Below are 72,089 nucleotides of genomic sequence, written 5' to 3'. Positions count from 1 at the left end.
CTCAAAAAAGCCTGGAAAGACTTACATGAACTTAAGCAAAGTGAAATGAGCAGGACTATAACATTGTACACAGTGAAGGGAACAACTGTGAATGGCTTAGCTATTCTCAGCATTACAATGATTTAAAACAGTCCCAAAGTACTTAGGAGAAAGAAATGCTATCTGCTTCCAGTGAAGAAACCGAAGTAATCTGAATACAGACCAAAGCATTTTTTAAATTTTCTTTTTTTTCTTTTTCTTGTTTTCACTTTTTCTTATTCATTCATTCATTCATTCATTCATTTGTTTATTTATTTATTTGGTTCAAGTTTCCTTCCATAAAAGGATTAGAATAGAAAAATTGTTGTTGTTGTCATTGTTGTTGTTCCTTACCTTCTCTCTTAGAATCAATACTATGTATTGGTTCCAAGGCAGAAGAATTGTAAGAGCTAGGCAATGGGGGTCAAGTGACTTGCCCAGGGTCACACAGCTAGGAAGTGTCTGATTCCACATTTGAACTCAGGACCTCCCATCTCTAGGCCTGGCTCTCAATCCACTGAGCCACCCAGCTGCTCCCTAGAAAAATGTTTTACATGTTTGCATATGTAAATGGTTTACCATCTTGGAGAGTAGAGAATTTGAGACTCAAAATTATTTTTAATGTTGGAAACTTTTTATGTAATTAGGGGAAAATTAAATTAAATTTTAAAAAATCTTCACATCCAAACTGGTAGAAAACACTTCCTAGCTCATTTTATCTAATGGCTGTTGGCCTGAATATCTCCTGAAGCCAAAGCAAACAATCTTCCTGTGGGAGAGTGGTCATCTACATGGGTGGATATAGACTTGGTTCAGCAAAGTTTTATTGAGCTTATTACATGCCTAGCACTCATCTAAGCCTGTGGCATGTGAAAGAGAAGTATCAGATCAGAGAAACATCCACTCTCAAAGGAGTTTCCAAACTTATTGGAGACACTTTTCCTAGAGGGAAGCTATAGAATTCATCCAATGTTTTTCTGTTAGAAATCTCTTCATTATGACACAAATATGGTACTGATTCCAAAGCCAGGCAAGTCAAAAACAGAGAAAGAAAACTATAGACCAATTTCCTTAATGAACATAGATGCAAAAATCTTAAATACGATACTTTCAAAAAGACTTCAGCAAGTTATCACAAGGGTTATTCACTATGACCAGGTAGGATTCATACCAGGAATGCAAGAATGGTTCAATATTAGGAAAACCATCCACATAATTGAGACCATATTAACAAGCAAACTGACAAAAATCACATGATTATTTCAATAGATGCAGAAAAAGTCTTTGATAAAATACAACACTCATTACTATTGAAAACACTAGAAAGCATAGGAATAGAAGGGCTTTTCCTCAAAATAATAAACAGTATATATATATATCTAAAACCATCAGCAAACATCATCTGCAATGGGGATAAACTAGAGGCCTTCCCAATAAGATCAGGAGTAAAACAAGGATGCCCATTATCACCTCTATTATTTAACATTGTACTAGAAACACTAGCAGTAGCAATTAGAGAAGAAAAAGAAATTGAAGGTATTAAAACAGGCAATGAGGAGACCAAGTTATTACTCTTTGCAGATGACTTGATGGTCTACTTAAAGAACCCCAGAGAATCAACCAAAAAGCTAGTCAAAATAATCAACTTTAGCAAAGTTGCAGAATACAAAATAAACCCACATAAGTCATCAGCATTTCTATATATCTCCAACACATCTCAGCAGCAAGAATTAGAAAGAGAAATTCCATTTAAAGTCACCCTAGACAATATAAAATATTTAGGAATCTATCTGCCAAGACAAACACAGGAACCATATGAACACAACTACAAAACACTCTCCACAAAATTAAAACTAGATCTAAACAACTGGAAAAACATTGATTGCTTATGGGTGGGACGAGCTAACATAATAAAAATAACAATCCCACCCAAATTAATTTACTTATTTAGTGCCATACCCATTGAACTACCAAAAAACTTTTCTACTGAATTAGAAAAAACCATAACAAAGTTCATTTGGAAGAACAAAGGATCAAGGATATCCAGGGAAATCATGAGAAAAAAAATGCGAAGGAAGGAGGACTTGCAGTCCCAGATCTCAAACTATACTATAAAGCAGTGGTTATCAAAACAATTTGGTACTGGCTAAGAGACAGAAAGAAGGATTAGTGGAATAGACTTGGGGTAAGTGACCTCAGCAAGACAGTCTATGATAAGCCCAAAGATTCCAGCTTTTGGGACCAAAACCCACTATTTAATAAAAACTACTGGGAAAATTGCAAGACAACGTGGGAGACATTAGGTTTGGATTGTAAACCTTAAAATTTCTTAGACTTATAAATGTTGGAAATTTCACCATTGGGAAATTTCATACTTGAAAAAATGTCCTACTGATAGTAAGAACTCTATTGGAATGTGAAACCCTTTGGCATGGGAGGATCCTTCTCCTCCCTACTTAAGACTACTTTAGGACAGAAACCTTTTGCTAAACAATGGAAAGGTCTTTGATCTATGCTTAAGCATAGAACAGGAAGTTCTTTGAGTCATGATTGATTTTAGAATTGATACAATAGAGATACTTGGAATGACAGAACCAGGTCTTGGAAAATACAATCTCCACCCTACTTAGAGTAACAGGATTTAGGAAGGGCTGCAGCAAAGATCAAGATTTAATTATTTGAGAATATGACCTTCAACAGACATGTGCAAAGCCACAGACCTCTGGGTGGTCCTGGGTTAAACTAGAGCCACCATTGGCACAGGGGAGACATCAACAGTGATTGGTAGATGTGAGAACTGAGGGGAGGGAACTTATATGGTTTCCTTAAAGATAGCGGGATCTGAGGAGAGAGGGAGGAGAGTTCTTTGCTCTGAGAGGTTTTGCTCTGAGTGAGGTGGCTCTGAAGGAGGACTGAGGAGGTTGCTCTGTTGGAGGACCAGGAGAGAAGGATGGCTCTGAAGGAGGAGAATTCTCTGGAAACATTTCTTGAAAGGAGGCTCTCTTGAAGGAGGAGCCTGAGGTTGGCATGAGAAGCCTTACCTAGAGAGATCTTGGGTGAGTGATAAAACCAACTGACTGATTTATTCATTCTTATTCCTTTCTTACTTTCTCTCTTTTTCTATTGATTAATCAGTGTATTATAAATTAAATTTCTCTATAAAACCCAGTTGGCTTGGGCATATTCATAAATTGGGAATATATTCCCTGGCGACCATCTTATATTTATATAAAACCAAGACACAGTAGAAAACATATTTCAGTGGTCATAATTGATATATATATATTTCCCTTGCTCCCAAACATTTTAATTATCACAGTTTATGGCTCCCACTCTCTTATCTACAACTAATTAACACTCAAAACTATTTTAGATCTACCAGGATGAACATCTCACACCCTACACCAAGATAAACAGAATGGGTGAATGACTTGAATATAAAGAAGGAAACTATAAGCAAATTAGGTGAACACAGAATAGTATATATGTCAGATCTTTGGGAAAGGAAAAACTTTAAAACTTAAAAATCAAGAACTAAAAAAAAATCACAAAATGCAATATAAATAATTTTGATTGCATCAAATTAAAAAGTTTTTGTACAAACAAAACCAATGTAACCAAAATTAGAAGGGAAGTAACAAATTGGGAAACAATCTTCATAACAAAAACCTCTGGCAAAGGTCTAATTACTCAAATTTACAAAGAGCTAAATCAATTGTACAAAAAAATCAAGCTATTCTCCAATTGATAAATGGGCAAGGGACATGAATAGGCAATTTTTAGCCAAAGAAATCAAAACTATTAATAAGCACATAAAAAAGTGTTCTAAATCTCTTATAACCAGAGAGATGCAAATCAAAACAACCCTGAGGTATCACCTCACACCTAGCAGATTGGCTAACATGACAGCAAAGGAAAGTAATGAATGTTGGAGGGGATGTGGCAAAGTTGGGACATTAATGCATTGCTGGTGGAGTTGTGAATTGATCCAACCATTCTGGAGGGCAATTTGGAATTATGCCCAAAGGACAATAAAAGAATGTCTGCCCTTTGATCCAGCCATAGCACTGCTGGGTTTGTACCCCAAAGAGATAATAAGGAAAAAGACTTGTACAAGAATATTCATAGCTGTGCTCTTTGTGGTGGCAAAAAATTGGAAAACGAGGGGATGCCCTTCGATTGGGGAATGGCTGAACAAATTGTGGTATATGTTGGTGATGGAATACTATTGTGCTCAAAGGAATAATAAACTGGAGGAATTCCATGGGAACTGGAACAACCTCCAGGAATTGATGCAGAGTGAAAGGAGCAGAACCAGGAGAACATTGTACTCAGAGACTGATACACTGTGGTACAATCAAATGTAATGGACTTCTCCATTAGTGGCAATGCAGCAATAATGAACAACTCGGAGGAATCTATGAGAAAAAACATTACCCACATTCAGAGGAAAAACTGTGAGAGTAGAAACACAGAAGTAAAACAATTGCTTGAATACATGGGTTGAGGGGATATGGCTGGGGATGTAGACTCTAAATGCACATCCTAATGCAAACACCAACAATATGGAAATAGGCTCTGATCAAGGACACATGTAATACCCAGTGGAATTGCACGTCAGCTATGGGAGGGGTGGGGGAAGGGAAGAGAGGGAAATAATATGATTCTTGTAACCAAGGAATAATGTTCTAAATTGACTAAATAAATTAATTTAAATAACAACTCAGTTTTTACTACCATCTACATCAGGAATTCTTAACTTAGTTTCTGAACTTTTAAAATAAATATATCAATAATTGTTTCAATATTTAAAAAAAAGAAATCTCTCCATTAAAAACAAAACAAAACAAAACCAATCAACACCTTACCACAGTATTGTCCTCTTGATACTCTCTTGGATACAATATTAACATCCAAACCATTTACAGAGCTCCGCTATGTTGCTCTGGTAACAACCCATGTACCTTGCTCCTGATCTCCCCTTATGTCTATAGAGACACAAATATGGGACATTGTAAAGTCAACTGGTACCATCTCCACATTCTTGTCCATTACTAACTAAAGCTATAGCCCATCTGCCATGCTACCCCAAATTGGAAGCTCTGGGACTTGCAGGAGAATTAATTGAATTTGCTTCTTGGCAGAGTGCCAATAGCAATTTGCCACTTCTTGGCAAAGGATAGAAGGGAAAAGCCACCAATTAAAAGTTCCTTTTCACTACAATTTTGAACCTGCAACTTTTCCCCAGGAAGTCAGTAAAATAGCAAACCCACTGTTATTTGAAAAAGCGAATACTGTCATCCAGTGAGGTTTTATTGTCACAATTTCCTGAAGTCCCTGATGACTGTCTCAATATATTCACAAGGTTGTTCCAAATGGATTTGCAAAATTCAAAGCACCATGTCAGTGAGAGTATCATAGTATTATATGTATCCAATCCCTCCAGGCTGTCCTTTATATGATCAGTTCCACTCTCATCAGGACCTTAAAACTGACAGTCATCTCCCTTCCAGCCTATTTTAACATCACAGGAAAGAAAGCTACCCACTCACCACCCACCACTTAAACCCCTTCCTTCTCCCCTTTACATGTGATACAAATCATTTATCTAGTTGCCTTCAGAGAATGAGATAAATGAATAAATGAAACATTTATAAAGTACTTATTCTGCGCAAAGCCCCATGCTGAGCTCTGAGAACACAAACAGAAAAGAAAGACAGTCCTGGTTCTCATGGTTTAATGGGAGAAACCACACACAGGGAAGTTTTCAGCTGCAAGTCACATGGGAAAGTTCTGTGGACCTTAGACAGCAGCAAAATATATATTAATGGGAGAAATTAGGTGTAACAGTGGATAGAGAACCAGACCTGGAGAAGAGAGGACCTGGGTTCAAATCTGATCTCAGACACTTCCTAGCTATGTATCCTGGGTAAATCCCTTAACCTCATTTGCCTAGCCCTTGCCCTTCTGTCTTAGAGTTGTTACTAAGACAGAAAGTAAGAGTTTACGTTTATACACACACACACATGCGCGCGCGCGTGTGTGTGTGTGTGTGTGTGTGTGTGTGTGTGTGTGTGTGTGTGTATTGTGTGAATTAAATATCTAAGGGACCCAAACCTGGAAAGACTTATCTCTCAGGCACCACTGAGTCATGTGTTTTAATTTACCAACATGGCAACACAGTTACCGACCAGCAGAAGTCAGTGTATATGATATGTTGTCTGCTAAAGTGTGGACTGAAGTAAAACCTTGGTCAATTAGAAAATCTGGGGAGGTGGGATTAAAAGGAGGTTTCAAAGGCCAGTGGGACAAGTGGCTAACACTCTCTGCCATTTTTTCTTATGGGACCAATGGTTCTCTCTCTTGGGGGGAAGAGGGAGAGATCCTGTTCCAATCTAAATTATCTCATTCTGTAAGGGAACTTGGAGTCAAAGGATGTGGCTGAACTTAAGAGATATTGTAGGTAGACTACTCAATCTTTCTCTTTCTCACTTCTACAAATAATGATTATAAATTTTAATATGTCTCCAAAATTAATTTTAATTATAACAATATATGTGAATTTTCCCCCGAACCCCTACCTTCTGTTTCAGAATTGAGGTGAGTATTAGGTCCAAGGCAGAAGAGCCCTAAGAGCTGGACAATGGGAGATAAGTGACTTTCCCAGCGTCACATAGCTAGGAAATGTCTGAGATCATATTTGCATCCAGGTCCTCCAGACTTCAGGCATGGCTCTCTATCCACTGAACCACCTTACTGCTGCTGTTGATGCTGCTGCTGCTGCGTGTGTGTGTTAACACTTCTTTAGTGCCATTTCTATTGAAAATCAGATTTGTTTCTGATGTTGAACCATTTGATGGTACCAAGGATTTTGGTAGCAAGAATGTTTTTTTCTGGATCTTCGGAAGCTGTCAGCAGTTCCCAGGCTGCATCTTCACAGAATGATACCACTTCCCAGGATGATACCTATGAGAATTGTTGGGCTGGAAGTACTGCTATTCCCAGAGCTCTCAGCTTCAGAGTCCTGAGCTCTCTCTACCAATGCCTGAAGGGAGATGGTGGTCAAGGTGGCAGTGGGGGGGGGGGGGGAAGAGTCTCATTTGGCTGGTACATGCTGCCTCTTGTCTTTTCCTCAGGGAACCTCACTACATCAACTAGGCTGACTTGCCATGTATGTGACAACTGATTGATAATTGGTAGGTATGAACACATAGTGGTCCACATAAGGAAATTGTATAGAAAATGTAGCTTTGGACACCAAAGGTTTTTTTTTCTTTTTAGAGAAAATTATCCAGAAAAATTATACTCTCACACCTTATTTAACAACACATGACCCCTATAATTTAACCTTACTTTGGAGGCAGCACTGGATTTTAAGTTTGAATCTCAAGTTTGCCCCTTACTGCCTATGTAACCCTTGGGAAGTCACTTGAACTCTCTGGGCCTCAGTTTCTTCATCTCTAAAATGAAGAGGTAGGACTAGGTAACCTCTAAGGTAATTTCTAACTCTAAACCTCTCATCTAAATATAACTCAAAGTCATCACTGTTGTTATATTTAAAAGAGTGGATGCCATAAACTGTAAGAGTTAAAATGGTGGAAGATATAAATTGTAGTAGATATAAGAGTGGGTGAGTAAATTGTGACCACTGAAAATATGTTTTCACCACAGTGTTTTGTTTTAAATCAAATATAAGGTGGTCGCCAGGGAAATATTCCCAATTATGAATATACCCAAGTCAACTGGGTTTTATAGAGACTTTAATTAATAATACAATGAGGAATCAAAGAGAGAGAGAAAGAGAGAAAAAGGAAATAATGAGAAAAGGATAGACGGGCCCAGGGTAGCCCTGGCCAACCCAGGCCTAAGTCCTAAAAGAAAAGATCAGTCAGTCAGTTATCACTCACCATAAGATCTGTTCAAGCGAGGATTCTGGGGGACAGAGTCTCCCCAGAGGGAGTTCCAGCCAGAGTCAGCCTCCCTTGAGAGACCTCCTTAGAGATTGTCCTTCAAGAGATTCTTCTCAAGAGACCTTCCTTAGAGCCTGTCTCTCCAGAGAGCTCCTTCTCAACAGAGATCCTTTTTCTTATATAGGGGGTTTTCTCCTATGTTCTCCCCTAAGTTCTTCCATCTACCAATCACAGTAGACGTTTTCCAAAAGACAGCCCATTCTAAATTCACAGCTGAGTCAACTAATCTCTTTAGTAAGTTTGAACCAGAAAAAACTTCTGAATAAGTTTTCACCTCTTTGCTCCTTGTAAATTCACAAGTTGCCTGACCTTTTATAGGTACTTAGCACCCCTTTGTATTACTTTTAAAAATAGGCATGGCTTAAAGAACTTTTTGCCTCATTATAAGTATGGGTTTAAGTACTTTCATTGTTTAGCAAGGAGTTTTCTCCCCTAAAGCAGTCTTAAGTATGGGTAGAGTAGAGGTCCTCCCATTTCTGATCCAAGTAGAGTTCTCACTGTCCAAATGGGGAATGTTCCCAGTAGGGAATTGTTCCAATGGAGAATTCCCCAATGGGGAAATTTTTAACATTCACAAGTCTGAGAAATTTCAAGATTCACCCTATGAACACCAATAAAGCAATGTCCTCATTGTTGTTTAGTCATTTTGGGTGTATTTGACTCTTCCTGACGCCATTTGGGGTTTTCTTGGCAAATATACTAGAGTGGTTTACTGTTTTCTTCTCCAGCTCCTTTTACGGATGAGGAAACTCAGGCAAACAGGATTAAGTCACTTATTCAGGATCACATAGCTAGTAAGTATCTGAAGTTAGTTTTTCTTGGCAAAGATATTGGAGTGGTTTGCCATTTCCTTCTCCATCTGTAAAGATTAACTTTAACTCTCCCCTGATTGTGAAAATGAAATTAATTAACTCTTCTCTGATTGTGAATGTTAATTAACCCCCCTGCCCATTTTTAGATTTAATCACCAAAAATGTAAATATCCCACTTAATCATTGAGGAGGAGAGGTCTGTGACCCACCTGTGCAATAGTGGGTGACGAATCAGAATCAAACTGACTGCCCCCTGGACAGTCCTAAGCAAAGCTTCAACTGTAATTGATAGACATAAAAATGAAAGAAGGAAGTGATGCAAAAGAAACTGTCTTTAAAAGGGTGTTACAACTTCCTATGGAGAGATGTTCAGAGATCTTCTTCAGAAAGATCTTTGGGAAGAACTTCTGACTTCTTCGGGGTTGAGTTCAAGTTGGAGGCTGGTGAAGAATCTGTTGACTGGACCTAAGACTTCCTGGTGAGACAGTTCTTAAATCTCTCCCTTTGGACTGACACATGGTGAGTGAAAAGAGCTGACATCTTTCCTGGATTTTCTGAAGAGACTAGTCTCAGGAGAGACCTATCCTCTTGAGAGAGTCTCCCTGTATCCCTCTGTCCTAGGCTCAAAAGCCAAGGCCTCTCCACCTAAGGACTAAACTCCCCTACCTGGGTGGAGCCAGAAGTCAGAGCAAAATACTTAGAACTTAGGCTCGATATCTTACCCTATCCTCTCTCTGATTTCCTGCTTCACTTTTTCTATATTTTGTAAATAAATTGTAAATAAAATCTCTTTGAAATTTCATAAAATTCCTGGCGACCCTATTCTTGAATAATCCTCTACAACCTTTTTATAAAAACCCCTTATCTCCCCCCATTTTATAGATGAGAAAACTGGGGCAAACAGAGTTAAACGATTTGCCCAGGGTCACATAGATAATAAGCATCTAAGGTCTGAATGTCCTTAAGACTGTAATGTCAGAAATTTGTCAAATCTGCAACAAAATAAGTGAGGTAGAGCTCTGGCCCAATAATTACTTATTAGAGGCACCTGGCCCTCTCCAACAATTAGAATCCCATGGTATGTTGGGATTCCTCATGGTATGCTATCCCTCCCACCTTGTCCAGAATTCAGTTTGTATTCTTTTCAGGGCTCAGCCCTTCCTTAAATGTCTGGTCAGTCCAGGCTTCAGTGTGTTATCTCATTGGTGGACTTCAAACTCTTGGAATACCTCTTGCTCAAGTTGTAACCAAACAATAAGTTGGGCATAGAGTAACCGGCCCATTTACAACTCATCCTCATAGTAACCAGCCCATCCATACCCATCCTCAAGACCTCCACACTCTTAGCTATACACCCTAGGCATCCTAGTGGTAGGTTCTACACTGATATAATTTGGTGTTAATGTCCAAGCCTGACTGATATGAGTCGTGAGGAGAAAGTGATACAGGGTAGAGGAATCCTAAAATATCACTGAAGCTTGTGACATATGGATGAAGGTCCTCTTCAAGCCATGCTAACATGAGAGGGAAGACTCTTATTGAAAAGAACTGGGGGGGGGGGGGGGAGCGCAGCTGGGTGGCTCAGTGGATTGAGAGCCAGACTCAGAAACAGGAGGTCCTGGGTATTGTATAATTAGAGATTTACTCCCCAGGAACTCTCTTTCTCAGCTTCTCATGTTCCTTCTTACCTTACATGCTAAAACATAGAGAGGATATAAATTTTGTGTAGCTCCACCCTCACTCTCTCCCAGAAATGTGACTGTGGAGGTGGGGTAAGGTGAGAGAGGAGAATTTTACTCAGGTTTTACTTTTGTTCTTTTTATTTCTTCTACTTCAAGTGATTATTAATAAACTTTATAAAAGATAATACTTTGTTATTAGATATTAATTTTAATCTTACATTTCAAATGTGGCCTCAGACACTTCCTAGCTGTGTGACCCTGAGCAAGTCACTTAATCCCCATTGCCTAGCTCTTACCGCTCTTCTGCCTTGGAACCAATACACAGTAGTGATTCGAAGATGGAAAGTAAGGGTTTACTAAAAAAAAAAAAAAAGAACCTACTCAACTACAACCTGTATCTAATTACTTCTGATTATTGCCTATTAATATCAAGTAACTAATCACCATCCCTTTGTAATCTCATTAAACTAAATAATAAAACTAGAACTAATCATGGAGGTAAAATTATTGATTTAAGAAGGGCATGGGTCTAGTAAAATAGGGTAGAGGTCAAATTATTTCTTGCAAGACTTATAAATGAGATGATTTAATATATTTGGAAAAAAATGTGTTGTGTGAATTATGTGCCAAGCAGAATATTAAGCCCTGGGAATATAAATGCAAAAGCAAAGACAGTCTCTGTCCTCAAAAGGTTTATTATCTAATAGAGAGAGATGTCACATAAAGGAGAACGGCAGCTAGAGAGGGATACTTTGGTTTGGAAAGTTACAAGGATGACTCATAGAATCACAGGTGAATATTTGACTCACTCTTTCCTAGAGCAATAAGAAAGTTGAATGAATGAGCATGTGTTAAGTACTTATTACAGTTCAGAAACTTTCCTCAGTGGGTTATGGAAAGAAAATGTGTTTCTGAGAATGGGCAAGATAAGTAAAAACATTCATCAATCAGAGCTCAGGGTCATAAGGATGAAAACTTCATTTCCTGAAAGACAGAGGCTAGAGAGTGGAGGACATAGCAGAGAGATGACTAGGAAGTGATGGCAAGTTCCAGAAGTGGAAAAGGAGGGAATAGGAGATGGCAGGTCAGTGAAGTGAACTGTGGTTGGAGCCAATCCTAGATGTTGCCCTATTCTTTCAATGTCTTATCCCATGACTTAACATTTTGGAAATTTCCCTTATCTGACCCAAGGAAAGGTAAATAAAGACCTGAGGAATCTCTGTGGCTTGACTAGGGTCTAGACAATGTCTATAACACTAATGATACTTGGGAGAGGTCAAGGGAATGGTTGGAGCAATAGGGGCTAGAGAAATCTCTGTAAATAGACTAGATTCCTTTAAATATCAAACCAATTACCGCACATAGTAGATGTCCAAAAATATTTGCTGTAAACATAATATGGGGTGGGACAAAGTTAAGTTCAGTCTTAATAAGGGCTGAAATGTCCCACCAACCCTATCAAGTTGCTATAAACAATCAAAAGAACATGGAAATAATAACTGGCTAATTAGAATGGGGCCATCTTTCAGATAAGACATGTGGGTTGCTTATGGGAAAATTCCTCACATCAATCTTTAGACATAACTTGGTCCTTAGCTGAGGATCTCTGTTAGTTCGGTTATTGATAAGGTCAAGTATACAGATAATTTTTCAAATGTTAAACCAGTCCTGCATTCCTGGTGTAAATCCCACCTGGTCATAGTAAACGATCCTTGTGACCTACCGCTATAGTCTCCTTGCTAGTGTTTTATTTAAAATGTTTGCATCTATATTCAATAATGAAATTGGCCTATCATTTTCTTTCTCTGTTTTTGCTCTTCCTGGCTTAGGTAATGGTACCATATTTGTGTTATAAAAAGAATTTGGTAGGATTCTTTCTCTGCTTATTTCTTCAAATGGTTTATAGAGTACTGGGATTGATCATTCTTTAAATGTTTGATAGAATTCACCGGTGAATCCATCTGGCCCTGGGGATTTTTCCTTCCAGAGTTCAATGATAATTTGTTCAATTTCTTTTCTGAGACAGGATTGTTTAAGTATTCTATTTTCTCTTTTAGTGGTCTCTGAGGAGCAAGTACATATGCTTCAGTTCCCCACTCACACAGGACTTCAAACAATGCTCAGTTTCCACAATCCTTACCTCTCGTAGAATCTTAACAGAAAAGAACAAAACTTGACTGAAAATTGCCCTATTTAACATATCATTAGCATCTCATTTTCAGTTTGCTCCCCACCCCATCAGTGGGCAAACAAAGTGAATCATGGGTAAAACCATCCAAACCAAAATAGACAATGGGTAACATGATATCAGTTCTTTGGAAACAGGCCAACAGCCACCCAAACAAGTAATTCCTTCCTTATTAACTAATCAAGATAAAAGCATCCCTGAAAACCACTACCCACCTTTATCTTTCTTTACCTTTGCTTGCCACCCCCATCCTTTGCTTACCTAACTTACTTACTTGTTTCTTGATCAATAGTCAGGCTATTGCTTTATTCTCTTATATTAAAGCAATGGAGTCAGTCTGAGTTGTCAATCAATTCTTTGGACAAGACCCCAGTCAGCCTTGCCCACATCAATCTGAAACATATTGGTGTTTGGGCTGTCAAAAGGAAATCCAGGGATGGTTAGATGGCTAAGTGGACAGAAAGCCAGGCCTAGAGATAGGAGGTCCTAGGTTCAAATTTGGCCTCAGATACCTCCTAGCCATGTGACCTCGGGCAAATCACAACCCCAGTTGCCTAGCCTTTATAGCTCTTCTGCCTTGCAAGCAATATTTTTCTTTTATGAATTCTAAGACAGAAAGTAAGGTTTTTTTTTTAAAAAAAAATGACATCCAATGGAATTATCCAGCAGATCACTGAATATGGGACTAACACTCTGGGAAGAAGTGACTCTTTAGTGCAGTAGGCAGCGCATCAGTCTCAAAAGCTGAAGGTCCAGAGTTCAATCCTCGGAAGGAAGGTGTGATATACTGGGAAAGGCTTCTGGAGACTAGAAGAGTCACTCGGCTTGGGCTGCCCCCACCTCCTCCTGGAGACCACAGACATGCTGTTCCCCATACCAGCAGCTCTGGGGTAGCTCTGGATTCTGGGGCTCTCAGTACTATCCACAGACCACCACTTAATGCCCCCTTAATTAAAGAGTGGGTCACTCCCAAATACACGAGATCGAATCCTTTTTCCGAGAGCCACTTACCAGGCCCCTCTGCTAACCAGACTCCTGACATAACCCCAAATGGGTTGTGTGAGTACCTCACATCTTGGGGTCCTCGTTAGTAGGGCAGCTCAGGAAGCTGGGATTTTGGAATCTTGCTGGGGAAGCTCCATTTGTTGACTTGGAAAAAACACAGAACTATTAAATAGTCAGAAAAATCACTCTTTAATCAAGGAAAAGGGGTTCAGTGTAATAGTAGACCTCCCACACAGAGCTGCCTGCTAACACCCACACAGAGTCTGAGGATTGAATTCTGGATGCTCTGGACACTGGCCCCTGGGAGAGCCAAACATGCAAGATTGACAACTGCAAAGAACAAAATAATTTGGGGAACCTATATATCATTTGGGAAACAGAGGGCCTGGGAAAGATGATTGATTGACATTACAATGGTTACAAGGAAATGGGAATGTTCAAACCAAACTGACAGAATACAATCAAGCTTGGGAAAAGAAATCATATCCAGAAGCTAGGGTGTAAGGGAAGAGGCTACTTACAATGGATACTAAAACAGTGGGTCTTCTTGGGAAAGGGTCTCTGATACAATAGGTTTTATTATTCAGTCTGAAACTACTAGCCTGAGATTCCCTTCAGGATGGATTCTTGCAAGAATAAGGAACAAGTATAAACTTTGGAGTCTCCAACTTACAATCTAGTCCTAAAACTTGGAGTCCATCAGATCTTACTAGGCTACAAGTTTGGGGATTCTAGATTCCATGTTGACAAATCCATACTGTATATTGGTTCCAAGGCAGAAGAACAGTAAGGGCTAGGCAATGGGGGGTCAAGTGACTTGCCCAGGATCAAGAGTCTGAGGCCATATTTGAGTCCAGGACCTCCTATCTCCAGGTCTGGCTCTCAGTCCACTGAGCCACTTAGTTGCCCTCAACCTCAACCTTTTTAATAAAATAAGAAGCAATTGAGAATAAAAATACTGTGTTGATTTGGGGTTCATCTGTAGAGCATAGAGATATATTTGATAGAGAACTAGATTTGAAGACAAGTAGATGTAGGTTCAAAACCCATCTCTGATACATACTGACTCATGCTAGCTCTGGACAAGTCACTTACCCCTTGGTTCTCTAGGCAAATCTTTAAGACTCTTGTTATAAGGGTTTGCTTCCACCATTATAGTTCTTATTAATTTGTTGCTTTAACAATGCCAGTTTGTTCCCTAGTGCATTTATTGTTGACACTAAATACTTCATTTGAATATCCCTTTCATTTTTACCTGATCTGTCATCTCTTCCAAACTATTAGTATATTTAGGATGCAATAAAACTCCATCCTAAGTGAGAGCAGCACCAGTATGAGTACTGTTATTAATGGAATCCAGTATATGATATCCAGGAATGTTACAGTCAGCTGCTGACATATGGAATTTGGTAGAGGTATGTCTTGAAGTTGAAGTAGCGCCCAAAAGGCCAAAGATGGAAAAATTAAAAGTAGATAAAGCAGATAGACCCCTGCCAGCATTTTTAGGGAACAGACCTGGCTTCTCTCCCCCAGGAAGTCAAGCTGTTTATGCAGATGGAAAACTAGTCTCTACTTAGCTTGGGGGATATGAATTAGAAAGGGGCAGGAGACAAAGAGGAATTTCAGGAATATCAAAAGGTCAGCAAAAGAACATATGGCCAATTAGGACTAAGTGACTGAATGAATGTGAAAATAAACACCCCTATATAACAACCCCAGTAAATCTAAGGATTGTCTCCTTATCTCCGACTTCATATTCCTGTGTTAAAGTTTTTTTTTTTAATTGTCAGATAAGAACTTGTATGTGAAAAGAAATAACTTTGTATCTTGTAACCCTATATAAACTGTTCCAAATTGTTAGATCGGCACAGTCTTCCTCTAGGGAAGACTGTCCCAACTGGTAGATTCTTTATTTGTTCTTTTATTTATAAATTGCGGTTCCAATAATTGAAATTCTAGGTGTTTGAACTCACTTGTGAAGTGTACCTACCACTTCAGGGATTGTTATATTTATTAGTTGTGTGAGATTCCCCATGTTTAGAAATAATAATGCAAACCACATAACTACAAATACTGAGTCACTGTAGACCCTGTTCTGTGCAATTTGTGCTAGCACAGAGACTGGCAGCCCTTTGGAACTCTCCCTGGTGCTAAAGTTGGACTGCACCTGAAAATTCTGCCAGCTGAGAACTGTCTATCTGTATCTGACTTGGTATTTGAAAATATCGTGAGTAATTTTGTTTTGTTGTTTTGTAGATTCTTTCCAAATTTGGCTCACCAATTGTTATAAGGGTTTTCTAACCCTTATTGATTTTTGGTATTGGATGGTATTACCAGTAAAATTGTCCCGTGTTGACAGGTTGTTGTTTTGACTGTTGGAAAAGATGGCTTCCCAGTCTTGAAAAATTCCGGCTCAGGCTGGGCTTATAAAGAACGATTTATTGGAAGTATTTAAAATCAGAAAAAAAAGGGAAAGAAAAAGGAAACAAGTAAGAATATATTTATCCTAAATCTAAATCTTCTAACTGTACCCAAAACCCAACTCTAGGATTAACAAGAAACTGCTTCTCCTTGATATAAATTAAGACTAACTTAATCTTCCTATGCTATCTATTAACCCATTCTAACTTTCTATCTTAAAACTAAAAAAAAATTATAAATTATACCAATGAGAAAGATTTTATTTCTTTCCTGCTGGTTAGATGGGAAAAACCAGCAAGCCAAAATCTTTACAGCTTTGCTTCCAGCTGCCACCACTGGCAAAGCAGTGATATTTTACTATAATTTCCTTCTTTCTTACTTGGATAACTCTCAAGTAGAAATTTCACCAGATCTCCAACTACCAACTTTTCAAGCCAGAACACACTCACATCTTCTTCCTTGAGTCAAGTAGACCAAGAGTGAGTGTTCTTTGCTCTGTTTTTTTTTTCCTAGAACCCCTAAGAAAATTATTTTCATTTCCCACGATCCTCTCTTGAAAATTCTATTTTGGCTCCAAAGAAATCCAGCTTTTCTCAAATTTCTATATTAATCCAGTGCAACCAATCCTATTTCCTAATTAACCCATAATTAACTCTTAATTAACAAATATTCTATTACACTCTAAAATACAGAAAAGCTGTGTTTGGTGGTAGCCAGAGTGAGAAAGTGACCAATGACTCCACAGAGAATGTAAACAACCTCAGTAAAGCTAAACAGTTAAAAAAATGTCAACTATCCCATAGGAAAACTTGCAGGTGACTGTAGACCATCCCTGGCACCATGCCCCCTTTTTTCTGTTTCTATGGAATATCTGATCTGGCTTGAGGTTGGCATAAGGACCCATCATGCTACTTTGACCTGCTGATGCCCTGGACTGGGCTTTTGTAAGTAAATTCTCCTAATTTACCCAATTAGCCTGATAAAACCTATTCATAACTATGCTGGTATGGACCTCTCTTTCTTTGGTATCTCATTATTTTTTCGGAGGATATGCCATCCTATATAATTGGCATAGTCAGTGCAGAACAGATTGGCCCTCTTACATTTGACATAGCTGGCAGGATTCTCTGCCCTCCATGTGAATTTAATACAAATTTGTGTCCCTTTCTCCTTTTAGAAAAAAAAAAGTTTTGAAAATCCATTTTGTTCTCAGCATCACTCTTTGAATGGGCAGGTATGCATACTATGAGAGAATGCCATAAACACAGCTGACAGCTATGGTGTTGAGAATGAAAGGGGAAGAGGGTGGGATTAGAAATTTAAAGATACAAGAGAAAACATGGCACAATTATTGGAAGGAATGTGAAAGTCATCAAAAGGTTTGTCATGTCATGGTGAGGATCTAGTTGATAAAATACATTTGTAGTGGATCTAATCAGCATGACTTTGGGGTTTCCTCGGGTACCATTTAGGCCAATCAGGGGTAGATAAGAAGAGGAGAATTGTAGGAGTGACCCAGGGTTCATGGTTAGCAAAGAATTCAGGGGTAGAGGAGGAGCCACCATAATAGTAGATGATATAGAGTATAGGGATAACTGTAGATCAGTGATGTCTACTGGGTTTTGGGGAACCCCAAGTTTGCCCTGGTCCCCAGAGAACTTGCCCCTAGGGAAATCCCAAACTGACCCATTTCAGACTGAACAATAGACCTTAAAGTACTCAATGATCGCAGTTTAGGTGGGACTAGTAGAGCAGTCAGATGTTAAGTTCCCTTTTTGTCCTAGAACTCCCCCCCCCCTCCCCCCCGTGGTATCAGATCCATTCCCAAGAAGACCAACACCTGTGCTGGAACCATCCGGTTTTTTGTATCCATTGTAGTAGACCCCTCCCTGATACCCAGACTCTGGCTACAGCCTCTTTCCCATGTCTGCTGACAACCTGTAAATGTATCTTTGCTGTAACTAGTTCCCCAAAAGGTATAGAAGATCCCTATGTTTTACTGTTCTTTGGAGAATCATCTCTCATGGTGAGACTAAACAGCAGACTACAAAGAAGAGGATGGAATTTTGAGGGTGATTTTGACTGACAGGTGAAGACCATTGGAAGGAGAGAGCAGAGGAGCCTGGGAAAAGAACCCAGGAGACCTGGGGGAGATCTGAGGAGGAGGAGGGGTTTTTGGACCAAGATCTGAGGTTTCCTGCCTTGCTCAAGGTTTTCCAAAAGCCAGCAGAGAGATTAACCCAGAAAATCAACCTTGACGCTTCTCAGCTTAAGACTTGTTATTATCCTCAACTTCAGAGAGTGATTCTGATCATGCAGGACCTAAGGGGCCTTGTACTCAACCGCCTTTGAGTTGGGAGAATTTCTGGTTAGCCCCAGGGCTTCTAGGAAGAGGGGACGGGTTAGGGATCTAGGGACACCTCACACCCTCTACCCAACCTCCATCCAGCATACTAACACAGGCTAGTCACCCGAAATCCCTAGATAAACCATTATTACCTCAGCCCATGGTGGTGAGATAGGGAGAGCGACTGGCAGTCATTCAATCTTGACTCCTTCCCTACCTCACTCATTTGTCATCCATAAAGCTTCCTCCGAACCAACTATTACTGTTTAGGAGATTGACCTTTACAGATACTATTTCCAGAGACCCAGAGCCCTTGGCTCTGAGTGGTTTTAGGGCACTTGACTCTCTGTGGCTGCCGGAATATCGAACACTTTCCCAATTAAAGACTTGGCTTTGCTGACTACTCTAGTAGTTCTGTGTTTTTCCAAGTTGACAACGGATAGAATCAGGGCCAGAGGTGGGAGGTCCTGGGTTCAAATATGACCTGAAGCACTTCCTAGTTGTGTGACTTTGGGTCTTTTGCCTTGGAGCCAATATTTAGGGAAGGAAGGGGAGAAAGAGACAGCAAGATAAAGACAGAAACACAGAAAGAGAGAGACAGACACAGAGAGAGAGAAAGAGGGAGAGAGATACAGAGACAGAAAGAGAATAGAGGCAGGGAGGAAGAGATCCCTGATGTCAGGAACTTTCTCACTTTTATCCCTATCTCCTACATCTAAGACAATGCCTAAGAAATAGTGATTAATAAATGCTAAGTGACTGGAGAAACATATCCACAAAGGGACCAGTAACTGTAGGCTGTCTCCCTGAAGTGGGACACTTCACAAATGAGTTCACCTAGAATATTGATTATTGGAACCATAATTTATTAATAAAAGAGAGAAATAAAGAATCTACCAGCTGGGGCAGAACTCCCTAATGGAAACTGCATTGGTTTGACATTAAAGACCAGATTATATACATTGCAGAGTTCTTATCTAACAAACAAACCTTAACACAGGAATGTGGGGGTCTGAGATGGGGGGACAATTCTTAGATTTACCATGGGGCTGTTAACCAAGGAGAATTTATCTTCACTTAGTCAAATGTTAGTTCACTGGCCCTTTGATATTTCTAAAATTCTTCTTTTGTCTCTTACCATCCAAACTAAGCAGAAACCAGCTTGTTATCTGATTAAACAGCTGGAGGGAAGGGAAACCAGGTTTGTCCCCTAAAAATGCGGACAGGGGTAATTTTTCCATGTTTGGTCTTTTTTGGGGCTACTTCATCCCCAGGAAAGAACCACCTTCTTTCTTATTCTCATTTCTGAATTCTTTCACTACCCTTTCTCCACCCACTGAGAAGAGAAGAGAAAGGAAACCCATGGCAAATAGGAAGAGTCAAGCACAATGAATTCCTACATTAGCCATGACTTTTTTAAAAAATGGAAAGAAAAGAAAATTTGCTTCAATTTGCACTTTTAATGTGCAAGTGTTCATTTTCATGGATAAGCTGTGTCAACAATAAATAATTAGCCATTAAAAGCAAGAACATTAATTTTAATTTTCAGTACCTATATTATATATATAAAGTTATTTCAAATTACATTGAGAACATGAAAAAAGATGAATATTGTAAAGGCCATTGCACGAAAAAAAATTCCAAAACACAAAATGATTAAAATCAGTTTAGATAACATCTTGGATAGTACTGGATCTTGAGTCATGATGACCTGAGTTCAAATCCAACCTCAAGTAATTCTGAGTTTGTAACTGGGAAAATCACTTAACTTCTGCCTCAGTTTCCTCAACTGTAAAGTGAGGAAACTAATACCACCTGCCTCCCAAGGTTGTTGGAAGGACCAAAATGACATAATTTTTGTAAAGCTCTTAGCTTAGTGCCTGGTACATAGTAGAGGTTTAATAAATGCTTGTTCCCTTCCTCCTCCCTGCAATTACTTCTTTTCTATCTACTCTACTTCATTTTCATCTTCATCTACTTTGCTATTTTCTCCTGACTCTTTCTTGCTCAACCTTCACATCCACTCACCTATCTCTGCCCTCCAAAATGTCACACCTCAAGAAGAAGCATCTATTAGGCACTTACTGTGTGCCAGGCACTGTGGACATATACAAAGTGAAAGAGGGAAAAGGAGTCTCACAGCCCTTTCAATTTCCTAGTTTACCTGGAACTACAAACATAAAGATGTATTTTCCCATGTATTAACCCAATAGAATTACATGTCAAACAAGGAAGAGGGAGGAAAGAGGGGACGGAGACAACATGAATAGTGTTACCTTGGAAAATTTATGTGTAAATGTGTTACTGGAACAAAATAAAGCCAAAATTTTAAAAGACAAAGATGTATTTTTCTTTTTTTTCTCTAGTTATATTTAATTGCATCCCCCTCACCAATTACATGTAGAATAAAGACATTCAAGGAGCTCATAGTCCTTTCAATGTCCTAATATAATGTACCTGGGACTACAAAATATGCATTATATATACAAGATATATTTTTCTTTTTTTCCCCTCCAGTATTATTTTATTGTATCCCACCTCCCCTCCCCCTCAACTACATTTCTGAGTGTAAGTACGCATAACCAATTTAAGGCCATATGCTATAGCTGACAGAGCACTGGACAGGAACTCAGGCCTGTCTTAGCTATTCTCACTGTATTCCCTTGGACAGTGACATGAATTTATTTGCACTCAGCTTTGATCTCTGGGTGCATACCTCTATGGGTGAAAATAAATATGGTATGTCCATATACTCAGTGGTTCAAAAGGGAGTATAGCAAGTAGGACAGAAACTGGGGCAGGGGTGATAGGGAGAAGAGGAGTAAGCTTTGCTCCATATGAATCATGAATTTAGGATGCTCCTACTAATTCATTGATGTCAGTAACCTCTGTTGTATGGAGGTTGGAATAAAAATTAATCATAAATCACTCAAGGAAGTTAAAAGACAGATATTAATATTATCCATCTTATTCCATGATTGCTTAGTATTTGGGTATCAAATTTTCTGTTTAAGTCTAGTCTTTTCTTCAGGAATGCTTAGAAATCTTCTCTTTTATTAAATGATCATACTTTCCCCTAAAAGAAGAGTCACATTTTTCTGGACAGTTGATTCTTGGTTGTAAACCCAGTTCCCTTGCCTTCCAGAATATCATATTCCAAGCTTTCTGGTTCTTCGGTGTGGAGGCTGCCAGATCCTGTGTGATCCTGACTGGGGCTCCATAATATCTGAGTTCTTTTTGTGTAGAGGCTTGTATTTTCTCTTTGGCCCAGGAGTGCTTGAACTTGGCTATGACATTAGAAAGTTTGTTCATTTTTATTTTATAGATACAGATATTTAGTTAAAAAGCAAACAGATTTCAACATTTTGGGATCAACCAGTCTTGTTAAGTTATCATAGAAACCCTGGGCAGTGCTGAGGACTAAGTTATTATCAGCCAAACAAGGTTTCAAGATAACCTCAATGGATTAATGATAAAAAACAAATAAATAGAATAAAATAAAATAAAATGCTCTCCACAGCCAAAGAAGAAATTGTTGGAATCTAATTACAGATCAAAGCACACCATTGCATTGTTCACTTATTTACTTCATGAATTTTTTATTGTATGTGTGATATGTGTCTTTAGTCATGGCATGAGGAACGTGGAAATATGTATTGCATGAAAACACTGATATAATTTTATAGGAGTAAAAATGAATAAATACTCCTAGTGTTTAAAAATATATAGGATTTTAATAATAATCAAAAGAGAAGGAAAAGAAAAAGGGTTCTTACAGTCAAGCGAGCAGAGCAAAGAGAGCCAGAGACTCATACCTGCAACACTTTACCAAAAGCACAAGCTCCCAAAACAGAGACCTGCAGCGTGGGTCTCAGCCACCCAGCTCAGCCAAATTTGTCTCCCAAGCCTCCATACGTAAAATGAGGACATAACTTAAAAGAATGCTGGGAATGTAGCTCAGGTGTGGCAAATTTTCCACCTGTACAACCTCTGTCAGACTATTTCATCCTTCAAGGAGATGAGGAAAGATCTGAATAGCTTTGAAAAATAATTGTCAAAAATTATTTCTACATATAATTAAAAAAAAGAAAATTCAAAAAAATAAAAACTCTGGGAAGGAAAAAATATAAGAATACAAATTACTTCTTGGGGCTGATTTGTATTGAAATAGTGATTTTATACAATTTTATTTAATTGGGATGCTATAAATGGCATAGTGAGCCCGTGTCTCTTCTGGATAATGTTCATACAGGTATCATTTTAACTAGAATACACCACTGGAAGGTGCATTTACTTACCTTTCATGAGTGGACACAGGCAAGTAGTTCAGTCAGCCAACACCTACTCTGTGCTGGATATTGTACTATACAATGACTTTTGAAAGAAACTAGTTAAAAAGCATAGGGGTCTTCCTGTTGAAGATAGGATTTTAGCTGGAGCTTAAAAGAAGCCAATAGAAGTTGGGAGCTAGATAGTTCAGTGGAGAGGTAGAACTTGGTTTCAAATCTGACCTCAGACATTTCCTAGCTGTGTGACTCTGGGCAAGTCATTTAACTCTCTTGCCCTTACTGGTCTTCTGCCTTGGAGCCAATATACAGGATTGGAAGGTAAGAGTTTTAGAAAAAGCCAAGAATGGCAGAAGACAGAGATGAAGAGGGAGAGCATTCCTAGAGATGAGGGATAGCCTTGGTTGTGGATAGCAAGGAGAGTAGTGACTGGATTGGAGAGTACATAGGGGAACAATGTGTTAGATTGAAATGTAATTTCAATATTTCAATTTCAAAGAGATTGAAAATGTAATAGATGAAGAGCTTTGAATGCCAAACAAGGCATTTTGCATTTGTTCCTGGAAGCAAGAGAAGGCCACTGAGATTTTTTAGCAAAGATGGAATTTCTCAGAGATCCTGAGATTCTAAAGGTTAACCCTCCATGCTGCCATATTATTTGCATCAATGACCTAAGGGTATACTTTGATAAATAGATATAGGGCAAAAACTTGGAAGTGACTCCATGTTCTTGAAGTTGTAAGGGAGGAATTAATGCAAAGCATGGGAGAGATGCAAAGAAGAGAATGAAAAGCAGAACCTCAGCATTCCAGTAGGACAGCAGAGGGGAGATGGGTGAGCTCCAACTGTCACTTGAGCACTTCTTCAGCTGAGAGCCAGAGGAAGGAGGCAAATTCTCAAGCTGGGAAGAAGCTGGATCTCTCGGGGGCTTGACAGCTTTCCCTGTGAACCCCTGGACTCCTCTTCCTTGTTCTCAACAACAGCACATAGTCATCTATGAATACTGTAGAGAGGAACTTTGAAAGGAAGCCGTCTACAGAGAAATCTCCTGTCAAAGATCTCCTTCTACATTTCTCCCTGACCTGTTCTTGGACTCCTGAAGTAAAAGCTAGTTAGCTGAGGAATAGGGATCAACCAGCAGCTGGCTGGAAGAGGGTTCAAGAACTTGGGGGGCCAGTCTGCCAGAGGGGAAAAGTGTAAGGGTTTCCTACTCCCCACTTTCCTTGCCCGACACCCCTACCACTCCTTCCCTGTGTGAACCCAAATAAATTGTTTACTACTTTAGAATTAGGTCTGGCTGGTTTCTGATACTAAGAAAGGGGACAGAAAATTTGGGGAGAATCACATCTCTCCCCAAAAAGGGGAAGGCTAGCTGAGGATCCCAGTGATCCAAACTGCCTAACCCAAGGAACAGCATCTCTCCTTGATAGTGGAGAGACCCCAGGTTTCTAAAGGGAAGTGACAGTAGGTGTCCCTAAGGAGACCAGAGGCAGAAGAATCCATCTTGCCTCTCAACAATAGCTGGGGCCAAAGGGGAGGCAGTGGGTCATCTTACCAAAGCTAATCTCTCAAATCTTGTCTTCCATCTCCCAGAACTATTCTCTGAGGATACATATTCCCTCTGTCAGGGGGATACGACTTGGCTACCTCTCTCCCAGAAAAGAGAGGGGAAGAAGAATCTTCTCTCTCTCTCTCTCTCCCCATTTCCCTCTCCTTCCATTCCCCCTATTCTTCTCTCAGATCCTTCTATTACAAAGTACATGCCAAGTAGAAGATGGGAAGGCCACTTCCATCATGAGCCTGGTGATAAGATTTTGTCTGCCTTCCAGAGATCCATCTAGATTTTGTGCTGCTCATCACAAAATGTATGTCTATCAGGGGATGAATTTTTTCTGTCCTATATTTATTAAAACCATATAGTACAGAAGGCTCTAAGAATGGTCTACATTAGAAGATATACCCCAAAGAGATAATGGACAAAAAGACTTGTACAAAAATATTCATAGCTGCGCTCTTTGTGGTGGCCAAAAACTGGAAAACGAGGGGATGCCCATCAATTGGGGAATGGCTGAACAAACTGTGGTATATGTTGGTGATGGAATACTATTGTGCTAAAAGGAATAATAAAGTGGAGGAGTTCCATGGAGACTGGAACAACCTCCAGGAAGTGATGCAGAGCGAGAGGAGCAGAACCAGGAGAACATTGTACACAGAGACTAATACACTGTGGTATAATCGAACGTAATGGACTTCTCCATTAGTGGCGGTGTAATGTCCCTGAACAACTTGCAGGGATCCAGGAGAAAAAAACACCATTCATAAACAAAGGATAAACTATGGGAGTGGAAACACCGAGGAAAAGCAACTGCCTGAATACAGAGGTTGAGGGGACATGACAGAGGAGAGACTCTAAATGAACACTCTAATGCAAATACTATCAACAAAGCAATGGGTTCAAATCAAGAAAACATCTAATGCCCAGTGGACTTACGCGTCGGCTATGGGGGGTGGGGGGGGAGAAAAAGAAAATGATCTATGTCTTTAACGAATAATGCTTGGAAATGATCAAATAAAATATATTTTTAAAAAAAAAGAAAAAAAAGAAGATATACACACTGATGAAATCAAGGATCCCCAAAGTATCAGATTAAGAAAAGCTTTTTTAGATGGAGTATAATAATTTTATATTTAAACTGGGAAGATATGGAAAGTCTTTACTTAGGTTTTAAAATGGAAATGCATTTCAAAGATTTCTTTCCCTTGTTTTCCTCAGTTTACCTCATCTATCAAGTGAGCTAGAGAAGGAAATGGCAAATCATTCCAGTATCTTTGCTAAGAAAATCTCAAATGGGATCATTAAGAGTCAGACATGCCTAAAAATATATAGAAAGAACAAAGGTGACAGTAGATAGTGATATACTTGGAGCCAGTTGGAACCAACTGAAAAATGTATATATTTCTATATATATATATATGCTCATAATTAGATATTATTTTCTAATGAATGCTCAATTTAATGGTGAAAGAAAAATTTATTTAACTTTTGGAAAAATTAATATTTATCCTTTTATCATAATAGATCATTTATCTTACAAATTATTGTACATTTTCAAAACACAAAATCCAGTTTCATAAAATACATAAGTAGAAATACATGAAAAATTCCTCATGAATACTCTAATGAACTACATATCTGATATAAATTTCAATTTTACAAGACATCAAATATGAGCATTTTATTTTTGGACCATGTGGATATTATTAAACTTGCCAGAGTTAAGGCAAAATGGAATTTCTTATTCAGAGCCCAAAAATGTAGGGAGACCCTAAAAATGTAGCAGAAGCACTTCCGCACACTGGTTTCAGTAGTCTAGTTTGTGCGGAGATGTTTCCACTAGATTCATAGAGTAGACTTTAGAAGGAGAGATTCCTCATTTGGTCAACTGTTTGACCATCTTCAGCTCTTCCACAGGTTCCCACTTTTGGTGAATTGTTAAAAGCTACAAAAAACACAGACATGGAGAACATTATTTCAAAAGATAAGCTCTAAAACAAGAAATAAGCTTTTTATAATCAAGCATTTATGAAATGCATACTATGTACAAATCACCATACCTAGCACTAATATGGAAATGTTTTTTTTTTTAAAAACCCTTACCTTCTGTCTTAGAATTAATACTATGTATTGGTTCCAAGGCAGAAGAGTGGTAAGGGCTAGGGAACTGGGGTTAAGTGACTTGCCCAAGGACACATAACTAACAAGTGTCTGAGGTCATATTTGAACCCAGGACCTCCTATCTCTGTGCCTGGCTCTCAATCCACTAAGCCATCTAGCTACTCCCTGGAAATGTATTTCTTATTCCAAAAATAACTCTTTATTCAGAATGATCTGGAGCTCATAAGAAATTGCACATAATGAACCATAACTGTAAGGAGAAAATACAGACAATTAAAAAGTGTGAGTATGCACACACATTCACATTTCCCAGGTTTAGAAACTCCTGGCCTAAGTGAATTATATGAAGATATTCAAAGAACTTGGATTTATGAAAGCATCATTAGAATTCCCCCCCCCCCCAAGATTCCTAAGTAATGAGAAATGCAATTGAAAGCAAAACTTTTAATTCCATTGGTATGTATATGTTCTTCTCAGACTCCAAGGATGATAATGATAAAAACAAAGGTCTGATAGGCATCACAATATTTATAGCAGCCCATTTTGTATTAATGAATAACTGCAAGCAAATGTGAATGCTATTGATTAGAGAATGGCTAAACAATATTGTTCAACTGTTAGAAATGGTCAACGTGGTCAATACATTAGTATGGCAAGAGTTATAAGAACTGAAGCAAGATGAAGCAAGGAAGCAAAATACTTAACAATTATGACAATGTTAAGAAAGAACAAAATAAGAGAAAACCTATTGATGCAAAATTATAACTAAGGTCTGCCCCCAAAGAACTACAAGAAGTACCTCTCTCTGATTCTTTTCTAAAATGACCTCTCCATCTATTTTTAACATTCATTTAAAAAAAAAATTCAGTTCCAAATTCTCTCCCTCCAATTTCTCCCCCATCCATTAAGGCAAGAAATGCTACAACCATCATATGAAGTCATGCAAAACATTTCCATATTAACTATGTTAAAAAGAAACAAAAAGGCAAGAAAAACAAAGCTAAAAGTATGTTTCAGTCTTTATTCAGAATTTATCAGCTCTTTCTGTGGGTGAATGTTATTTTTTAGACTTTTCTTGGATCATTGTATTGATCAGAGTAGTTAAGTCTTTCATAGTTATTCATTACTACCATCTTGCTATTATTGGTGTACAATGTTCTCTTGGTTCTGCTTACTTTAACTTTGTATTAATTCATACAAATCTTCCGCAGGTTTTTCTGAAACCTTTGCCATTTCTTATAGCACAGAAGTATTTCAGTGATATACCATAACATTTCCCAACTGATGAACATTCCCACAATTTCCAATTCTTTGCTACCACAAGAATTGCTACAAATACTTTTGTACATATAGGTCTTTTCTAATAATGTCTTGAGACAGTAGAAGTATTACTGGGTTAAAAGATATAAACATTTCTATAGCTCATTGGGCATAGCTTCTCTAGAACATTTGGACCAGTTCACAACTTCACCAATGTAAAGGTTAAAATAGGGGGTTTGTGTGGCAAAGTGGGGACATTAATTCATTGCTGGTGGAGTTGTGAAGTGATCCAACCATTCTGGAGGGCAATTTGGAACTATGTCCAAAGGGCGATAAAAGACTGTCTGCCCTTTGATCCAGCCATAGCACTGCTGGGCTTGTACCCCAAAGAGATAATGGACAAAAAGACTTGTACAAGAATATTCATAGCCGCGCTCTTTGTGGTGGCCAAAAATTGGAAAATGAGGGGATGCCCTTCAATTGGAGAATGGCTGAACAAATTGTGGTATATGTTGGTGATGGAATACTATTGTGCTAAAAGGAATAATAAAGTGGAGGAGTTCCATGGAGACTGGAACAACCTCCAGGAAGTGATGCAGAGGGAGAGGAGCAGAACCAGGAAAACATTATACACAGAGACTGATACATTTTGGTACAATCAAAGGTGATGGACTTCTCCATTAGTATCAATGCAATTTCCCTGAACAATCTGCAGGGATCTAAAAAAAAAATACTACCCACAAGCAGAGGATAAAGTGTGGGAGTAAAAACACCGATGAAAAGCAACTGCTTGACTAAAGGGTTGGAGGAGATAAGACTGAGGAGAGACTCTAAATGAACACTATAATGCAAATTCCAACAACAGGGAAATGGGTTCGAGTCAAGAACACATGTGATAACCAGTGGAATCATGCGTCGGCTATGGGAGAGGGAAAGGTGGGGGGGGGGAGGAAAAGAAAACTATCTTTGTTTCCAGTGAATAATGTATGAAAACGACCAAATAAAATAATGTTTAAATAATTAAAAAAAATAGGGGGTTTGACATAAGAGAACAACTTTTAATAATTTAAGTTTTTATGAGAATATAGTAGAGTTGTACATTAACATTATCCCTTTAATCCAGAGAACTTCTAGGAGCTTTTAACAATTAACAAATCTTATACCCTATAAATATACCTAAAATTCCTAATAATTGCCTAAAATTTCCTAGAACTGTTTCTAATTGTCTTCTCAGGAGAGGCTCTTCTGCCTGGCACACCAGGCCTAATCTAACCTACTCTATCTATAAATGATTTCACTAACTCCCTAATAGATAGCTATCACTCACTCACTCCTTCAATCAATTTCTATCACCCAACTGTCAGTAGCCAACTGACAGCAGATCCTTGCCTATGAGACAGACCTCCTGCTCTCTAGAGATCTCAGAGGCAAAAAGTCCTTTAAAGGCTAAAGCCAAAAGCCCTCTCAGTAAGCTTAGGCCTGCCTTTATATTCCAGCAACTAAATGCCAACCCACACTACCAGCAAATAATCCCCAACGACCAACTCACACCCAGAAGCCAACTTCCCCACCAGCCCTGACTCTCAGCAACTCACCCACCAACTGTCAGCAACAGACTCTCCTAACTCTCAACAACTCCCAGCCTGCAACTGACACTGGTCCAGCAGGGGGTGCCCCGGTTCCTACTTCCTGTCACTGTGGGCTGGTTAATCCCATCTATGGTAAGAGGACTTCCAGGTCCCCCATTCAATTAAAGAAATTAGAGAATTCTTTTTTTACACCAGCGGCACCTATTTTTCAACATTCCCTTCAATATTTGTCATTTAAAAGGTCTCTGTCACATTAGCCAAACTAATAGATGTTAAAACAAGATATTCCTTAATTCACAAATTTTTCTTGTCAGAGAAAATTATTATAAAATTGTGTCCTCCCATTAAGTTTTCTATTTCTAAAATTTTGGCTGCATTGGTTGTGCAAAAAATTAATGTCATGTTAACAGAATTATCCATTTTACTTCCTATGATTCTTCTCATTTGGTCATAAACTATTTCTTTATTCATATTTGACAGGTAAATTTTTCCATGCTTACCTAATTTGGTAATGTTATTACTCTTTGTCTAAATCATGTACCCATTTTGATTTCGTATATAGTATGAGATGATTTATGCCTAGTTTCTGCCAAATTGTTTTCTGGTTTTCATGGTAATAATGGTCAAATATTGAATTCTTTCTAGTGAGTTTTCTCCCAAAGCTTGGGGTTTATCAAAGACTAGATTACTATGATCATTACTATCATATATTGAGCACCTAATCTATTCTACTAATCTACTAATACTTAGTCAGTATCAGATTGTTTTAGATGATTTTTGCTTTGTAATATGGCTTGAAATCTTGTTACTTCATGAAGCTGCCTTCCTTTGTTTTTTTTTTTCCTCATGGATTCCCTTGATTATTAGTGACTTTTTGGTCTTCCAGATGAACTGTTTTATTTTTTTTCTAGGTCTATAAATTCTTTTGTTGTTAAATTGGCATGCCACTGAATAAGTAGATTGATATGGGTAGAGGTCTAAAATGACCTCTAATTAAAATATTATATTGGTTCAACCTACACATCAACAATTAATATATATTTCTCCAATGGTTTAAATCTTGTATTAATGTGAAAAGTATTGCAATTGTATTCCTATAATCCCTGAATTTTTCTTGATACTGATTCCCAAATATTATGCTGTCTGCATTTATTTAAATGGAATTTTTCTTTCTCTTCCTGAAGAGTTTTGTTGTTAACATATAGGAATGCTGATGATTTGGGTTTATTTTATATCTTGCAACCCTGCAAGTTGTTGTTTCAACTAGTTTTCTATATGACTCTCTAGGGTTCTCTAAGTATACTATCACATTGTTTGCAAAGCCATAGTTGCTTCCTCATTTCTTATTCTGAGTCTTTCCATTTTTTTTCTTGTCTTATTGCTATAGATAACATTTCTAGTACAATATTGAATAATGATTTTTCCAATTTTGAACCAGCCTTGCATTTCTAATGTAAATCCCATATGATCATAATGCATGATCTTTGTGATACTGCTGTAACCTCCTCACCAGGATTTTACTTAAACTTTTTGCAACAATATTCATTATCTGAGGGCAGCTGGGTACCTCAGTGGATTGAGAGCCAGGCCTAGAGATGGGAGCCAATACACAGTATTGATTCCAAGACGGAATGTAAGGGTTTTAAAAAAAACAAAAAACAATATTCATTATCTTTGGGCAAAATAGCTCCTAATAATTGCTTTAATTTCACCTTCACTGGTAGCACATATACTCTTTCCATTTTTAAAATATTGGTAGTAATTTGTTTTTCTTTTTAAAAATCAAATTAATAACCCCTCTAATTCTTTGCAGAGATGGAAGACTATGGGTATAGAAAACATCATTCCACTTCAGACTCTTTTTGATATTGGCCAGTTTTGTTGAGGAATATGAAAGGCAATTAAACTGGATGAATACAAAAAACACAGCAAGTTATATGACCTAACACAAAAGGAAGTCAACAGAACCAGGAAAACAACCTACATCAAAACTGTAAAAATGGAAAAGGACTACAAACAAAATACTTCACACCTGGTGTTGCACCATCATCCATACCCTACTCTGCATTTTAGGCAAGAATAATGTGAAGACGGGATTAATTTTCTCACCGTCAGAGCTGATTCAGTCTCTGTTCTATCCGTTGATGATACTGGGGAGGGGAAGGAACCTTAAAGAGTCTGGAGGTGGCTTTTTAAGTCTCTTCGGACCCCACTGCTTTATTTATTACTAACTGTTCCAGTTCTGTTCCCCTCCAAAATAGTGAAGAAGCCTGTAATGCAGCATCAGAATTGGAAAAAAAAATAGGAGAAAAGGACTGGAATTCAGTGTCTGTATCCTGTTACATATATTGTATTTGTTGATTGTTTGTTTTCAGAATTAATTTTGTTTAAGTTCACATATTAATCTAATCCTTATTGTTCCATTATTTGTACCTCCCCTATGACTGTACTGAAGAACATATCATTGTGAAAGCCCATAAATACCTTGTACAAACCTTTTTCATGGCAAAACCATAGGTCCTTAGGAATGCCAAGTTTGTCACCTGATCCATTGAGGTCACATGTTGCCTAAATGGTCTTTTGTTCATTTTTGCCTTTGTTAATTGTCACATAGATGATGATGGCTGGACTCCATCAAACTGGTTACAACCTGTATACAGCCTTTGGAGAATTTAATGACCTAAAAATTTAAATTAATTTTAAGGGGTCTTCAGGAATATTTTATAGATATTCAAGAGCATCCCTACCTCTGACTGATCATTTACCTGTCTTTGAATTATTTATAATAAGAGGTAAAGGATCCATTTAGTAGCTGAAGAGATGATTCTACACTTCTGTATTTATAAAAATGTAATGGATGAGACATATAAAGACATGACTTTTATGGCTGTTACAGTCTCATACCAGAGGAGCTGGGAAGGTTTTCCTAGGGGGCATGGTACCCCTGGATGGCTCCCAAGAGGGAGCATTTCCCATGAAGCCTAAGTAGTTTCTGGATGATTTTTTAACTCTTCAGCTTAATCTACCTCCACCAGGATGATCTAGATTCTAGGTGACATTTTAGACCCAAAAAAGTTTTCATCAGTAGTATAGAGGTTTGTGTTTTTCCTGGGCTCCTCTGCCACATTTTGGAATGATGTCAGTAATAGACTTTGTTAAAAAATATCTCAGCCAAGGTTGAAAGATTTGCTACATTTGTAGAACTTGTGACAAATATCCAGAGTTCATAGGTTTTTAAAAAACACAGCAACTCATGTGAATCCTATATGATAGTGGGTTTGTTTGCTATTGTCATTTAAATGTGCTCTTATGATTTGGGGTTTTTTGGTATTTCCTGAATGTGAATTAGCTGTTATACTACTGTTTTGAAAAGCTGTTACTTGGTAAAAATCATTTGTACTCACACTGTGAATCATAGCCAAGTAAAAAATGAAATGGATCCCATTTGGGGGTAAGAAACCTTTGTATTGCACTTCTCCTTGTATATCACTGTGTATCACTGATTGTGAACTATATATTTTTTAATTGAAAAAAATTATTTTCATTGTTTTTCCTTGTATATGCAATAGAGTATTTGAATTTTCTTTTTTCTCATTTCTTGTACTTAAAGTACATATAATAAATATCAATCTTTTTTTTGATTTCGCACCAATATAAGTTTAAAATATATATTTGCTATAATCTTAATGCATACTCAAAAGCTTTAGACTATGGAAATCTGCCATTTATTGATAAATGTTATGGGACTGTAATTAATTGATTAATGCTTTTGTCTGGTTCCAGAAGAAGGAAACAAAAGAGCCATTATACAGTGCAAAAGAAGCACAAGGTCAAGGAGACCAACCAATCCTTGTGGAATTGATTAGACTCTATGCCAAGGCAGAGGACTTGTTTGGAGGTTGAGGTTGCAGTTGTTTGACATACATCAGACCCAGACCTTCCCCATGCCACATTAGGACAAGTATCGAAGTTTGGCTACCATCTTGGCTCCCCCTATTCCTGAGGGTGAAGGTAAAATCAGACCAGGAAATGACACTTTTACACGAAAATCTAGTCCTTTTTTCTCTCTTATAGTATGGCAACTTCCTGTAGTCTTGGCTACCAATGGGTAAGAGCAATATTACTGCATTTTGTCCTACAGATTTGTGGGACAGAAATTACTTTAATTGGACCCTAATACAAGGGTCTGACATGAATTTATTCATGTTTAATCAGAAATTTTTATATATATAGATTTTTGATATTTTGATTCTGATTTTGAATTGTTTCTTTCTCGCAATGTTTAATTTTTCTTCTATTTGTTTTTCTTTTTTATGTTTTTGTTTTTCTTTTGATAATTGACTCATACACTCCCATAACTCCAACCATGTATCCTGAGTAGATCCCGGCATTGGTCAACATCCTCCTCAGGGAGGATTGTATATATTTTTATCAAATACACCATTTAAATTTTTGTTTGAGAAAAATTTCAGGGAAAGAAGTTGCTAACTCCTTGAATCTGGAAAATGAAGTGTCTGGAGAAAGCTGCCTGCATAAACCTACATGCATCAAGAAGATCCAGAATAAACTTTGGAGTGCAATTGATTGAACTAAAGGGAGTTGAACACAGTTATTTTGAAAATACACTCTTATGCCAAAGGGCATTGCTCCCAATTGGCTTTTTGTCAATGTGCCTAGCAAACATTGGTTTTGTTTTCTCTCTCTTCTATTTCCCTGTTATCTCTAACTATTATAGTTTCCTTTTAGAGGATACATTATTGTATAAACCTGCAGTTAGAAGATTTTTAGAGGTATAAGCTGATTATGTTAAATTATCAATTGGGGAGTCTTATCTCTGATGGGGGAGGTGGATTGTGAAGATGGGATTAATTCTCCCCTGCCCATTTTGAGATTTAATCATCAGAAGCTTATACGCCCCAGTTATCCTTAAGTATCAGGAGGTCTCTGACCCACGTGTGCTATAGTGAGTGACAAATCAGAATCAACTGACTGCCCTGGGCAGTCCTAAGCAAAGCTTTAGTTGCAATTTGCCCACGTAAAGTGGAAAGACGGTACAGGAAGTGATGAAAGGGAAGGTTTTAAAAGTGGCAAGAACTTCCTGTGACCAGCTCTTTTACCTTGGAACTTGACCTTAAAGGAGCTACAGCTTGGGGACCTCAGACTGCTCTTCAATTTTCCCTTAGAACTACCATGTGGGTGAGTGAAAAAGGCTGACTGCCTTTCCTGGATTTTCTAGAGGTACTAGCCTCTGGAGAGGTCCCTTGTCTTGGAGGAGGCCTTGTGGCTAAAACCTTTGTTTAATTTACCTCTGGGCCCCCTTTTCTGGGGTCTCTGAAGCCCTGCCTGGTTCAGATCAGGCCAGAATAATTATCTTCTCTCTCATTTCCTTGCTTTCACTCTTCCCTTTATTTTATAAATAAATTGCTATAAAGTCATTCTGACTTGAGTAATAATTTTGGCAACCACATTTCTCATATATTTAATCCAACTCTTTAATTTTTTTAACCCTTACAGTGGTCCAGAAACAATCTTTCTCAAGCCAAGTAATTTTTTGCTTAGAGAAATGTCCAGATTAGCACACTCCATCCATGCTCTTAGACACCCCTTCCCAAAAAATGAGGTTATATTTGTAGGAAACTTGAACAAAGAAAAGTTACAATGTTAAAATACAATTTGGGGTTATGGTCTAAAGCAATAGCATAAGTATAAATGGATTTTTCCTCAGACCAATAAGAAGCATATACCTAAAACTATAGGCAAATATTATATATATTTAAAATGCTAAAAGCCTTCCCTATAACATCAGGAGTGAAATAAAGATCCTCATTATAAAATATTATTTAATATTATATTAGAAATGCTAGTCATAGCAATAAAAGAAAAAATGGAAAGAATCATAATGGATAAAGAGGCAATAGAACTTTTTGCAGATGACATGATGTTATAGATGGAAAATCCTAGAGATTCAACTAATAGGATCTAAAATAAACCCACATAAATGATCAGCATTTCTATATATCACCAACCAAACCCTAGAAGATAACACATTTAAATAAACATAGAATAAAACACCTGGGAGTATAGCTGCTAAAACAAACCCAGGAAGTACATGAACATTATGATCCATTCTTCAATTGATAAAAATGATCAAAAGATAGCAACAGTTTTTGGATAAAAAAAATCAAAGCTATATATAGCCATATAAAAGAAGGCTCTAAATCTTCATTGGTTAGAGAAATTCAAATCAAAACAACTTTAAGATATCATCTCATACCTATTGATTAACTAAAATGATAAAAGAGCAAAAGAACAATTGTGGGAGGGAATGTAGAAAAATGGGGACACTACCACATTGTTGGTTAAACTGCAAACAGTACCAACCATTTTGGTGAGCAATTGGAATTATGCCCAAAGAGTTATAAAAAGATGTATATCCTTTGACCCAGTGATATCACTATTAGATCTATTTCGTAAGGTGATCAAGGTAAAAAGATAAAGAACTTACATGTTCTAAAATACTTACAGCATTATGTCTTTGTGTTAACAAAGAATTGGAAATTGAGGGGATGCCTATCAATTGGGGGAATGGCTAAGTGAATTGTGGCATACAATTGTGAAAGAATACTACTGTGCTCTAAGAAGTGAGAAGGTTAATTTTTTTTAGAAACATGGAAAGAGGCTATAGCTATGTGGCTCAGTAGATTTTGAGCCAGGCCTGCCTGAAGATGAGAGGTCCTGGGTTCAAATATGACCTTAGATATTGCCTAGCTACGTGACTCTGAGCAAGACACTTGACCCCCATTGCCTAGCCCTTACCACTCTTCTGCCTTGGAACCAATACTCAGAATTGATTCTAAGGTGAAAGGTAAGGGTTTTTTTTTTTTTTTTAATGAAAAGATATGGGGCAGTTGGGTGGCTCAGTGGATTGAGAACCAGGCCCAGAGATTGTAAGATTTAAAATAAGTTGAAGGCCTTAAACTATAACAGTTAAAAGAGTGGGAGCCATAAACTGTTATAATTAAAATGGTTGATGTTGTAAACTGTAGTGAGTTAAAATGGTGGAAGATATAAATTGTGATAGATATAAGAGAGGGTGAGTAAATTTGATCGTAGAAAATATGTTTCACTACAGTGTCTTGGTTTTTAAATCAAATATAAGGTGGTCGCCAGGGAATATATTCCCAAATTATGAATATGCCCAAGTCAACTGGGTTTTTTAGAGAATTTAATTAATAATACAATGAGGAATTAAAGAAAAGGAGAAGGAGAGAGAAAAGGAATTAATGAGAAAAAATAGGTTGGCCAGGGCAGGCCTGGCCAACCCAGGCCTAAGCCTTAAGAGAGAAACCAGTCAGTTATCACTCACCATAAGATTTGTCTTAAGCAAGGATGTCTGGGGAACAGAATCTCCCAGGAGGGAGTTCCATCCAGAGTCAGCCTCCCAAGGGACTTCTTCTCAAGAGATCTTCAAAGGGCCTCCTCCAAAAGGATCTATCTCCAAGGATCCAAGGATCTCCAAACCTCTCCAAGCCTCCAAGGAACTAAGGATCTCCAAGCCTCCAAGGATCCCTTGATCAAGAGATTCCTTTTCTTATATAGGAGGTTTTTTCCTATGTCACCTCCCCTAAGTTCTTCCATCTACCAATCACCATAGATATTTTCTAAAAGACAGCCCATCTGAATTCCTGCTAAGTCGACTAACCTCCTCAGTAAATCTGAACCAGAGAAAATGCTGCTGTGTCGACTAATCCCCTCAGTAAGTCTGAACCAGAGAAAACACAGCTGAGTCGACTAATCTCATTAAGAGAAAACTTTCCCAACCCTTTTAGGTACCTAGCATCCCATTGTATCAATTCTAAAAAACAGGCATGGCTCGAAGAACTCCTTGCCTTATTATAAGCATGGGTCCAAGTACTTTCATTGTTTAGCAAGGAGTTTTCTCCCCTAAAGCAGTCTTAAGTTTGGGTGGAGTAGAGGTCCTCCCATTTCTGATCCTGGCGAGTTCTCACATCAAAATAGGGAATGTTTCCAGTAGGGAATTTGTTCCAATGGAGGATTCCTCAATGTGGAAATTTTTAACATTCACAAGTCTAAGAAATTTCAAGATTTACAAGATGGAAGGTCCTGGGTTCAAATATGACCTCAGACACTTCCTAGCAGTGTGATCCTGGGCAAGTCACTTAACCTCCATTGCCTAGCCCTTACCACTCTTCTGCCTTGCAACCAATAACCAGTATTGATTCCAAGATGGAAGGTAAGGGCTTTAAAAAAATGGAAAGAGCTACATGAAATTATGTGAAATTAGCAGAACCAAGAAAAATCATTATATGCAGCAAAAGAAATATTGTTTGAAGAAAAATGTGTATTTCCACTTCTTAGAGAAGAGCTGACAAATAGAAACAAGTATAACTTAGTTTTATCTATAAACTTTTGTTGTTGTTGTTCAAATGTTGCCCTCTCTGGTGGTTGGGTGTGTTTGGGAGATACTGGGATCTTTTATGTAACAAACAAATTTTAAAAGACATTAAAAAAAAAAAAGATGTCCACTTAGTCACTCCCCTGGAGATTCCATCTGCAGTAACCAATGACAACTCCCTCTAACCAAATCTGAACTCTTTCTGAATAAATGAAGAGGACACTTCCTGGTGAACAGAATAAGAGAACTTTCTTTTAGAAAATTGCAGACCAATTGATTGAAGGGATGGAGAAAGAGGAGATTGAACTTAGAGGAGTGAATAAATAACCAATGGGTGGAAGGGGACCAACTTGTTCTAAATTTGACTATCACTTTTAATCCATTTTTGCAAAGAAAGGTCTTTTGTTATTAAGTTAATATGCTCTCAGGAGACAAATCTGAAATATTTTTCAGACCTACAATTATTTCTTAGTGTTTCTAGGGAAACTGAAAACTTGGATGGGAAGAACATACTTGTCTACAAAAATTTGAAGAGCGGTCACCAGGAAAAGAGATAGATTACTCTTCTACCTAAATATAAAGAAGTAGAGTGGGGTAGGTCAGGAACAGGCACACAGATTTGACTTTTGTGTAAGAGAGAACTTTCTAACCAATAATTAATTTAGATTAAATGACATCCAAAGTCTCTTCAGGCTCTTCATATCTCATTTATCCTCATAGGAATATTAATATTTTCCCTTAATGGTGGTTATGACTACAATACTCACCATCTGACATACTAGTTATAAATGAAGCATGATTTCCCAGGCTATTGTATCTCTTGTATGCCCTATTATGGTATGCAAAGCATTTTGTAATTTCAAAAATATGTTAATTGATAAATTTTAATATTTTCTCTGGTTCATGAATGGAAATTACATACTATTTTATAGATGACCACAGAAAGAAAGACCAATTCTGTCCAGGATAGCCTTTAGATCTTCAAATCAGATGACTGCTTTATATTGAATTCAATATTGTCAACATACATTTATCAGTTCTATATTGCAGGGGCAGCTAGGTGGCTCAGTGATTAGAGAACCCTGAGAGAGGAGGGCCTGTCTGACCTCAGACACTTCCTGAGGTGTGACTCTGGGCAAATCTGTTTTCTATTTTCTAGCCCTTACTGCTCTTCTGCCTTGGAACCAAAATTAGTATTGATTCTAAAATGGAAAGGCTTTATTTTGAAAATTTCTATGTTGCTTAGAAAGTTGCCTATAGTTTGGGTCTAAATAATTTTACTTGTCAAGATATTTTATTAGTACCTTTTGAGGCTCATAAGGATTCACATTTTCCCATGGTTCTGGATTTTTCTTTCTGTTAACACTAAAAAAAAAAAGAAATTAGATAGTATTGCAACATTATAGCTTCAAGATTTTAATTTTTAAGACACCTAAAAAGTTGCACTTTCCCAGTTTGCACTGGGAAATAGCCATCATTGATTTTTAGTTGCAAAAAAATGACTTCAGGTCAAGAACTGCCAGTCACCCCAAACCACCACTAATTCACAAATTTCAATTCAGCTAAAGATTTATTAGATAATATGTGCACAGCTACTTGAGCTAAGAACCCTAGACAGCCTGATACAGGAACTATTCTATTGTACTGCTGCTCAGCAGGGTCGAAAACTCAGCTCACTCCCCAAGTTCTCCCTTTCTTCCATCACCTATGTAGCCCCAACAGACTGCTGGTGATTGAAACAAGCACTAGCCTGGGAGAACACAAGGAAAGGCAAAGGGAGAGTAGAACCTCTTACTTCCTCTCCAGGTTCCAAAAAGGGGCATATATACAATACAGCACCAAATCCTAACCTGAAGATAAAGTTCTATTATAGTAGCCTGACTATTCGGTACTACATCAGAAAGACAAATATTTGTAACAGCTTAAAAATAAAATTGGGAAACAATATCTTATTATTGAAACAAATTTGATTATTTAATGATCAATATTTCATTTTTAAAAGTCTTTTAAGTTTAGAAATTGAAAAATGAAATCCAAAACCTTATGCCATTTGAAGAATTATGAAGTAAAAGATCTTATAAAGTTAAACTAATGACTTTCTTAATAGCAGTTTTTTAATTTTTCTGAATGTAAAGTTTTCCAGTTTAGGCTCCATCTTCCTCTCCCTCTCCCTCCCTCCCCGTCTGTCTGTCTCTTTCTCTGCCTCCCTTCCCCCTCCCACTCCTCCCTCTTTCTTCCTTTCTTACTAAATGAGAAACACTGAAGATGGATATTCAAAAGAGAATAATGCCAGCTTTCAAGAAACTCATTCTAAAGGAGACAATCCACATGAGGGAAATGGACAACTTCACAACCCAAACTCAATGCCTATCAATAACTGTCTTCTAGTAACAGACCCGTTTTACTTACATCACATCAGTTTTGAAAAGGGAATATATGCACATATAGGTAGCTCCAAGTCCCGCGAAGCCCACGAATGCGAATAAAGGAATAAGCTATTGGACAAAACATAAAGAAACATCTTCAGATACAGAATCCACTTTTAGTTTATCATCCATTCATTGGAAGAAGGTCAAGATGCCAAGACTTACTTCTTTCTTTTTCATCATAAATTTTAAGAAGCTCATGATTGCGCCTTTTGGGTGACAATCTAGAACAAAGAAGTCCGGTTATTGGTCGAGCCAGTTTAAGTACCTGCTGCATCCTTTGCCCGTCAAAGAGCAGTCCCCCTCTCATCACACTTACCACTCACCACCAAAAAAGAAGCACAACCAAATCGAATATGAGAAAGATTATCGCGTGATTCAGAGGATGGAAAAGTTCAGGGATCAAGCTTTCTCTTGGAGCAAAGCTCAGAACTGAATCTTGTATACTGCCTCTAAATTTTATATACTGAAGATAACACCCCCGGAAGTAGGCCTGCCCATGTCCAAGTCACGTAGACATAGGTTGGTCACCTAATTTCATTTCCCAAAGGGCACTTCCCTCTCTCCCCCTGCCCCCACCTTTTCTAGACTTCTGAGTATCTGGGCGTAACTAGACCAAATCTCTTTAGGATTAGGCATCGGAGAGGGAGACAACACGTAGTCCTGGCGCCCCCTGCCGGAAACTGCATAATGCCAGGTGAGCCACAACCGAACTCCAGGCAAGGGTCGAGGTACCATTCCTTCCAATCTTCTCACCCTTCCTCTCCCTTCCCAACCTCCGCCCTCCAGCCGTCTCCAGAGCGAGCCAGTTGGAACCTAGGCACCAGTGCTTTGGCTTCTGAAAGGGATTTAAGGAGCCCAGACGTATGTGGTGAATGTGAAAATGGTTTATTATCTTCCAAGAAAACACTCCATCTCTGGGCTGCTAGCTTTCTTTCAGGCTGTCCCTCTCCTCCCCACCCCATCCCTTACATGGAATACACTCCATCTTCCACTTTAATGACCAGATTCCTTTAATTCTCTACCAAAATCCCACCTCCCTTCCTTAATCCCTCTTAATCACTCCACAATTAGTTTACCCCCCCCCCCATTTATACTGTATATAGTTTGCTTTGTATATATTTGTTTGCATGTAGTCACTCCCCAAATTAGATTGGTGAGCTTCTTGAGGCAGGGACTGTCTTTTGCCTCATTTTGTGTCCACAGCACTCAGAATCTCTTTTTCTGCTCTGGGCATTTTCCATAGTTGCCCTCCATACCTGGATGGTGTCCTTCCTCTTTTCTAACTTCCTTGGCTTCCTTTTTTTTTTTAACCCTTACCTTCTGTCTTAGTATCAATTAAAAGACAAAAGAGTGGTAAGAGATAGTCAAGCAGGGTTAAGTGACTTGCCCAGGGTCACACAGCTAGGAAATATCTGAGGCACCCTTTGAACCCAGGACCTCCTGCCTCCAAGTCTGACTCTTTATCTACTGAGCCACCTAACTGCCCTATGCAAAAGCTTTTTAAAAGTAAGGCTCCTTAGTGAATTTAAAAACTATTAAGGTTCATTGCTGATATAACTAGAGTTCCAAAAGTCAATTGGTATGGAATTCTCTCCTCATTAGTGCCAATGCCCAGGCCAGCCCTGAGGGTTGGACTCTAATTTGGCAGAGAAGTAGCAGTCTCTTCCAGCCCTTCAGATATCTTCAGGCCTTGCAGTTACTTTGGACACTTCTGGCTTCCAGATTTGAGAGAATTATAGAAAATGCTAACCCTACTAAAGGCTTTTTTTTTTAAACCCTTATCTTCTGTCTTAGAATCAATTCTGTGTATTGGTTCCAAGGCAGAAAAGCAGTAAGGATTAGTCAATTGAGGTTAAGTAACTTGCCCAGGGTCACACAGCTGGGAAGTGTCTGAGGCCACATTTGAACCCAAAACCTCCCATCCCTGGGCTTGGCTCTCTGACCACTCAGCCACCTTGCTGACCATTATATATATATATATATATATATTTTTTTTTTAATTCTTATCTCCAGACCTGGTTCTTTATCCACTGAACCACTTAGTTTCCCCCCCAACTTCAAGTTGCTGAAGACTCTAAGAAGAAGCAGATGTAAGATGAGTTAATATTTCCCATCATATCCTTATCCTGAGCTTGCTACTATGGGTACTTCCCATTGGGAAGATCTGGGAATCTTGGTAGATCTACATTGCCTCATTCCCAATGGGAGCACTCCTTCCCCCTGTATTGTCTGTTATAGTTTTCTCTTTATATTTTCTCTGATCTCTATTTTTCTTCCAACTTGGATAAATGGGATTTCTTCTGCTCTATTCATTTTGGAACAAGTTTTTTGGTGAAAAAAAAAACAAACAAACAAATCTTGGAGATAAAGCTTGGAGGTCTTCTTTTTATTTCCAAGTGATTAAAAAAGTCAGAGGCCAAAGCCATAAAAGGAACAGAATACTTTGCTCTGATCTGGTTTGGGAGTTAGCTGTTTGAAAAGTTTCCAAAGTGTTTAACTACTCTCTAGTCCTTCTGGGGCGATTTGGCAAGTAATCAAATATGACGGAAGAGTGAGGAATTGAGAATGACCACTAGGTTGGGAGCTTTGTTGGCCAGGAGGACAGAGGTGCCCTCAGTAGAAAGAAGTTAGGAGTCTGGGAAAGCCTGGGGAGAGAAGGTAATGAGTTCATTTTTTGAACACATTGAGTTTATAACATCTTTAAGACATTTAGTTCAAGATGTCCAACAGTCAGTTGAAGATGTGAGAATGGAGGTCCAAAGAGAGGTTAAGGTTGGACAAATAATCTGAGAACATTTGCATTGGAAGGACAATAATTGGCTCCAAGTGAAAGTATATAGACAGCCTTGGGGGACATTCATAGTTAGTAAAACTATTGTCATGAAGAAACAGGCTCACTTTTGACCCAACTGAGGCCTTGAGAGGTTAGATGACTTGCCCCAGGTCACATGAACAGTAAGTGGCAAATTTGTGATTCCCATCCAGATCCCACATCCTTGAAAGAAGAACACTCTAATTAATGAGGCAATAATACTTGAGGGAATACTTTGGAAGCAGACACAGATAGATCAAGGAGTTGGAAGTGATAATAAAGTCTTGGAGGCTTTGTCAAGGAGATGATGGGGAAGCCTCTTCCATTAGGAGCCTGATAATGGATTTTGTCTACCTTCCAAAGATCAGTCTAGATTCTGGGCAGTTTGTTACCAACAGTGTGACCAAGAGGCAATAGATTTTCTTTTGACATTGGCTATTCAGTAAAACCATGTACAAAACCATGAGTAGACTATGAATGTCTTTTGGTCTCCACTATGCATTAAAACTATCTACATAGGGGCTGCAATCTGCATTAGGAAAATAAGTATGCACACCAATAAAATAAAGGAACCCTAAAGTATGGAATTAATAAGATTTAGACAATGAATAATTTATGCCTATTGGTTTTCAATTGGATGGAAGATGTGAGTGAAAAGTACTTGCTTAAATGTTCTGAAGGGAGTTCATTTTGAATATGAAAATTCATATTATAAAACTGCATATATAGTTATCATTAGGTATTTTCCCAATGATTGATCAGTTTAATGATGAAATAAATATTTATCTAATCTTTGGGGAAAGATATAGAAGATACAAATCACTATACATTTACCCAAAAAAAAATCAGTTTAATAAAAGAATACATAGTTACAAATGCATGCAACAATACTTTCTCATGAATACTCTAAAGAACTACATATATAATATAAAATTCAACTTTATAACAAGACACCAAATGTGAAAAATTTATTTGTGGACCATGTTGAACTTGTCACTTTTAGGGCAAACTGGAATTCCTCATTGAGTCCCCAAGTGGAGGAAGACCCTAAAAATGTAGCAGAAGCCCTTCTACACACTGGTTTTAGTAGTCTAGTTTGTGCAGAGATGTTTCCACTAGATACCTAGAGTGCACTTTGCAGGAAGAGACTTTTCACTTAGTCAGCTTTCTGACCTTCTGCAGTTCTTCAATAGGCTTCCACTTTTGATTAATTGTGATAAGCTACAAAAAACACACACCGAAAACATTATTTCAGAAACAGAAACTCTAAAAGGAGAAATTAATTTTTTTCAATCAACACTATATATTGAGTTTACTTTATGCCAGGCATTGTATTAAGCACTAGCAAAGAAAAGTAAATCATTTTCAAAAATGAAATCCAGTTGGCAGCTTAATAAATGTTGATTGAGGGGGCAGCTGAGTGGCTCAGTATTTGTAATAATCTGAAGCTTGCAAAAAGAAATTACCCATAATGAACCCTGACTGCAAGAGGAAATAAGGACATCTGAAAAAGACCTCAAGGTATTTTTGGAAGAACAGAGAAAGTCTGAAGGTTCAATGCTTGGGATAGGTACAGTAATGCTAGGAGCTGACCAAAATTTGAACACAAAGCATCTTTTGTACTTTTCTGTACAAATCATCTTGGGGGGGGGGGGGCAGCTGGGTGGCTCAGTGAATTGAGAGTCAGGCCCAGAGACGGGAGGTCCTGGGTTCAAATATGACCTCAGACACTTCCCAGCTGTGTGACCCTGGGCAAGTCACTTGACTCCCATTGCCTAGCCCTTACTACTCTTCTGCCTTAGAACCAATACCCAGAATTGATTCTATGATGGAAGATAAGGGTTTTAAAAAAAATCTTGAAACTGCAAAAGATTGAAGAAAAATGGACCAGAGGTAGATGTTGGAATGGTAAATACTTCAAAATGGAGTAAAGTCATTGGTCATAAAGTCATAAAGTCAAACCCCTTTGGCAGTCTGGTGATGTCTATGGATCCCTTTAAATATAGAAAATAAAATACAATGGATAACAAATGAAAAACTGCCATACAGGTCTCCACCCTTCTGTGTCTGTCACTCATTTCCTTCTCTGAAGGGATTACCAAATCCCAGGACTAGACTTCCACAAGACATTCTCATCTAGTATCTCACTATATCCTTGTGGACAGAAGAGAAATGTGGGAGAGATGGTGGTAGAATTTGGTAGTGTGACAGCTGGCTGAGTGATCCCAAGCAAATTTAATTGGATTAATTATCAACCTGGGGAGTTTTCAAGTGACCTGCCACAAAGCTCTCCATCCTCTACTATCCACATCTTTACCATCCATGGGCAAAGATGAGAACATAAAAGGCATGCTAACCCAATTAGAATAACAAAGCAGGGAGAGATAACTCATTTGATAGGACTGAATTAGTATTTATCAATGATTTGAACAAGATGAAAGTTAATAGGACAAACATGTAAAATCTAGCACTTCAATCTAGGCTCCAATGATGAAAGAGACCATCTAAAATGTTCATAGGAGGGGGCAGCTGAGTGACTGTATGGATTGAGAGTCGGGCCTAGAGATGGGAATTCTTGAGTTTAAATCTGGCCTCAGACACTTCCCAGCTGTGTGACCCTGGGCGAATCACAACCCCCATTGCCTAGCCCTTACCGCTCTTCTGCCTTGGAACCAATACATGATATTGGTTCTAAGATGGAAGATGAGGGTTTTAAAAAATAAATTAATAAAATAAAATTTTTATATGAAAAAGGGCCAAATTTTAATTTAGAAACTTTTTTTTATTAACTAGATTTTATTTTAACCCTTATCTTTCATCTTAGACTCAATATTACATATTAGCTTCAAGGCAGAAGAACAGTATGAGCTAGGCAAGGGAGTTAAGTGACTTGCCCAGAGTCATACAAGAAGGGAATATCTGAGACCATATTTGAACTCAGGACCTCCTGTTTCTAAATCTGGCTCTCAATCTACTGAACCACCTAGCTGCCCAATTTAGAAACCTAAGGAATCAGTATAATATAACTGCCAGAAAAGCAAATACACCAAAATCGGCATAGTATTGAGAAACTATCATATTAGAAATGGAACCATAAGTTAGTGCAATCTTTCTGAGCCACAAATTGGCAGTTTGTAATGAGATAGAATATGTTTTCATGAAAGTGGGAGGATTTTATAAAGCGAAAAAAATCGATATAATAAAATTTCAGCAAATATTTTGAAATATGATCTTCAATGCATTGTAAGGGGCAGTGAGGTGGCACAGTGGATAGGTGTGGAGTTGGGATGATCTAGGGTCAACTCTAGTCTTGGAAACTTCCTAACTATGTAACACTGACCCTGGACAAGTTACTTAATTCCAGTTGCCTAGCCCTTGTCACTCTTCTGTCTTAGAATTGTTATTAAGATATACAGTAAGGGTTTTAAAAAATCCATTAGGGGTAATTAAATGACTCATTGAGAGCCTAGAAAAGTTGATCCTGGGTTCAAATGTGGCCACAGATAACTCTCTAGCATGTGACTTTGGGCAAGTCACTTAACCCTCATTGCCTAGTCCTTATGGATCTTCTGCTTTAGAATCAATATGTATTGATTAAGATGGAAGGTAAGAGTTATTTTTTTTTTAAGTGTAACTATTTGATTCTTTCCTTGGCCACTCTCCTGGAATAATTAATGAATACTCTCCCTTCTGATCAAATCTCAACCCTTTCTGAATAAATGTTGATGCTCCCCATTGAATGGAATAATGGGCACTTCCCTTGAGAATGAAGATGACCAGTTGCTTCTAGGGATGGAGAATAAAAATGAGCTTAGAAAAGTGAATAACCAGTGGGTGAGGTGAAGTGAGTCAACTGTTCCAAGCTTGACTACCACTTTTAATTCATTTCTCAAAGCAAAATCTTTTGTCTTTTCACTAACCTACCCTAAGGAAACAAATCTGGAAAGAATTTTCAGACCAAAAACTGTCAGTGAACTACATAACATTTCTAGGGAAACTGAAAAAGCAGATTTTTAATATGCTTCCTCAAGTCAAAAAGCAATTAAATCTGAAAGTTGGAAAATCCGTGTCATGAAGGAAGCTTTTGGTTCTTACAATAGTTCAGATTTTCGTCTCAAAAATGGGAAATTTAATGGAAAGAAAAGACTTGGATGGAGAGAGCATATTTGTTCTCCACATTCTGAAGAGATGTCACCAGAAGAGGAATCAGACAATTCTTATATCACTAAACTTTATAGTAGAATAGCCAGAAACATGGACACACAGATTTAGGTTTCATGTAAAGAAGAACTTTTGTTATTCAGCATTAATACAGATTGTGTGGGTGTGAAATAGTGAGCTCCCTACCCCACAAAGTATTCAAGGACAATGAAAAAGAGAAGCTCTAGAGATGATTTCTAAATTAGGTTCGAATTTGGACTACATGGCAATTTGGGTCTCTTCTAACGCTACAGATGTCATTTTCATTCACTCAGATATCAATATTTCCCTGTTTGGTAGGTATAACTATTTTGTCTTATTCACTACCTGGCATAAGAGGGTTATAAATGAAGCATGGTTTTCCTATATGCCCATTCTGATGTCCAACAAAGTATTTTTTAAAATTTTGAAAACAAATTATAAAATCAAGTTTTCACAATATCCTTAAACCATATGTGGACATCATACTTTTTTACAGATAACCAAATTCTGCCAACAGTGGCTCCTAGACTTTCAATTTCCATTATTGCTGTATGTTGGGTTTAATGTTATTATTACATGCATTTATTAACTCCATTTGCTTAGAAGAATGACTCTCATTTCATCTTAAATATGTTACATGACAGGATATTTTATCAGTACCTTTTGAGGATGGTTAGGATTTACATTTTCCCATGGTTCTGGATTTTGTCTCCTGTTAAGACTAAAAAGAATTATAATATTAATTAGATAACATTGTGACAATCAATCAGTTAGTACTTATTAACTGCCTACTGTGTGCCAGACATTAAGCTAAGTACTTGTGATAGAAAAGAAAGCCACAGACCGTCCCTGCCTACAAGGAGCTTGTGATCCAATGATACCATAACTTCAAGACTGAAATTTCAAAACTAAGTCCCTCAAATGGAAAAGGACCTGTTTGTCCAAAAATATTTGTAACTGCACTTTTTGTGGTGGCAAAAAATTGGAAACTAAAGGGATGTCCCTTAATTGGGGAATAACTGAACAAACTGTGGTATATAACGTTGATGGAATACTATTGTGCTAGAAGAAATGATGAACAGGATGATTTCAGAAAGAAATGGAAAAGACCTACATGAACTGATGCAGAGTGAAATAACAGGAGAACATTGTAGACAATTAACTGAAATATTGTAGCAATGATCCAGGACCATTCTGAGGAATTTATGACAAAGAATGCTCTCCATCTCCAGAAAAAGAACTACGGGAGTCAGAATGCAGATGAAAACATGTAATTGTTCACTTGTATATTTGGATATATGTTTTGGGGTTTGGGTTTTATAAAATTATTCACTTATAAAAATGAATAATAAGGAAATATGTTTTGTGTAATAATATATGTACAACCCCCCAAAAAAATTTTAAGTGAGAAAAAAAAAAGCACAACCCAAAGGCATGGGGAATAGCCATCAGGTTACTGTCTATTCTTTATAACTCTAGTTTCATAGATCAGACTTTGGGTCAAGAAGGATCAGGAACTTGAAAGAACTTTGGGTATTAGGTTTACAAATTTAGATTCAAGGGCAGCTAGTTGGCTCAGTAGATAGAGAGCCAAGCCTAGAGATGGGAGGTCCTAGGTTTGAATCTAGCCTCACTCTCTAGCTGTGTGACCCTGGGAAAGTAACTTAACCCCCTTTGTTTACCCTTACCACTCTTCTGCCTTAAAACCCATACATAGTGTTGATTATAAGATGGAAGGGTTTTGTTATAAATAAAATTAATCTTGGAGACATTATACTAAATTTATTAGTCAAGAGAAAGAAAGAAAAATAAGGGTACCAGCCTAACTACCCACAAATCTCTTCTGCTTCATTGGCTCCTAGATTCCCACCACCCTGGTCCATTTCTCTATTGGCAGCACTGAGGATTAACTAACCACATGGCCAGCTAAGGATCAGGTCTGAGTTCTGGAAGGGACTGGAGCCAGCCCTGCATGGTCCCTGCTAGCCCAGTTCTATACCACCCCATGCTGCATTGCTTGCCAGATATGGTTTACATAGATAAGCACCTGGACAGCTTGCCAGCAAGAAAGATTTTTCCACAAGCAAAAAGATGGCAGAGCCCCAGCCTGCTTCATGTGCTGGCTTTTTAAGCTCAATCTAAACCCTTCCTCTAAGTTTTTTCTAATTGGCCAGGGTTTCACATCAGTCCCTACACATCACAGTCCTTGGCTTCCACCAGTCAGGAATCTCATCCACCATGCTGGCAAATTAAGACACATGACTGTGACGTCCCATTTAGTGAGGTGGGGTGATCCTCCTAAAAATTTAATTCCCACAGTTAAAAAAAAAAGGTTGCAGCCTGAACAGACAGCTGGGAATTCAAACCAAGCACTGACTAGCTTCGAGAACACAATGAAGGGAAAGAGGTATGAATGGATGTGCAAAAACCTAAGCATACAAATAGAAATATAAGACAATCCCAGACAATACACATAAGAAAACTGGACAACTTTTCCCAATCCAGAAATCAACCCAATTCCAACTGATAGCTGCTTTCCAATTATATCCCCATTTTACTTACATCACATCGGGTTTGGCAAGGGTATAAAAGGATATGCCAACTGCTCCACATCCTGCCATACTCACAAATGCAATCAAAGGAATAAGCTAATGGATAAAAATTTGAAAGGAAACATCTTTAGGTGACCCTCTAAAATATTAAATGATACCGAAAATGCTTTTACTTTTAATATCTGCTTATTGGATTAATGTGAAAAAGGCCAATACTTACTTCTTTCCTTTTCATCAAGAATTGAACAAAGTTCATGATGGTGGCTTTGGGGGTAGTAGCCTAGAAAAAAGAAACTCATTTTGGATCAACTAAAAAAAGCATGACTTTTGAAATCTCTGAATGCCTTGGTTCTCAGTATTATCATTCTTTATTGAATTTGTTTCTTACTAAAATATGTAGTTTTGAGACTTTTTTCTGACAGTATTATGTAATTTTTTTTAGAGTGGGTAGATGGGAGTGTCACTTGTATGCTACTGTACAGCTGACATGTATTTTGTCTATTCTTTATTATCTTAGTAGTTTCATGCTATCTATGTACCATAACCAACCTATTGCCTGTGAGAAACTTATAAGATAATGTATTTACAGTCATTGTTACAAGTTTATAATGTACTTTTCTATCTTGTTTTGTATGTATGTTATATAACATTCAAAAAGAATTTTTTTTCCTGATTGAGAAAAGGATACAAAATGCAAAACCCACAATTTTGATAACAGAAAATTGCCAATTGTTTTGCAGTACTTTATTATATTGAGAGTGTTTTCTTTCTTGGGCTTTTAGTTAGCTACTGAATGAATACTGTGACAAGGAAATAACTTTAAAAGACTGATATATATTAATTTAAGGTCGCCAAGGAATTCAGCTATGTAATTCCTAAATGAAAACTCAAGTCAGCCGTCAGCCTTTTATAGAGTTTAATTACAAACAGGAGGAAGAAAGGAATTAGAGATAGAGAGAGAGAGGGAGAGAGAAAGGGGAGAGAAGGGAATAGGGCTTAAATACCCCTTCTGTTTAGGCTGGGCCAAAAGGCCCAAGCCCTTAGATAGCTGGGGCAAAGAAAGGAGATCAGTCCCTATTACTCACGTGACCAAAATGGAGAAACAGTCTCAGAGGCCCCCACCTTCAGCTTCCTTCAGAGCAAGCTTCTCAGAGCACCTCTCCAACCACTCAGAGCCAAAACTCTCCAACCCCCCCCTCAGTCCTCAGACCCCCCTATCTTTAAGGAAACCATCCAAGTTCCCTCCCCTCAGTTCTCCCATCTACCAATCACTGTCCATGTCTTCCCTGTGCCAATGGTGGCTCTACCTTAACCCAGGACCGCCCAGAGATCTGTGGCTTTGCACATGTCTGTTGAAGGTCATATTCTCAAATAATTAAATCTTGATCTTTTGCTACAGCCCTTCCTAAATCCTGTTACCCTGAGTAGGGTAGAGATTGGAATAATTAAATTTTGATCTATGCTGCAGCCCTTCCTAAATCCTGTTAGGACTGAGTGGGGTGGAAATTGTATTTTCCAAGACCTGGTTCTGTCATTCCAAGTATCTCTATTGTATCAATTCTAAAATCAATCATGACTCAAAGAAATTCCTGTTCTATGCTTAAGTATAGGTCAAAGCCCTTTCCATTGTTCAGCAAAAGGTTTCTGTCCTAAAGTAATCTTAAGAAGGGAGGAGGAGGAACCTCCCATGCCAATGGGGTTCACATTCCAATAGACTATCAGTAAGAAATTTTCCAAGTATGAAATTTCCCAATGGTGAAATTTCCAACATTTATAAGTCTAAGAAATTTTAAGGTTTACAATACATTAGACACATTCGGGTTTTAGTTGGGATTTTACATAGCTTGCATTTTAATTCTTTGATTCTTTGCTGTTTCTATCAACGCATAGCATTATTTTAATAAATGTTATAATGCCAACCTAAAAAAAAAAAGAAACACAGCTATTGGTCTGACAAGTCATTAATGTTTTCAAATAAGTGCCTGCCTTCAGCTCTAGGAAAATGCAAGTCTCTACTTCAAAGCACTCATGCACAACACCACCCTGCAAAACCTCAAAGAAAGAGAATAATATAAGAATTTCCAGTTGCTGCAGAGAATGGGTTAAGAGATCCAACATTTCAAGGAAACAAGTTCCCTTACTAGTGAGGACTATCTAGTGAATGAGACCTGACTTGCTAAAACTCAGAACTGGATCCTGGATGCTACCTCTAAATCTTATATTCTGAAGATGACTCTTCAGAAAGAGCCCTGTCACTGCCCAAGTCCTGGAGCTAAGTATTGGTCACTCAATTTCATTTCTTAAACACACCATATTTCCCTCACCCTGAACTCACTTTCTTTAGGTTTGAGTCTGGGGAGCTACTCGATGGACTAAGTTTAAGACTAATTATTGGAGATGGAGAGAGCACATAGTCCTGGTGCCACTTGCCAGACATTGAATTATGCCAGTTAAGCCAAAACCTAGTTCAAGGTTCTGTAAGCCAAGGATTGCTTTTCCCTCAAACACTCTTCCCTCCTTTGTGGTTCCCACATCCCCACCCTGACATAGCCCAGCTTTCCAGAGCTGCCCTTCAGGGTCAGGTAGCTTCTGGAATGAATTTAAAGAATCCTCCATGTGGCAGCAGGAAAATGAGAAGTGTTGTATTACATTTTGGATGACAGGAAAAGTGGATGATTTGGTTAGATGGTGCACCACGTTTTTGGTTTGCGTGTGTATGTGGGCTAACGAGTTAGCAAACACTTATAGGACCAGTAGCTAACCTTTAAAATCCTTTACAAAGAGGTTTAGAAATCTTGTGAAATTGAGTTCCAGCACTACTACTTTACATGAGGGGGAACTGAAGTTCAGAAAGATGAAGTGATTTGTGGGAAGATATTTGCAAAAAGATCATAGCCAAATATGACCAAAAACTGAGAAATGTTGGAGGAGATGTGGGAAAATTGGTGCACTAATACCCTGTTAAAGGAACTGTGAACTAATATAACCATTCTGGAGAGCAATATGGAACCACACCCAGAGGGCCACATAACTATGCAACCATACCCTTTGACCTCTACTGAGTCTGTACCCCAAAGAGATCAGAGTTAAGGGGAAAGGACCTACCTGTACAAAAATATTTTTAGCAGCTCTTTTTGTAATGGCAAAGAATTGGAAACTGAAGAGTTATTCATCACTTGGGGAATGAATAAACAAGTTATAATATTTGGTTGTAAAGGAATACTATTGACTGATGAGATGGGAAAAACCTGGAAAGACTTATATGAACTGTTGTAAAATGAAGTGAGCAGAACCAGAACAATATACACAATTTCAACCTTGAAAAACACATAACCACCAAAGTATGGTAGTTAAAAAAAACAAGTCTTTAATCAGGACAAGGAAGACAATGCTCAGATTCAGACACCACAGTCAAGTGCTAGAATAGTACAACAGAGTCAAAGTTCTGGGACTCTGGAACAATGTCTCCAGGAAAAAACCCACCAAAGGAGATTTTCCAATGAGCTGAAGAATTTGGGGGGTCTTATGTACACTTTTGGAAATACAGGATGGCAATTGATAGGCTTTATAATGGACACAAGGGAAGGAGGAGGAGTCCAGCTAGGGGCTGGACTTATTTGGGAGAGGGAGATGCTTTACAATGGATACAAGGAAAGGATGAGTCCAGCCCTGGACTGCTGGAGAGAGGTCTCTGATACAATGGGAGAAACTTCCAAGACAAAAGGGTACTTAAGATTTGATTATATCTATTAATTCTATCTAAGCTGAGTTCATTAGGTGCTTGAAGGTTTCATATTCTAAGACTAGGTCAGTCTGAGACTTCCCTTAGACAAGTTCCCAAGGCACAGGGGCAAACTTGGGAAGTTCCATAAACAAAGTTGACAGGGGTAATAGAACTATCATACCATGATCAACTGTGAGAACTAAATCATTATCAGCAAAGTAAGTTTCCACAAGGGACTCATGATGAGAAATGTTATCCATAGCCAAAGAAGGAATTATTGAAGTCTGATTGCAGATCAAAGCATGCCATCTTCTATTTTATTTCCTTCATGCATTTTTTATTGTATGTGTGATATGTCTTTATCATAACACGAGGAATATGAAAATATGTATTGCATGTGTCAACTGTGTTTATGGAACCATGTTTGCTCCTGTGCCTTAGGAACTTGCCTTAAGGGAAGCCCCAGACTGACCTTGTCTTAAATTGAACTATAAACTTTAAGCACACAATCTCAGTTTAGATAGAATTAATAGATATAATCAAATCTTAAGTACCCTTTTGTCTTAGAAGTTTCTCCCATTGTGTCAAAGGCCTCTACCAGGTAGCCCAGACCCTGGCTGGAATCATTCTTTCCTTGTGTCCATTGTAAGGCCAATCAATTAAATCTCCTTATCCTTTATTTCCCAAAAGATATATAAGATCCCAAATTCTTCAGTCCATTAGAAAATCCCCTTGGGCAGGACTTTTTTTCCCAGAGACATTGTTCCCAGAGTCTCAGCTTTGACTCTGTGTAGTATCTAGTGCTTGACTCTAGTGTAGTGGCCCATCAGAGTATTTTGCCTTCCTTGTCCCGATTAAAGACTAGTTCTTTCTAACTATTGTGTAATTAGAATCTGTTACTCTAAAAACTAGAATTCCCAGCACCCCACTCTCCTCACATTACATGCTGAGGTACGGAGGATATAAATTTTGTGTAACCCGACCTCCTGCTCTCTTCTCTTCCTGTTAGGGTTTTGGTGGAGTGGGCTTTTTAAACAGGCAAGGAGAACTTAATTATGTGGTCTTCATTTTGTTAAATAATTAGGTTTTTTAACTTCTATTTCCTTTTTATTCCTTCTACTTTGAGTTATTATTAATAAGCTATAAAATATAATTCTTAGAGTGTTGGATATTAATTTAAGTCCTACATTTATGGGGACCTAGATGGGACTTTGATTAATGATTGTGTCTGATTCCAGGAGAAGGGATCAGTACTATAATGGTTCTTTGTTTTTCCAGATTGACACATGAAAGCACCAGTATAACCTATATCAGACTATTGGGGAAGGAAGGAAGGAAGGAAGAAAAAAACCTGAAACTTAAAATGTCAGAAAACAAGGGTCAAAAATTGTTTCAACAAGCAACTAAAAATAAATTAAAAAATTCACAACCAATTATTCCTGATTGCAATTTAGCAAAATGGAAAAAAAAAATAACAAAGTCTGATAAAAGCATGCAATTATACTGATTGGGTCTACTACAAATTTATGTTATATAACCTTAACTGGGCTCTAACTGTTGCTAGGTAATCCTACTATATTTCTCTAATCAATTTACTATCCAACCCTATTAAGTCTCTTCCAAATCTTTTCATCCTCCCTCAAATCTCCCATGGGTCTACTTCCCTCTACTCTCTTAGTTGATCATCTTATATTTTACAGAAAAAGTTGAGGCTCTTTTCCATGAGCTCCCTCTTCTCCCTTTTTCCTCATCTGTCTTTCAGATGCCTTCTACCAATATCTCCTCCTTTACTCCTATCTCACATGATTAGAGGACTTTACTCCTTACCAAGGCTCACCCCTCTCTACCTGCTCAAGAGAGCCCATTCCATCCTATCTCCACCAACAGATGGGCCCCTCTCTCCTCTCCTCTGTTACTTATCTCCTTCCTTCCTTCCTTCCTTCCTTCCTTCCTTCCTTCCTTCCTTCCTTCCTTCCTTCCTTCCTTCCTTCCTTCCTTCCTTCCTTCATCCTTCACTCCCTCTCTTTCTCTTCTCTCTCTGTCTCTGTCTCTGTCTCTGTCTTTGTCTCTCTGTCTCTTTCTCTTTGTCTCTCCCTCTGCCTCTGGCTCTCTGTCACTGTCTCTATTTGTCTCTGTCTCTCTCCCTTTCTTCTTTAAAAAAATAAAAAAGCTCTTACTTTCTGTCTTGGAAACAACTCTAAGACAGAAGGGCAAGGGTTGGCAATCAAGGTTAAGTGACTTGTCCAAAGTCACATAGCTAGGAAGTTAGCTAGACTAAATTTAAAAATAGGAGCTTTCCATTCCAGGTCTGGTGCTTTATCCAATGGGCCACATAAATGTCTCCTCCCTGTTTCATTTGAACCCATGTTTTCCTAACTCCAGATCAAGTTATAATTTTTATGTGTTCTATTGATTTCATTGGCCTAAGGCAGTGATGTTGAACCTTTTAGAGATTGTGTGCTATGCCCTGCCACCATCCTTACCCCTTTATCCCACACAAGGGAGGGAAGAAGCGCTCCCATTGGGTTGCTAGGCAGAGAGGCAAGTGAAGTGAGGAATGTCCTCAGGAAGTGTAGAGAGGAGGAGGGGAGTGGCCCCAGTGCTCCCCTCCTTTGCCCTGCCACCTGTGAGCTACCCATCTTATCCCTTGTGCACTCCCATTGGGTTACTGGGCAGAGGGACAGGGAGGAGGCACAGTGGAGAGGGGAGGGGAGAACTCTGCCTTCCTAGTAACAAACTTTGGAGTGGGGGGGAGCGGAGAGGGCCCGCTCATGTGCCCACAGAACATTCTGCATGCCATCTTTGGCACCCATGCCATAGGTTCACCATCATGGACCTAAGGGAACCTAACCAGTGCTCTCTGCCTGTGGCACTGATTAAGTGACTTGTCCAGGGTCGCACAACCAGAGGTTGGATTTGAATCTTTGTCTTGCTGAGTATAAGACTTGGTCTCCCTTCACTCTGACATGCCACCTCTCTTTACAATCACAAGGCCTTTAAATCAGCTGATAGTGTATGCAGGTGGCAATAGGAATATATTGGGTTGGTTGGATGGTTGGTTGTTGCCTTTTGTACTCAAAGAAGACCAAAATGATGCCACTGGATCACTGATGTCTTTTGACTTGTGCATAAATTGGATTTAAATCAGGCCAATTATACAAAGTCACTAGCCTCACTCTCTTCCAGAGCCATCCAAGTCCAGTGACAAGACTGGTGATTCTTGGAATGCAGTAGATGGCCTTGGTTTCTTCCATGTCTAATCAAGTTCTAATCCCTCCACAGTGCCTGCTTCTGCCTCTGCCTCCTTCATAGCTATTAGAAACAAATTGTTCTCAGCTGCTCCTTCCACCAGGAGAAGACTTTGCATGAATGGGGTAGACATCCCCCTAATTCACAGATGGGTTGGAGGCCTATTAGTTACCCTCAACCTGGTTTTCCCGAGTATTGTCACTGCATATGCTATTAGGCAATATCCACATAGAGAATGAATGTTTGGTTTGAGGTCATTTGTTGGATTTCAGGAGGAGTCACCTTCCTGAATTCAAATCCAGCCTCAGTTACTAACTCTGTGACTCTGGGCAAGTCACTTAATCATATTTGCCTCAGTTTCCCCACCTGTCAAATGAGTTGGAGAAGGCAATGGAAAACCACTCCAGTATCTTTGCCAAGAAAATCCCAAATGGCATCAAAGAGTTGGGCATGACTAAAAAGACTGAACAAATGCTATAAAAATGTAGGCAGGACTAGAGCTTTCAGTGACCCAAAGGCTAACTGGCCTATTTACCAGGCAGGATGCTCCATTTAAGCAGTTTCCCCTTTGTCATAAATCCTCAAGTTTCTGATCTTTATACTACTTGCCAAGCTCATTTTACTTTGATTGTCCCTAGAGCTAAGCCTATAAACTAAGCACATACCATATAGCCTAAGACAAAGTACAATGAATCATCTTAAATAGCAGCATAGTACTGGGTTCAAGTACCATCTCTGCCATTTACTATCTGTGTGAACCCTTCTTCCTGCCCTTTATCAGTAAGAAGGAAGATAATGATTTGGGCAAATCACTTCCCTTGTGGGGGGCCTCAGTTTGCTCATCTCTAAAATGAGGGGGTTATACAAGATGACCTCTAAGGTCCCTTCTGCATCTAAAATCTATGATCTATTAAGTACTTCAAGGTTTCCTATGAAATTTGTCAAATGTCCTTATCAAATAGTAGTCCAAGACATGAAAACACTCATATTTGAGCCTACTTATTCAGAGGGAATAGTAAGAAAATTCTTGGGCTGTATAAAAATGCCAAAGAAAAATGTTTACAAATAAGTCTTTTTAGAGGCAGCTAGGTGGCTCAGTGGACAGTGTCAGGACTGGAGTTGGGGGGACTTGGATTCAAATCTGGTCTTAGACATGCCCTAGCTGGGTGATGCTGGGCAAGTCATTTAATCCCAACTCTTCTAGCCCTTGTGGCTCTTCTACCTTAGAACCAATATTTATTATTGTTTCAAGGACGGAGGGTAGGGGTTTAAAAAACAAAAGTCTTTTTCTTTTTCCCACCAGGCTAGATACTCCTTTGGATTTCCCCAATGTTCTTCCAAGAACCTCATCCTCCTAGAAGATGACACAAGCCTTGTTATTCCCACATCATCATTATATTCCTCCCTCCTGAGTAGAGGGCAGGAAGAAGGGCTCTTTCCAGAGCCTTCATTTAAGGCTGTTGCCCAAGACAGCCATTTCTTTACTTCCTACCCAGCTATCCTCTTTGGGGTTTTTTCATCCTGCCTCACTGCCCCACCTCCATATTGGGTATCCCTTTCCACCATTTTCAGCTTCTATCTGTTTTCTTCTCCAGTTAGATTGTAAGTGCCTTGAAGGCAAGGGCTCTTTTTTTCTTTTCACATATGTATCCCGCCATAGCTTAGCCCTGCATCTGGCACAGAGTAGGCCCTTAATATATGCTTATGGGCTGATTAACGAGATCTATTTCCATCCCTGTTTGTAACATAAGGAAGATAGGCATCAGTCACCCATTTATTTGCCATCTGAACACAGGCCTAGCTGGTTTTGGAGAGGCTTAAAATGGATACTCTGTGTTTTCATTTTTGGTCATAGCCAAGAAGATCAAGGCAGAGAACTAACTGTCATAAAAGAGTGGTTACAAAGTTGGTCTTGGAATCAGGAAGACCCTGGGTTCAAGTCCTGTCTCTGACCAAATACTACTGTGTAATGCTGGACAAGTCACTTAACCCTCTTATTACCCTCAGGAAGCTCTCCAAGACTGTGTGTTATTGAGGAGTTGCTAGTCCACTTGGGCAAGGGGTGTTCCATACTGGGAACTCCCCATGCTGATCAAAGATCTAGCTTAAGGTGTAAGGTGTGGGAAGCTAGGGGGCACCATGGATAGAGGGCTAGAGTCAGGAAGACCTGAGTTCAAATCTAGATTAGGTCACTTCAGGTGTATCAGGGTGTGTCACTGAACCCCCTTGGCCTCAGCTTGTTCACCTCTAAAATGAACTGGAGAAGGAAACGTCAAACCACTCCAGTATCTTTGTGCAGAAAGTCCTACATGGGATCATGGAGAGCCACCCTCATGTGGGAAGGGGCATTTTCTGCCTCACTTAGGGGAATTCCTATGTCAAGTAAATCAGAAATTTTAAGTGTATTGACTAAAAAGAAAAAAAATGAAGGTAAGAACCAGAATATTTACATGGAGACATACACACGTGCGTGCGCGCGTGCACACACACACACACACACACACACACACACACACACACACACCCCTTCAAAAGACAGAGATTCCAAGATGGTACTCCGCAAGGCCAGGCCTCCATCCTACCCAGTCCTTTGAGGGGAGAAGATGCCTCAAGTCACACCACACCAGGAAGGCCTGATGGCAGCTCTCCAAGTCCACAGTCCACCACCTTGGTCGCCCTCTCCAGGTTCCTCAGGGCTACTGCAGGCCCAAAGTCATCTCAGCCAGGTCCCGCCTTTCGGAAGCTCTCACTGGCTAGGGCCAGGCAGGATGGAGCCTCCTGAGAGAGTGCCAGTGCTGTCAGTCAAATGACTACCCATGAGCCACTGGGAGACCTTTCTTTCACTCTTTCCCATCACCAACTGTCAGAAACTTCTAGAACCTTCCCGCCTCCCCTCCCAAGTGGACCTCCCGAACTGTTTGTGCTGCTGCAGGGAAGGAGATAAGAGGGATTCATTCCATGTCCCTTTGCCCAACCCTATTTCCAATTTAAATGTTTAATTCCCTCTCAATCCTCTCTCCGGGGGTCAGGGCCTAGAAGAATTAATCTGCTATCCTCTGGCAGGCTTGAACTTCAACATGCTTGCAGTGAATTGATCAAAATAAGAGAAGACATAGGAACTTAGAAAACTAGAACTCACCCTTCCTTTCCCTCCCACTTCCTTCCAGTGCTTAGCAGAATGCCTGACCCATTAGAGACCCACAGTAAATGATTGCCAGGTAGCCCAGTGGGTGGAGAGCCAAGCTTGGATTTGGGAGAACCGAGGTTCAGATCTGACCTCAGATTCTGCCTATCTGCATGACCTGGTCTAGTCATGTAACCCCAATTGCCCAGCCCTGACTGCTCTTCTGCCTTAGAACCGTGTATTGAGCCATGAAATGATGTATTTATTATTCTCCAGCATATATTAGTTAGTATTGGGAATCTTAGATCGGCAACTTCCTATAGAAAATGAGTAAATGTTAGGTGCCCTTCAGAGGGGAGAAACCAATCTCTCCTTATGAAGAGTAGAGAAATCCCCCTCCCCAAGCAGCTTTATATAGATATAGATATAGATATAGATATAGATATAGATATAGATATAGATATAGATAAAGTAAAAAATATTACATATAAATCTTCAATTGTCCTAATTAACAGTTTTGGGTTTTTTTTTTGGTAAATGCACATTGTATTCCACTATACAAAGAAAACAACTTGTCTAACATAACAGAGAACTTAGTCCTGTTAGTGGAATTATTTCAGCTAAACAAGCATTTCCAAATGCCTGCTGCGTGACAGGCACAGTGCCAGGGACTAGGGAAGAAGGTTATTATTTTTAGCAAACTCTTTAAGAAAATTTTTACTAACGCATTAATATTTGGGCAAAGTTATTGCAATGGGTGTGAAAGGCAGACACATACTGTTACAAGCTATAGAAAAACAAATGAATGGAATTTTAACACTCTTTTCTAAGGTGGCCAACCCGCCCCCCACCCCCCCCACCCCCATTTCCCCCTTTTTCATATTATGGGGTCCTAATAGCTCTGACAGTCAGCATTCAAGAGGTAGAGCTGGAAACTTGGAGTTCCAAAGGATCCTGAACCTAAAGTCAATCGTAACTTCCTGTCCCAAATGTTCTGTCTGAAAGACCTTGGCCATGTCTAAACTCTGACTCAACTTAGAAACTCTAAACTAGAGGAATGCTCCCATGAGTTCAAGAACTCTGGGAAACTGAAGGAGGGTAGGCCAAGCTAAAGAAAAATAAAATCTACACAGACATTGTAACCCACACAGGCCACTAAAAGGAAGCATTGTGTTCATTTACTATAAATTTGGAGTTTATTTGGATACCTTTGGACCTTGCTTTGGATCGACCACTCAGAGCAGAGGCCCAGTCCTCTCCCTTTCTTTAATAAAGGCTGTATTTTTTGCTGCTAACAACTTATCAAGTCTCCTATCTGCTCATTAGAGTGACTTTGGGATGCAGACTCCCAAGCTTCCACTCCACACGGAACCAATACATGGTATTGGTTCCAAAAGAGAATTTAGAGTTGGAGAGAGTCTTTGGGGGCTGGTGGACCAGCCCTTCATTTTACAGATGAGGAAACTGAGGTCCAGGGTGGAGGAAGTCACACAGTAGGAAGAAGATAACAGAATTTGAGCACAAAACTTTTGATTCTAGACCCAATTCTTTCCCATTATTCTTCTCCATTACACCATTCAACACTTCAGGAAGAAGGATTTTGTTGGGGTAGTTGTTTGCATCTTTGTTTTAAAATTGGGAAAGATTGGAATATATTTATATGTGACAACTAAGTGGACTTGAAGTTCAAATCTGACTTCTCTTGGACATTTAGCTGTGTGACCATGGGCATGTCACAACCTATTATCTCAGTTTCCTCATCTGTAAAATGAGTTGGAGAAGCAAATGGCAAACCACTGAACCAGAACACCTCAAATAGGGTAATAAAGAATTAGACATGACTGAAAAACAACAAAAACATCAATACATATATTTACGGCTCCAAAGGAAGTAGCTACTACAGTGGGAGCTATTGAAGATGTAGGAAAGAGGAGTAATATTTGATGGACCCAGGTTTAAGAGGGAATATTTTAGAGGAGTTCTTAACCTGAGATTTCTAAACTTGTTTTTAAAAAATATTTTGATAGTGGTGGCATTATGGAGAGAGAGGTCTAGAGTCAGCAAGACCTTACAGTCATCCCTCGCTATATTGTGGCTCATGTATCGAGGCTTTACTGTATTGCAGGCTTTATATATATATATATATATATATATATATATATATATATGTGTGTGTGTGTGTGTATGTGTGTGTGTGTGTGTGTGTGTGTGTGTGTGTGTGTGTGTGTATGTATCTGTATTGCAGAGATTTTGTGGATGAATACTGTCGGGTACACAATGGAAATGCAGTATGCCACTACTGCTTGCATATAAGTTTGCCAACATGAAACTGACCACACACTACTGGCTGATGGAATGAAAGGCGACCAACCACAGTGCTGTGTTCTGTATCCTGATTGTAGAATGGATCTGTTTGCTCTCCAGCTCTGTGCCCATACTTTCATCATATCTCTTTGTCTCCCTCACATCAGTGTCTAATTGCTGCCCGTAGTGTTGCTCTGTGGTTTTGTGTTTTTGTAAAAGTTTGAATTTATTTCAAGCTCTCTGCCACCCAACATTCTGCGCCTTCTAAGGCAAGCAACTGTTCAATGCAAGTTCATATTCACATAATTTGTTCCTGATTTAATTGCTTTTCTTTTCTTTTTTAATTATAAAATAGCTCCTCTTTTCCAATGCTTTTCTAAAACAATTCCAATTGTTTTATTATGTTTGTTTGATTTGGTTTGGTTTGGTTTTCTTTCTTCCAATTAATATATGCCCCAAATCTGAAAAAAAATGTAATATTTCACAATTGTGGACTGCTCACTCTGCAAAAGAGTAGTGTAGGAGATATCTTCTCCTATCTCTTCTTTGAGGTCATATTTGTTCTTTGTAATTTTGAAGCATTTACTTTTGATTATTTTTGTAGTTCTTTCTATTTGAGTTGTTGTCATTGGTATATGATTTTCTTGACTGCTTATTTCACTCTACATAGGTATATTTGCTTCTATGTTCATCATTTATTCTTTCTTTTCTTTTTAAAACTCCTTACCTTCCATCTTAGAATTAATATTGTATTTTGGTTCTAAGGCAGAAGAGTGGTAAGGGTGACTTGCTCAGGGTCACATAGCTAGGAAGAGCCTGAGGCCAGATTTGAACATAAGACTTCCCATCTCTGAGCCTGGCTCTCTATCCACTGAGCTACCCAGCTGCACCCTCATTATTTCTTATAGCACAAGAACATTCCATTACATTCATATACCAATTTGTTTAGCCACTCCCAATTGACTGGCTTTGTATATAATTCTTTGCTACAATAAAAAAAATGCCACTGTAAATATTTCAGTGTATAAGACTTTCTTCTTATCAATGACCTCTTTGGGCCATATGCCTAGTTGTGGTTTGAAAGTTATGGATACATCAATCCTTTTATTTGCATAATTCATCATGGTCAATATTAGACATATTAGAATGCTAGGTGGAGATGGGGACTTAGAGAAAATACTTTTTTTTTTCTTTTTTGCAAATGAGAAGACTGAGATTCAGTGACTTGACCAAGATCATACAGCTTCTGGCAGAACTGGAACTATAAGTAAAGACTCTAAGTTTTTATTCTAGTTTCCTTTTCTTTAGTCAAGGGAAGCAAGGTGGCACAGTATCAAATGCCATGCCTGCAGTCAGGAAGACTTACCTTCCTCAGTTCAAATCTGGCCTCAGACACTTACTAGCTTTATGGGCAAGTCACCTAACCCTGTTTGCCCCAGTTCCTCCTGTATAAAATGACCTGGAGAATGAAATGGCAAACCACTCCACTGCCTTTGCCAAGAAAACCCCAAATAGGGTCAAGAAGAGTCAGACATGACTGAAAAACGACTGAACAAAATTTCTTTAGGCAATCTATCCAAGAGGTACAGGAGAGCAGATATTTGAGAAGCTATTACTTCTAAAGGAATTAGATAACTCTACTTGACATCTCTTGGATATATTGTCATATGCACTTGGTTTATTAGTTGTTTTTACTAAACTGCTTTTTAAAAATTCTTTGTTTCAAGAAGTGGCTCAATGGGTAGTGTGGGGTGGGGGAGATCATCAGAAATAAAGATGTAAAAACAAAAGACCTACAAACTTGTTTTTAAATGTAAAATATAGTTTAGAACCATCAAGTAAATATCTGAATTGAATGATAGTAATATCCAATTCATTTGCATCTCATCAATTTGGAATTCTTGCTAATTGGAGCTTGATAATTTGAAACATGATGAAAATTGTAGGGAGAGATATCTCTTACTTAACTGTAGTGACAAACAGTTATTAAGTAGTGTAAAATCATTGCAGCAACATTAATTTACATAAATATGCTAATGATAGATTATTCTACTCTACTAATTGAAGGAAATTCGAGTGCTGAACTTGAAAGTAGTAAGTTTGATTCATTTGCAAATATCCAATAATCCAGGTCTGATAGAACTTCTCCCTCTGAGTAAGTGAAATTTGTGTATTTTAGAAAATTGCCTGTTAATGTCAAAAGCAATCTCAGGGTCATCTTTGGACTCTTCATTCTCACTTACCTTCCAAATCCAATTCACTGCCAAAGCTGGTCATTTCTACAGTCACATCTCCTCCCTACATGCTACCACTACCCTAAAATAGGCTCTCCTCATCTGTCAGCTTTTTCCTTTCCAATCTGTTGTTTCTCCTTCGTTTTCTTTTCTTTTTCTTAAACCATTACTAGAAATAGCTGGAATATCTATGGAATAGATCTTAAGAAGTGCCTTATTCCTTTTCTTGGTACACTAAAAATGCATTATGAGACTAGTGCTCTCTGACCTAATCCAACCAACCCATAAAACTTCATAAAGTATTATCCAATGATGAATAATTTAATAGCTACTTAATATGTTATTTAAGAAAATTTAAGAGTTAATCTTACAGGGGGCAGCTGGGTGATTCAGTGGATTGAGAGCCAGGCCTACAGATGAGAGGTCCTGGGTTCAACTCTGGATTCAGACACTTCTTAGCTGTGTGATCCTGGGCAAGTCACCAAACCCCCATTGTCTAGTCCTTACCATTCTCCTGCCTTGGAACCAATACACAGTATTGCTTCTAAGAAGGAAAGTAAGGTTAAAAAAAATGAGTTAACATTACAATAATCTTCATGATGATTACCTTTTTTATTTTGAACTGTTTGGGTCTTTTGGCTATTCACATACATCCTGCTTTAAGTGAATTCTAAGTTTACAGTAATTTAGTAGATGACAATTCACATTCCCAAAGCATAGGTGGGAGAGGGCACTGAAAGTCAATATAATGTGAAACTAAATTGATAGATAAGGTGAATGCTGGATTTTAGAGAAGTATTTAACAAAGTCTTTTGTTGTATTCCTGTGGGTGAGACAGAGAGATGTGGCTAGGTCAACAGTATAAATATGGAACTGGCTGAATAACCAGAACCAAAACCAAGTAGTTTGAAATTAACCTGGAGGAAGGTCTCCAGTGGGCAGCCACATGACCCTTCTCTTTGACCATGTTTTATTCATTTTAATAAATGAGTTGAAAGCAGAAATGGGATCTGATGGAACATTTATCAAGTTTGAAGATAGCATGAATTAAATGTGATTGCTAAGATTGAATGACAAGATTTGAATCCAAGATTTTAACAAGAATATAGGGCTGAATTTAATTAGATGAAATGCACTGGGAATAATTATAAATTCCTAATTATAAAACTCAATGAATCAATAGTATAGCTACTATTTTAAAAACTTGAGTTCATACTGTAGTAATAAAAGCATAGGTAATGTTTTGCCCAATATTTATGATGTTCAGCCCAATCTCCCCAAACCAGATCAATGTTGGTTGGCAACCTGTCAATCTCAATGTGAGGCAGACAATACGATTAAGAAAAAGGCTTATATGTTTGGCAACAGGTCTATTGCTTCATGTCTAGTGAATAATGTCTTTCAAGGAAAGTGTGATATCTCTAATTCTAACATTTCATCTAGAAAGTTCCTTTCAACCGTTTTGCATGATTTCACACATACAACTGGTATCATATTGCTTGTTTTCTTAATGGGCAGGGTAGGGGCTGGAAGGAGAGAATTTGGACTTCAAAAAGGAAAAAAGAAAAAACTTAATTTTAAAAGTTCCTTTCCAACATCCTCTTCCAAATCCTGTTTTTAGAACAGCAATCTTTAATTTTTTTAATCATATTTCATTAGCAAGACAAAATTTTGAGCATGAACTTCCAAATATTTGTGTATCTATAAATTTTCTTTCCAGCTGTTCATCTTAAGACTTATCTTCACAAATGTCTCACTGGCATTTATTCCTTCTGATTATTTTTTTAAATTTCCTCATTCCCTGCCCCTGCTGACTCACCACTTTAGGCATTCATGGATTACCTGATGTAGCACCAAATTACCATTTACTTCTCCTAAATGGAAGGGAAGGATGAACAAGGGGAAACCTTTAGGGACCCCTATGGTTATGACCTATTTCCATCAATAGGAGTTTACTCTTCTCCAGCAGGCACAGGTGGGGTATTGACCAATTTACCCCACTCAGTATTTCTACAGAAATTCCAACTGGCATCCCCTTTTTCCTAACCTGGTGGCAGAAGGGAATAGCTGGGCTTTGCTCCTTCTACAAGTTGCCACTGCCTCTTAAAGAGTGGGCTTACTCCAGCTAGTTAGCTGTCAGAAGATGGCCAAGTTAACCAAGGCCAACAGAAACTAGTCGTGCAGCCTTTCGATGTTACTAGTGGTTAGCTGTCCTTTGCCACAAGTTGAGTTACAAATAAGGCCACCCCAACCTCCAAAAAGGAGCCAGGGATTTGATTGCAGTGATCATAATCTTAACCTGGGTGGTACCATGAATAAAGGGCCTTGTGTTTTTTTCTCTGCTCAAATAAACTGAGGCAGGAATTGAAATAGGCGAAAGAGTAAAACACTACATTGCTGCCAAAGTGAAGAGTATCAATTTATGATATTCTAGAGATATAATTATAGGTCCTGTTCACTAAGAAAATTGTGCATACTTTTGAGGTCAGAGTTGAATCCAAAATTGGAAAGCTGAGCACAAGTGAGGCTTCCAAAGGATAGGAGTGGCTCATCTTAGGTCACAGATCACTGGGGTTGGCTATTGCAGGAGGCATACGATGGTCATGTGGCAATCTATGTGTGTGAGAACAGCCAGGGGCCTCCATTGAGCAAAACTCTGCAAAGCCCAAAAGACGCCCCAGCAGCAAAGGTCTGGGGTAGCCATACTACCACCTAGACAGACACGTAGCTCACCCCCTCACCAGAGGCTTCAACCCCTCCTCCCCTTTACTGGATTGTATTCTGTACATTCCTAACAAGACCCACTGATGTACATTCTCTGGGAATCTGGGTCAGATGGTTACACATTGACATAGATTTAACAGCCTATAGAAAACTGTCTAGATTTGATGATGTAACCCAAATCCATTGCACTAAACTTGTAAATCATTACCCTCTGTTGTGTGAAACGCTTACCTAATCCCTCAACCTGTTCAAGTCTCTATAAATTAGAAGCTGTGATGAATAAACTTTGCTGTGATGTGCTACCAGCGTGTCTCTGGCCCTCCTGATCCCCTATTTTCTCATCTCCCCAAGCCCGTTCTGGATCCCTTCAATTATTTGATAGAGCTGCTCTATCATGTGTGTATTCATGTAGACCTACCTTGTGGACTAGGCTGCAACCAAATGTTTCTAAATGGAATATATTATTGTGATTGATAGAAATTACTGAAAAGAATGCTGAATTCAGGGGGAGGGGAAGAACAAGAACCATGGAACCATGGATGCTGAATTCATAGTAGCTTGTCAATCAGTAGCCACCATTAGCATATGTATCCAGTGAGGGCTGGGAGGTGTGTAAGCATTCCCATCTTCACTGTAGAACCACAAGGGAGCTCGGGGCATCTAGTCCTGCCCCCTCAATTTTGGAGATGCAGATGATGAGGCCCATTGGTGATCTGCCTCCCTGGCACAGGCATTAAGTGGAAAAGGTTATCTGAACTCGGAGCCCATGACTCAAGTTCACTGTTCTTTTCCATGCACCATGAGCTAATTGAACAGGCAGGTGGGGAGAAATAACCACTGAAGCAAGATTGTTTTACTAAGGGCCCTCTGTGCATGTAGCTGGCACTCCTGTACCCATGCATGACCTAGTTCTCTCCAAGCCCTCCATAAATGTAGGGGGGGAAAACAACCCATGTTTTATTTTATTAATGGATAAGACGATGAAAGTTATCTAAAGATTCTGTAAACTCGAGAATTCTTGCTTCTGAAATCCTTCCCAGAAAGTCAAATCTTCATGGCTTAAGGATGGTTTTACAGTCTTCAATGATTTCAGAAAGTGCTCCTGGCTCACTGTAGTTGCTTCTAGTCCATTTTCTTCTAGAGCCAGCAAAGCAGCCTATAAAAAGAAAACCCCAATAAAGTTCATGTTAACCTTTTGTAACCTAAGACAAGAAATAATCTGAATGCATCATTTTAGTCAACCCAATATGCATGAAACTCTTAAGGTCTGACTTATAAAGCTAGTTAGATTGAACACTCCTGCTAAACCTTCATTCCTTTTATACTAATTCAGACTTTCAAGTCAATTAAAAAAAATGACTGTTACATAAAGAATAGAAATTCCTGCCATCAGCACGTAAAGACTAACTGAAAAGAATATGCTCGTTAAGCTGCATTCCCTATGTTTATGTGATGCTTCTATGCTATGGTTTTTTTTGGGTGGGGGCGGCAGATATTGGGGAAGATTGTACTTATCATGTAGGTAGGCTTGAAAGAGATACAACTAATAAATGGAGGAGGAAGAAAGTGTGTGTGGAGAAGAGGGGAAAGGAAGGGAGGGAAAGAGAGACAGAGACACTAGGAGAAATGAAAACATTCATATTACCTATATAATAGGAACTGAAAGATAGAATCAGACAGGAGTGGTTATTCCATTGCAGACACACAGGGAAATATGTCTGCAGTGAACAGACAATAGGAACTGACAGTAAATTTGGTTAATCCCAATAAAAATGGAAGAAGAATAAAGGCAGACATTGGGAATAGATGGAAGCCCTTCACAAGTTAAGTTCACTGTGAACAGAGCTACAGCAAGCCAGGAAAATGCTTTGTCATGATGACTTAATTCTTTTTAATTCAATATTTAAAATTACAGTACTGCATCTTCCTAACATTCTGTGAGATGGTCTCTCCCCTACTTTATTAGGTTCAATTTAATATTTGTAGGCATTTTGTGGGAGTGGAAACACAGAATCACACAGTTCGATGGGGATATGATTGGGGATTTTGACTTTAAACAATCACTCTATTGCAAATATGAATAATACAGAAATGGGTTTTGAACAATGACACATGTATAACCCAATGGAATTGCTTATTAAGGGAGAGAAGAACATGAATTATGTGAACACGGAAAACATTGTTAATTAATTAAAAAAAAAACAAGAAAAAATATTTGTAGGCATTTAAACTGTCATTAAAACAGTTATTAACTTTCCCATTCCAAGAAATTAAATCATTTTAAATTCTTTTCAGTGTCATAATGTAGGCAAATTCAATGCCAGAACTGAGTTTAAACCAACTTACTATTTATCTGTTTTCTATTACTCCACTTAGCTAGTAGCGGGCAACTGAAGAGAATAATCCTGGGGATGAAGCTTGAGCAAGCAGTTTTTCCTATAGGTGACCTGTGCTGTTCCACCTTGCCCTCCCCTCTAAATCCTTAAAAGAATGGATGCCATAGCCAAGGTTTGGGTGGGGCTACAGTTCTACCTCAATGCAGCTCCCTCCTGCTCAGGGAAAATTGTCTTGAGCAAGAAGAGGCCATCATATGAGCTTGAGGAAGATGGCAGCTCTTTTTCTGGAAGCTTCAAGGAAAGAAGGCATGGGACCAACTATCAAATTGCTCTTGGTATTTAGTCAGGTGGATTGTGGTATTATGTACGCCTTCCCATGGCATAAAATAACAGGCTAGCAAATCTGTTAGAAGCTTTCTCGACTAAACTTTTGGCCCAACTCATTATACACATTCTGAATAGCAGAATTACTTAAATAAAACTCACTTCCTTGCAGAGATTTCCGAGGTCAGCTCCAGAGAAAAAACAGGTTTGTGCTGCTAAATTTTCTAAAGATACATCAGGTCCTAGAGGTGTATTTTTAGTGCAGATTTTCAAAATACAAAGTCTGTCCTGGGATACAGGTAAAAAATACAAATTAACTTCCCCAAAGAACATATGGAACCACTTGTTTGCAGTTTCGACTATGGCCACAGAAAGTGCGATTATTGTTGACAACAATAACTGTAATAGGTAAACAACACTTATGTAAGCACTTTAAGATTTTCAAAGGGCTTCACATATAGGTATTTTATTTGATTCTCAAATTATCTCCATTTTACAAATGAGGTAACTGGGGTTAACACACAGTTGATAATAGTGAGGGTGGCCTTAAACCCAGATTTTTTTCAACTTTAGTTTAGTAACTTTATTCGTACTATCATGATGCCTTAATAGACAATTCATTTATATAAAATTAATTCCCATGTCAATACTTTATATTACTTACATATAACTTATATGTAAGAAAAATGCATGTATAAAACTAAGAGAGTTCTGAAATATATTTAACTTTCAAAACCTCATTTTTAATTAAATTTAAGAAATACCTCCTCCCTGTTTTGTGCAAAGGAGGTACTTAATGTTTGCTGGCTGCTTGATTTTGCCCTTAAATTTTATTTTGCTTTTAAATCTTTCTTTCATTAAGGAAGATTTGATCTAAGAAAAAGAAACCCTGCTAGAAAAAAGATCCTCCCAGGCGAAGATAAATTAATCTTTCCAAAGACATATGCGATGAAATTAATCTAATAAAAATTAAATGTAATTTTGCATTCTTTTTTAAAATTGAAACCCTTACCTTCCATCTTAGAATCAATATTATGTATTGGTTCTAAGGCAGAAAAGCAGTAAGGGCTAAGCAATGGGGACTAAGTGACTTGCCCAGGGTGATACAGCTAGGAAATGAGGCCCCTTTTCATTGTTTAAAAAACTGAAGCCTTGTTTTTCATAATCATATTACCCAAAAACATACCCCAAACTTTACTCCCTTGTTATACAAAGAAAAGAAGTTAAGCAAAACCCAATTGTTGATGCAACTACATCTGTCAGCCTAACAACCATTCTAAATAAACGGTTCCTTTCCCACCCGACTTCTGTAGAAACGAGTTTCATTTGTTGTTCAGGATCAAGATCGGTGTGCATAATTAGCCACAAATGAGATAACAAACCACTTTGCGAACTTTAAAATTCTACAAATATGTTTTTCTGACTTCCTCACATTTTTCATTTCTCCCCCCCCCCCCCTTTAAACCCTTACCTTCTGTCTTAGAATCAATATCAAGTATTGGTTCCAAGGGAGATGAGCAGTAAGGGCTAGGCAATGGGGGTTAAGTGACTTGCCCAGAGTCACATGGCTAGGAAGTGTCGGAGGTCATATTTGAACCCAGGACCTCCCGTCTCTGGGCCTGGCTCTCCATCCACTGAGCCTCCCCCCCCCCCCATTTCTCATTTCTTAAAACACAATAGTATTGCATCATATTCATATTACCATTTGTTCAGAACATTTTCTAAAAAAAGGGTATTTTTCCCTTTCTCCTACCACAAAAGGCATTGCTGTGGATATTTTGTCATACATATGAAAACATTTGTCAAGCCTGTTTTAGTGTTTTAAAAAACAAAACAAAACAAAAAACCCTTACCTTCTGTTTTGGAAACAATACTGTGTATTGATTCCAAGGCAGAAGAGTAGGGTAAGGATTAGGCAAATGGGGTTAAGTGATTTGCCCAGGTTCATACAGCTAGGAAATAGTTGAGGCCAATTTGAACCCAGGACTTCCTGCCTCTGGGCCTGGCACTCCATCTACTGAGCTTAGACCTAGCTGACCCTGATTTTTCAAATAATTTTCCACAATGGCTAGAACAATTCACAGCTCCACCAACAGGACATCAGAGTTCCTGTCTTATGGCCTCTCCAATTGTGACAATTTCAGCCTCTTCATTTTTGCCCATTTGCCGTATGTGAAGTTAGTTACTTATTGAAGTCTGTCCCACTGACCTACTCTGCTCTTGTACTTTTTAACTAGATTTAATGATTCAAAAATACTTGGTTGGAAACTTGAAAATGCAACAGCCTCCTCAATTCTATTTTTTTCTGTACTATCTATCAAAATTCTAGATCTCTGGTTTCTTCACATGAATTTTATATTGAATTATTTTGTATTTATTCTGTAAATACTTTCATTTGCACTTATATATGGACCCCTAAGAGTAT

At 38.5% G+C, this 72,089-nt stretch overlaps 3 protein-coding genes and 1 non-coding gene across 6 annotated transcripts in view; all 4 read right to left on the bottom strand.

The window, feature by feature from the left end:
• Nucleotides 1-25,748: 25,748 nt before the first annotated feature.
• LOC130456287 (normal mucosa of esophagus-specific gene 1 protein-like) lies at nt 25,749-40,680 on the bottom strand. Of its 2 annotated transcripts, none has more exons than XM_056810391.1 (5): nt 40,423-40,680; nt 40,262-40,320; nt 40,080-40,165; nt 38,975-39,035; nt 25,749-26,229 (listed from the first exon to the last, which is right to left on the bottom strand). In XM_056810391.1, the coding sequence occupies exons 2-5, from the start codon at nt 40,295-40,297 to the stop codon at nt 26,161-26,163; spliced, it is 252 nt and encodes an 83-aa protein (XP_056666369.1). In that variant the 5' UTR covers nt 40,298-40,320; nt 40,423-40,680; the 3' UTR covers nt 25,749-26,160. The 2 variants fall into 2 exon arrangements, with proteins under 2 accessions (XP_056666369.1, XP_056666368.1); XM_056810390.1 differs by having other exon boundaries at nt 40,416-40,678.
• Nucleotides 26,055-26,136, bottom strand: MIR147B (microRNA mir-147b). The gene has a single exon (NR_034989.1). It is a non-coding gene; the product is annotated as a microRNA mir-147b (primary transcript).
• Nucleotides 40,681-43,729: 3,049 nt separating the features above from the next.
• On the bottom strand, nt 43,730-59,466 carry C1H15orf48 (chromosome 1 C15orf48 homolog). Its single transcript, XM_007472498.3, has 5 exons — nt 59,201-59,466; nt 49,866-49,925; nt 49,656-49,741; nt 47,754-47,814; nt 43,730-44,132 (listed from the first exon to the last, which is right to left on the bottom strand). Exons 2-5 carry the CDS (start codon nt 49,899-49,901, stop codon nt 44,064-44,066), a joined length of 252 nt encoding a protein of 83 aa, XP_007472560.1. The 5' UTR covers nt 49,902-49,925; nt 59,201-59,466; the 3' UTR covers nt 43,730-44,063.
• A 5,407-nt stretch (nt 59,467-64,873) lies between these two features.
• Nucleotides 64,874-72,089, bottom strand: part of AFG2B (AFG2 AAA ATPase homolog B) — a 21,490-nt gene continuing 14,274 nt past the window's right edge. The window contains exons 7-8 of one of the 2 annotated variants that reach the window (XM_007472497.3): nt 69,827-69,952; nt 64,874-68,160 (exon numbers count right to left, since the gene is read on the bottom strand). In XM_007472497.3, coding sequence (XP_007472559.2) covers nt 67,996-68,160; nt 69,827-69,952 — 291 coding nt within the window. In that variant the 3' untranslated portion in view covers nt 64,874-67,995. Of the gene's footprint in view, nt 68,161-69,826; nt 69,953-72,089 lie in introns of those variants that run through there. The other variant, XR_008914908.1, reaches the window with a different exon arrangement.

The sequence above is a fragment of the Monodelphis domestica genome, chromosome 1, assembly GCF_027887165.1.
Source record: "Monodelphis domestica isolate mMonDom1 chromosome 1, mMonDom1.pri, whole genome shotgun sequence".
In the NCBI taxonomy this organism is placed as follows: Eukaryota; Metazoa; Chordata; class Mammalia; order Didelphimorphia; family Didelphidae; genus Monodelphis; species Monodelphis domestica.
Note: the sequence above shows the minus strand (reverse complement) of the source record. Positions and strands in the feature narration are given on the sequence as shown.

What these genes read in the sequence shown, in the direction of transcription:
- LOC130456287 (XM_056810391.1), bottom strand. Translation starts at nt 40,297, where the DNA reads ATGAGCTTCTTAAAATTTATGATGAAAAAGAAAGAA. An exon ending in TTATGATGAAAAAGAAAGAA is followed by an intron (nt 40,166 to 40,261) that starts GTAAGTCTTGGC and finishes TTTGTCCAATAG; the next exon opens with CTTATTCCTTTATTCGCATT. An exon ending in CTTTTCAAAACTGATGTGAT is followed by an intron (nt 39,036 to 40,079) that starts GTAAGTAAAACG and finishes TTTTTTTTTTAG; the next exon opens with TGTTAACAGAAAGAAAAATC.
- C1H15orf48 (XM_007472498.3), bottom strand. Translation starts at nt 49,901, where the DNA reads ATGAACTTTGTTCAATTCTTGATGAAAAGGAAAGAA. An exon ending in TCTTGATGAAAAGGAAAGAA is followed by an intron (nt 49,742 to 49,865) that starts GTAAGTATTGGC and finishes TTTATCCATTAG; the next exon opens with CTTATTCCTTTGATTGCATT. An exon ending in CTTGCCAAACCCGATGTGAT is followed by an intron (nt 47,815 to 49,655) that starts GTAAGTAAAATG and finishes AATTCTTTTTAG; the next exon opens with TCTTAACAGGAGACAAAATC.